Raw genomic sequence first — 72,089 nt, forward strand, 5'->3', positions numbered from 1 at the left:
AGATGCTGGGGGGGGCAGATGCCCGGATATTGCCCCCCTGTTTCAGGATACACCCTCCGAAACCACCCGCATCCAACCTTCCACACAGACATTCCTGACACCTTCCTTACTACGACCACCGGAACCTTCCACACTCTTAACTTTGAGCCCTGGCCAGGGTTTGAACCAGCAACCTCTCAACCCAGAGGCAAAGCTCTTCCAATTGAGCCACAGGATCTCCTGCAAGAACCTTATTTTTAGAACCTTTTATAGTTCTTTATTAAAACTTTTTAAACAATTTAAAGAAAAGCTAAGCGGTAGGAATCGAACCGGGTGAGTCAGATAGCAGAGATCGCATTTACTAACCACTACACTATCACAGGGGTGGCAAACAAGACACCAATGTTTTTGGTTAGATCATGATTTTAGAGGGTCAAAATTTCTCCTTCCTGTTCATTCTCTCAGTAACTCGACGTCTATGAGAAGTGACTCAGGTACAAGAACAACATCTCCAACACCTGCACCACTGATATATCATGATTTGCCAGCAACCAATTTTAATGACCTTTCACTGTTCTGTTTTTAAAAACTTCTTATAATGTTTAATAAGAAATTAAAGGTAAGAATCGAACCAGGGAAGTCTTTCATCATTGATCGCTAATGGCATTACTTCAAAACTCAAAACTTTGTTAGACATGTACATAAGCAGGAAAGACAGAGACAAAGACAAAGAGACACAGACACAGCTTTAGAAAGAGTGAAAAACAAATAGAGAGACAGCAAGAGAGAGACATATACAGTGAGACAGAGGCATTTACTAAAAGAGACACAGAGACAAAGATTGTTGGAAGTGTTTATCCCAAGCAAATCTTAGTAATCTCATTTACTAAATGAGCAGTAGTGACTTAAGGGCTTGCTCAGGTGCCCAAAACTGGCAGCTTGGAGGTGTTAAACATGTATCATATTTACAGCATGTGATATATATGTAAGCATATGTACAGTTATTAAATTTAAAGGCTATATCAGTGCAGAGACGTGTGGACATCATTTAGAGCCTTTGCTATGTTTCCACACGGACAGTTAATGAGGTGATACCAGAGAAAATGCACCTCTTCAAGTCAAGTCAGGAAGCTTTTATATATATATATTTATATATATTTATATATATTTATATATTATAAATTTATAGACATTTTACAGATTTAAATGATGTATTGTTTTTATCTGTACGATCATTAAAGACAGTAATTTAAGTTTGTGTCGCCATTATGAGGGAAAAAACCCACAAAACGCCACCCAGAGGGTAAATTGTGAGAATCATGGCGGATTTTGGTGTTTGATTTGAGACTCAGAAATAACCCAGCCATTATGGATGCACAAGCCAGTGCACTCTTTGTGCCGGTCCCAAGCCCGGGTAAATGGGGAGGGTTGCGTTAGGAAGGGCATCCAGTGTAAAACATGTGCCAAATCAAATATACGGATCACAAATGAGAATTTCATACCGGATCGGTCGAGGCCCGGGTTAACAACGACCGCCACAGGTATCGTTAGCCGACAGGGTACCGGTGAAAATTGGGCTACTGTTGGCCGAAGGAGGAGGAGGAGAGGAGGAAGACGTCTACGGAGACGGCAGGGAAATGAGCAGTGTAGGAGAGTGGAGGTTCGGGTTGGTACTTTAAATGTTGGTACTTTGATGGGTAAAGGGAGAGAGGTAGCTGATATGATGGAGAGGAGAAAGGTAGATCTGTTGTGTGTTCAGGAGACCAATTGGAAAGGGAGTAAGGCCAGGAACATTGGAGGTGGGTTTAAACTGTTTTATCATGGTGTGGATGGAAAGAGGAATGGTGTAGGGGTGATTATGAAGGAAGAGTACAATAAGAGTGTAGTGGAGGTGAAGAGAGTTTCTGATAAGGTAATGAACGTGAAGGTGGAAGTTGAAGGGATGATGATAAATGTCATCAGTGCCTATGCTCCCCAAGTTGGCTGTGAGATGGAGGAGAAGGAAAAATTCTGGAGTGAATTAGATGAAGTGGTAGATGGTGTACCTAGGAAAAAACGATTGGTGATTGGGGCAGACTTTAATGGGCATGTAGGTGAAGGGAACAGAGGTGATGAGGAGGTGACGGGTAGGTATGGTTTTAAGGAGAGGAATGTGGAAGGCAAATGGTGGTAGATTTTGCTAAAAGGATGGAAATGGCAGTGGTGAACACTTATTTTAAGAAGAAGGAGGATCATAGGGTGACGTATAAGAGTGGAGGAAGGTGCACACAGGTGGACTATGTGCTATGCAGGAGATGATTTTGTAAGGTGAGAAGATGCCTGAGGAATGGAGAAGAAGTGTGCTGGTACCGATCTTCAAGCATAAATGATATGTGCAGTCTTGCAGTAACTACAGGGGAATTAAGTTGATCAGTCACACCATGTTATGGGAAAGAGTAGTGGAAGCCAGGCTGAGAGAAGAGGTGACAATCTGTGAGCAACAGTATGGTTTCATGCCGAGGAAGAGCACCACAGATGCCTTATTTGCTTTGAGGATGTTGATGGAGAAGTATAGAGAAGGACAGAAGGAATTGCATTGTGTATTTGTGGATTTAGAGAAAGCATACGACAGAGTGCCAAGAGAGGAGTTGTGGTATTGTATGAGGAAGTCAGGTGTGTTAGAGAAGTATGTGAGGGTGGTGCAGGACATGTATGAGGACAGTGTGACGGCAGTGAAGTGTGCAGTAGGTACAACAGACTGGTTCAGGGTGAAGGTTGGACTGCATCAAGGATCAGCCCTAAACCCTTTCCTGTTTGCAGTGGTGATGGACAGGTTGACGGACGAGGTCAGACAGGAGTCTCCCTGGACAATGATTTTTGCGGATGATATTGTCATTTGTGGTGAGAGTAGGGAGCAGGTTGAGAAGAGCCTGGAGAGGTGGAGATATGCGTTGGAGAGAAGGGGAATGAGAGTCAGTAGGAGTAAGACAGAGTACATGTGTGTGAATGAGAGGGAGGGCAGTGGAGTGATGCGGTTGCAGAGAGAAGAGCTGGAAAAGGTGGAGGAGTTCAGGTACCTGGGGTCAACAGTGCAAAGTAATGGAGAGTGTGTTAGAGAAGTGAAGAAAAGAGTGCAGGCAGGGTGGAGTGGGTGGAGAAGAGTGACAGGAGTGATTTGTGATAGTAGGGTATCTGCAAGAATGAAAGGGAAAGTTTATAGGGCTGTGGTGAGACCTGCGATGTTGTATGGATTAGAGACAGTGGCATTGAGTAAAAGACAGGAGAATGAGCTGGAGGTGGCAGAGCTGAAGATGTTAAGGTTTTCGTTGGGAGTGACGAGGATGGACAAGATTAGAAATGAGTTTATTAGAGGGACAGCGCATGTAGGATGTTTTGGTGACAAGGTGAGGGAGGCGAGATTGAGATGGTTTGGACATGTGCAAAGGAGGGACATGAATTATATTGGTAGAAGAATGCTAAGGATGGAGCCACCAGGAAGGTGGAAAAGAGGAAGGCCAAGGAGGAGGTTCATGGATGTGGTGAGGGAAGACATGCAGGTAGTTGGTGTGAAAGAGGCAGATGTAGAGGACAGGGTAGTATGGAGACGGATGATCCGCTGTGGCGACCCCTAATGGGAGCAGCCGAAAGAAGAAGAAGAAGATTTGAGACTCAGAAATAAAACAAAAGTTTACTGATTAAAAATATTTTTATCTGGAGTTAATTTATTTATTTTATATCTAAGTAAAGAAAGAAAAAAATGTCGTGCCGTTTAAAATAATTTTAATTTTGACAGCCAAAACACAAGCAGAGAAAAGATGATGATGATCAGGATGTGTCTGTTCTCAGTCATGTTTACATCACTGACTCCCTCTGTCTCATCCACGTTAACCCCAAACTTCTTAATGCCTTCTGTGGTGATTGAGAGTCAGGACTTTATACACCAGTGGATTAAAAAAGACACGCAGCAACAGGAAATCGGTTGTTCGGCTGAAATCGGCACGCAGTGAAAATAAAAAAATAATATTTCACCAAATCAATGGATTAAAACTAAATTAACGAGTCTGTTTTGAAAATGTAAGAAGTAAAAAGTACGGATATTTGTGTAAAAATTTAATGAGTGAAAGTAAAAAGTTCTACTTAAGTACAGTAACGAAGTATTTGTACTCCGTTACTTCCCACCTCTGGCACACGCCCATAGTAATATTATATACGCCATGATGCACATATCTGTCAAATTAAACAGTCCGTGTGGAAACATAGCAAAAGTTCCATTTGGTGTCCTGATGATTTACAGTGGGTACGGAAAGTATTCAGACCCCCTTAAATGTTTCACTCTTTGTTATATTGCAGCCATTTGCTAAAATCATTTGGGTTCATTCTTCTTCCTCATGAATGTACACATAGCACCCCATACTGACAGAAAAACACAGAATTGTTGACATTGTTGCAGATTTATTAAAAAAGAAAAACTGAAATATCACATGGTCCTAAGTATTCAGACCCTTTGCTCAGTATTTAGTAGAAGCCCCTTTTTGATCTAATACAGCCAGGAGTCTTTTTGGGAAAGATGCAACAAGTCTTTCACACCTGGATTTGGGGATCCTCTGCCATTCCTACTTGCAGGTCCTCTCCAGTTCTGTCAGGTTGGATGGTAAACTTTGGTGGACAGCCATTTTTAGGTCTCTCCAGAAATGCTCAATTGGGTTTAAGTCAGGGCTCTGGCTGGGCCATTCAAGAACAGTCACGGAGTTGTTGTGAAGCCACTCCTTCGTTATTTTAGCTGTGTGCTTAGGGTCATTGTCTTGTTGGAAGGTAAACCTTCGGCCCAGTCTGAGGTCCAGAGCACTCTGGAGAAGGTTTTTGTCCAGGATATCCCTGTACTTGGCCGCATTCATCTTTCCCTCGATTGCAACCAGTCGTCCTGTCCCTGCAGCTGAAAAACACCCCCACAGCATGATGCTGCCACCACCATGCTTCACTGTTGGGACTGTATTGAACAGGTGATGAGCAGTGCCTGGTTTTCTCCACACATACCGCTTAGAATTAAGGCCAAAAAGTTATATTTTGGTCTCATCAGACCAGAGAATCTTCCAATCAGTATAATCAAACACAGCTGGACTCAAATGAAGGTGTAGAACCATCTCAAGGATGATCAGAAGAAATGGAAAGCACCTGAGTTAAATATATGAGTGTCACAGCAAAGGGTCTGAATACTTAGGACCATGTGATATTTCAGTTTTTCTTTTTTAATAAATCTGCAACAATGTCAACAATTCTGTGTTTTTCTGTCAATATGGGGAGCTGTGTGTACATTCATGAGGAAGAAGAATGAACTTAAATGATTTTAGCAAATGGCTGCAATATAACAAAGAGTGAAAAATTTAAGGGGGTCTGAATACTTTCCATACCCACTGTATATAATTTAAAACACCAAAATTACTTTAAAACATTTACAAGAATATTTTTATGCCCTGCCCTGTCATCTGAAAATGTAAAACTTGTCTGTTCGAGCACCTGGCTCATTGCGAAGAAAGAGAAGTAATGGCAACCTGTGGTTTTTCTATGTGTTTTTTTTTTCCATGTGTTTAATAGACTTGAACAAGTTCTTGAAAAAACATGTCTACCGTCTTTGAAACATGTCACTGTTCCTTATACTCTATGTTTAGGGCAGTTTCAGTTATAATAAACATACATTTGTTTATTTAAAGTTTATTGAAAACTTGAAAAGTATTAATTTTAGGTATATTTATAACAGATAAATATGTGTGATTAGATTGCAAATAATCATGAGTTAACTTATGACAATCATGCGATATACATATACATACATAATCCTTATACTTTATACTTAAATTATACTTTATATTTGTATTTATTTTATTTTTATATTCTATTTCTATCTACATGTTGGACAGTAAAAAGCATTTCACACCATGTCATGCTCTGTATCAATGTGAATGTGACAAATAAAATTTTATTTGGATTGATTGCATTTCAATTTCTTGTCATCCGGGCTGAAGTGAATCTCCCCTCGAATACTAGACTCTTCACAGAAAGAGCTTTCAGAAGGGTCTTCTTCTTCTTCTCTAAGGTCGTTTTATAATGTCAAAGATGGTGTTTTTTTTATTGTTATATAATCGCTGAAACTTACCAAAAACAATGTAACTAGGAACAGATGGACCATGTAGTCAAAGCTTTTACGCATTTCATGCTGCCACATTTCATCAGGCAGCTGCTGTTCATTATGTCTGATCTGACCTTTATATAATGTTATTTAATTTCATTTGGTAGAAATAATACTGCAGTACAGAATAGATGCCATGGGCAGTTACCTGTAAAGATAATTTTCTTGGGTATTTGTGATTTCACCAAACAATTATTTCTTGGTGACTGAAAAGCAAACTGAGTTTCTTGGTATATAAGATTGAAATATTTCTCCTATTTATCTTATAGATAAATCTTTTCGGAAAGACTTCCAGTTCATAGGTGTCATGGATATAAACTGACCAATGCTTTAAAATAAAAGGTAAGTTATTAGAATGAAATAAATACCCAAATTTAGAGCTGATTAGATCTGATAGCAGGCATTTGGAGTACTTTTACAAATAAAAAATGGGTTTAGGGCCAAATTACCTTTTGTACTTTGACATGAGCAAAAACAATAATTGAGGTGAAAGACATGTAAGGCCTTCACCTTTGGTTAAATAAATACACTCTGATGGTGGATATCAACACATTCATTTTGCTATTTCTTTACATTAAATTTAAAAAGTCATTATTAAATGGAAACTGAGAGGATAAAGACTTTGTGTCTATAAAAACACAGTAAGTTTGTAAAATAATTTACACTCGTGTCTCATTTACATTCACACAATGAAATGTTTCTCTGCTGTCCTTTTTTGTGTTCAGTTATAGAGGTGCAACATACTGCCTTTTAAATACTGTATTTACATTGATTATACAAAATTATGAAGCAAAAGGAAAGACTTGCCATTCATAATTATTACAAAATGTTTACATTTTGTTTAAAATATTTTTATTTTATTTATTTTTTTATTAAGTTTGGCTATTGAGTAAGAGGTCAGTTTTGACCAAAGCTTATGTTAAAAACAGTGAGATTGTATAAAGATGTGTACAACATTGCTAGATACATATCATTTTCTTACACAAACTTGTTGCACAGATTTTGTGCTGCAGCAAAAGTTATATGTTGAAGAGTAATCGGTTAATTTTGTTATCAGGTACTGGTTGTTAAATGCTGCTGCACAGTGCTCGAATTGAGTCAAGTTTTATGTGGGGTCCCCAGTTGTTGTGTAATTCACATATTTTTCTACTAAAATAATTTTGGGGACCCCTCCCCTAAGTCTATCAGGTCTCATTAGTCTCATCGGGGGTCCCTAACGCCCCCAATTTGAGCACTGCTGCTGCATCACATTTAGAATATGCAGTTGATTTTGATCAGAAGAGAAAACTACTTTTTCTGTATATAACCACAAGTTGACAGTAATTAGTATCAGATCAAAGTGTAGGTTAGTTTGTATTAGGTATACCTTTTTTTGTATTAGGTGTAATCTTGAACAAGTGTGTGTGGATTGGGGTTGGGGAGGAAATCACACAAGAATAATTTTAAATGTAGTAAAAGAAAAGCCTAAAGTCAGAAAATGCTCTGTAATGTGCTTCATTAAATGCTGTATGTAATCACGGCTAAACATGATCTCAAAAAGCTGAACCTAGTTTGCCTACAACTTCATAAACTACACTGAACGGCATTAAACCCCAATTTTGCATGTTAGCAAATCAGTTTTTCACTTGTATAAATGTAGTGTTTTACAGTTTTAGAATATAGTTTAGAATTTGTGCTGCTGAGACTCGTGCAACTTTACAAACATCCGATACATCCAATCTCCTTATTATCATTAGATTTCTAAAGGGCAACAGAACCTCCAACTAAATATTTACCACAATTATTTCGTGCATCTGGTCGTTTCTGTAAAAGAAAAAAATATTATTTAATAATCACAAGTTCTGTAACAGGTATTGATGATGTGAAAAGTTTGGTTGTGGTGTGTGTTTCTAAATATGCTGCAGTATACATACATTTATAACCTCATACCTCCAGGCACAGTCAACCAGTTCTTTACCATCATTTGTCGTACACACAACACAATCAATTAGCGGCTGTGTTAAATAAAAAGAGATACATTTTTGGTTAAGAAACATTTTAATGTTACAAAATATCAATGACTACAGGGTATTTATGGTTGATAAGCATGTTAATAAAAATTTGCTTGGTCAAATTGTTGAAAATCGTTATAAACTTAAATAAAAAATTTTTTTTTTTTAAGTTTATAAGGATATAAAGCAATACACACTGTTTTTTCTTTTTGTGTAAAACAGTCATCTCGGTGCTCATATGGACTGTTTGAAGTTTTCGGGCATGTTGTAAATTGCAGAAGGACATTTACATACAAGTTATCCTCCTGAAGCTGTAAACAAGAGGTAAACAATTAAATACAGATTAAAAGTATAAGGGGTATATATATATATATATATACACACACACACACACACACACACACACACACACATACTCTTTGAAGTTAACTTATTGATGATCAGTTGAAGAGGACTTGTATTGCTTGGACTTGTATTGCTCTTTACGTGTTAGAGGTAATAATGTTTTCCATTTAAAAATGTCTTATCATTTATTTAAGCTTGCCAACAAAACCTTTGCCCTGAAATCATGATATAATCATGAATAATGATCATACACGCACCTTAAAACAGACCACTCGAAAATTAGAACGTAAATGGCGTCAAACAAAATTAACAGTATTTCAAATAGCATGGAAGGGGAGCCTCCTAATTTATAGAAAATCTCTTAGTGCTGCTAGATCAGCATATTTCTCCACCCTCATAGAAAATAACAAGCATAATCCTAGATTTTTATTCAGCACGGTAGCAAAATTAACAGGGAATAAAAGCACTGCACTCACATGCACACCATCATTAGGTACTAATGATTTCATGAACTTTTTTAATAATAAAATTGAAAACATCAGGCAAAAAATCCAGACGGTTAATATAAAGCCAAATTATTTTACAAGTAACCCTGTAGACAGCAGTGTAATTATAACAGACAATCAATTACAAAGTTTTACTCCTATTCACGAGAATGACTTAATTTCATTAATTTCCTCATCAAAATCATCAACCTGCATTCTCGATCCCTTGCCTACAAGTTTCTTTAAACAGATCATTCCAGAGGTAATTGAACCTGTTTTAAAAATAATAAACTCTTCCATTAGCACTGGTTTTGTACCAAAATCCTTCAAACTGGCAGTTATCCACCCCCTAATTAAGAAACCTGACCTTGACCCATGTCAGCTGTCCAACTACAGACCAATATCAAATCTCCCCTTCATAGCCAAAATTTTGGAAAAGGTTGTAGCACAGCAGTTATGCTCACACCTACTTATGAATAATATTTTTGAAATGTATCAGTCAGGATTTCGGCCTCATCATAGCACAGAGACGGCGCTAGTTAAGGTGGTAAATGACCTGTTATTGGCCTCTGATCAGGGTTTTGTCTCCTTACTTGTTTTGCTCGACCTTAGTGCAGCTTTTGACACCATTGATCACACTATACTACTTGCTAGACTTGAGAACGTTGTTGGAATAAAGGGAACGGCTCTCTCTTGGCTCAGGTCTTATTTGACTGATCGCTATCAGTTTGTTGATGTTAATGGTGAGTTCTCCACACTCTCTGAGGTAAAGTTTGGTGTTCCTCAAGGATCTGTCTTAGGCCCTCTGCTTTTCTCTTTATATATGCTGCCTCTTGGAGAAATTATTCATAAACATGGTATTAGATTCCATTGCTATGCTGATGATACACAGCTGTATATTTCAGCAAAGCCAGATGAGAGAGATCAGCTTAACAATGTTAAAAAATGTGTGAAGGACATTAGACAGTGGATGCTCGATAACTTTCTTCTGCTAAACTCAGATAAGACGGAAGTACTTTTACTAGGACCACATGCAGCTAGAAGCAAACTTTCCGATTACCTAACATCTCTGGATGGTGTTTCTGTTTCAGCGTGTACGGCTGTCAAAGACCTTGGTGTGATTATTGACTCGAGTCTTTCCTTTGAGGCTCACGTGAATAATATTACCAGGATCGCCTTCTTTCACCTTAGAAATATTGCTAAAATTAGAAATATGATGTCGTTACAGGATGCAGAAAAACTAGTTCATGCTTTTGTTACTTCTAGATTAGACTACTGTAACGCTTTACTGTCTGGGTGTGCGAGTAGGTGCATAAATAAGCTTCAGTTAGTTCAGAATGCAGCAGCAAGAGTCCTCACTAGATCTAGGAAATATGACCACATCACCCCTGTATTAATCAGTCTACACTGGCTCCCAATCAAATCTCGCATTGATTATAAAATTTTACTACTGACATATAAAGCACTTAATGGTCTCGCACCACCGTATCTGAGTGAACTTCTGTACCAGTATGATCCTCCACGCCTACTTAGATCAAAAGGTGCAGGCTATCTGTTGGTTCCTCCAATAATGAAGATTACAGCAGGGGGCAGATCTTTCTCTTATAAAGCCCCGCAGTTATGGAACAGCCTTCCAACCAGTGTTCGGGACTCAGACACAGTCTCAGTGTTCAAGTCGAGGTTGAAAACATATTTATTCAGTCAAGCCTTTAATCAGTAGATTTTTTCTCAGGTAAAGGCTCAGATCTGGAGGGAACATTGATATAGAGTGTTTGGTGAACTGGGATATTGGTACGCTGTCGTCCCCTCACATTCACGTGTTCACTCAGGTTTGTTGATGGTGGTGTGGTGGGCCGTCTCTTATCCCAGAGATCCCTCATGTCTGTGTTGCCTTCTGGTTCTCCCTTTTAGTTATGCTGCTATAGCGAGTCTTGCCGGAGTCCAAACTGCACAGTGACTTTAACTCTCATGCAACAATAGGTACACTTAATAATCCATATCCTTCTCTTCCTGTCACCCTCTTCTCTCTCTCTCTCTCTCTCTCTCTCTCTCTCTCTCTCTCTCTCTCTCTCTCTCTCTCGGTCGAGTTAAACATGCTCCTGAGGCTCCAGTGACCACTGTTCCTGCCCCTCTCCCCCCCGTGGATCTTCCCACTTCATCCAGGCCTGCCTGGATTGGACTGTAGTTGATGTCAACAGTCTCCTACACTGACTCAGAAATACACTTCGCTTTTGATCATCATCACTGCACCCCGCAACATTGTATACCCGCCACAAATGGACATTCGGTGTAACCCAGATGAGGATGGGTTCCCTCTTGAGTCTGGTTCCTCTCAAGGTTTCTTCCTTATGCCATCTCGGGGAGTTTTTCCTTGCCACAGTCGCCAGTCGCCACCGGCTTGCTCATCAGGGACAAACTTACTCATAAAGAACATATTCATTTTTAATCACCGCATTATCTGTGTAAAGCTGCTTTGAGACAATGTTCATTGTTAAAAGCGCTATACAAATAAAAATGAATTGAATTGAATTGAAAATCACTGTTAAAATCACACAGGGACAAAATGAATTGTGAAACTGTGTGAAAGTGTTTGGATCTGGGAAATAGGAGCTATCACTTTAACATCTTTAGATATCTATCACTGTTAATAATATTTTGGATAAAGAATCAATTAAAAATGTAAACTTGAATACACCTTATATTTTATTACTACCAACTACATTAACCAGATTTTTTAAATAATTTTCATTAAATTTTTTAGAATTGTTTTCACCAAATAAGTAAAGCAATTTAAAAACTGTTAAACTGCAATTAACAATATCTAACTTACAACTTATATTTAAAATATATAATTTAACTTACCATCAAACTTCCCCTACAGAGGAAAGAAAACTAGCAACTTTACAGAAACGCAAAGCTCATAGAGGCTTAGAAGCACAAACAATTTATTACTGAATGAGACCAAAGGACAAGCTCTGGTTAGAATCCAAACAATCTCTCCAACCTACTATATCTCAGAACACTAATAAAACAACACCATTCTTTGCCTACACAGTAATCTCTAATGTATAAGCGCTTGCATATTTAAAAATTCTTTAATAAAACAAGCGCACACCTTTAGTGTAAGCACACACCTAATTGATATAAACATAAATACACAGAAACGTATTTAAAAGTTAATAATCTCACTGATCTTAATTGAAACTAATAACGCAAGATAACTTTGCTGCCAATATAAAAACAGGGAAAATTGGGAGATTGAAATAATTTTTATCTGAAGGTTATTTTAATGTAATTCATTAATTAAAAATATTGACGAAGAATAAGAATACCTTTGGTTCTCCTTGCAGTGAATAGAAAGCAACATGCTGTTTCTTTGCAATTTCTTGATGTGCCTTTATCAGAGCCTTGTCTATGTGTGTTCGTAAGTCAATAGACAAGCTTCTATAGTTATTAAAAGTCTGAGCAGAAACCAGCAGAGTCAGGGTTGCCAAAAGCAAAATCTTTAGAGCACCATCCATGCTGTACAGGACGACTAAGCTGTCTTGTAGATCGAGTCTAATCTCTGAACTCCTGTCAGGAAAAACATACACTTATACACTCGAGGCACTCCAACTGTGATTGGAAATTTGGTCAGAGTTTCACACATTAGTACTCAGAGCACAGTTCAAAAGAGAAAAGCCTGAAATCCTGGGAAACCAGAGGCAGTTTGTGTGAACTTGTTCTTTTTATGTGTGAAACACTTTTATTTATTTATTTTACATTTGCATAAAGCATATATTTGTCAATGCCATATTTGTCAATGCCCATGTTGATTAGACTATTAAACATTTTAAAAAGTATTAATTTATCTCAAAGTGAGTTTCATTTCTAAGTCCCTTGGTGAAAATGGACATCATGAATAATAAACAGATAGCCCTGGAAAATAGGAAACTAAAAAATTATTATTTAGTTTTGAGTTTTTTCTTTTTCAGTTTTCAAATATGTTTATTTTAAGTGTTGTGGTAATTACATGCTGTCTTGCATAGTAAACATTTTAGACTTTTATTTGAGTAAATAAAACATTTGTGTTTCAGTTTTGCTTCACATAAAGAACTTGTGTTTCAGCAAAGTTAATCAAGGTACCCAAGTTCAGACAATGTACCCAAGCAGTAGAAAATCAAATTTGAAATGAGCTCATTTTGTGCATAAAAGTGTAAAATTTCTCAGTTTAAGCATTTCTTATTTTATAAAAAAAAAATGGCTAATGTGATTTGAAAGTCTTTAAGTTTTCATTTTATTCAAATTTAAAAACGTCCCAACATTTCCGGAATTTAGGTTGTACTTGAGCAGTATCCGTGGTACAATCAAAGGTTAAAATATAACTAGCTAATCATGTTTAGCAGATGTTCTTTTAGCCATGGAACTACATGCCCCATTACCTCAGAGTAAAGGCCTACCGTGCATTTGGTCCCTGGGCCTTAAGTGGGGACTTGCCCGACTTAATCCACCTCTTAATACCACCCCTATCACTTTGCAATTATAGAAACCAACAATACTATAGAAAAACACAATATAACAACGAGTGGCATTACAGAGAGAGAGAGGCATTTCACATATGGAGGGTGAATAACATTCTACTAAAGCAAGCTCCAAACCTCTACACTACAACCGAAACTGTGCACCTACATTGTCTGGAGCAGTTCAGAATCAATATTTGTCTAATAACATGACAAAAATATAAAGATTTTAATCAATTACAACCTGCTCACCAGAGATGCATACTCATAATTTGCACCGCTCCTCAAAGGCTGTATGCCAGTGGTACCGCTCGTATTCACTGGTCTGGAAGTGGAGAACAAACCCTTTCCCAGGCTGAGACAAGCTAGCTAGCTTTGGGATTGGCCGACCTCTTCTCATGATGTCTAGCTTTTCTACAAAATGTATTTTTTAGAATGTCCGAGACCAAATAAATTTCTCTACATCCGTCAGCCATTGTGGGCATAAAAAATGTCTAACTCTCATGTATTAATGTGTGCAGCGCTACAGACATGTTTTCCCAGTCAAACTTGGCTGTAACAATTTTTCTCTGACCAAACAATCAGAGGACGGAAAAATGCTGACGCTATTCTGGGCCAGCTAGCTGGCCCTGTGAGGCGAATTTGAAATCTGATTGGTTAAAGAAACAGAACCATTGCTAATATAGTCTAAGGTACATCTGCCAGCACTACTAATTGTGAAGGCCCTGGGTAGATTAGATTGACATGGCAGGACATAGAGGCTGAAATCTGATTGGACATAAAATCTACATACACGTACTGGAAGCCGTGCAGTCAAGAGAAACGCTACAAAATGAAGAGAATAAACTGTTGGGAATAAATGAATACAATTTCATGGAACAAATATTAGAATTTAGGTTGTAAATGTAAGTCAATGCTTCTGATAGTGTTTAGGACAGCAGAGAAGGCTTTGCTGGCCCTGACCGCCCACCACTGAAGGACAGGAATTCCATTTCAAAGTGCTACCCATTTACAATATGTAAGCAGTCTTGCCTCCCCTAGTGTGCAACGGCCCGTCGAAAACTCTTTGGGAACGCCCCCGCGTTGTCCGCGCTCTGAACCACATGTGAAATCTTTCCAATAGGCGAGTCGTGACTTCATCGACGGGCGACGTCGCGTAAACCAGGAAGCTACAAAATGGCTGCGCGGTGGTAGCGATGCTGGCTTCTGCTCGTTCAGGTAAACGCTGTTAATGTGTGATTCTAATCCTGTGATGGCTAGCAGAAAAAATATTGTGAGTGTGTTCATCCATGTCCCTGTTTCATTACGGGGATGGATACGCACGATCGGAGCGTTGTTTGCTTGGGAGTGGAGCGTGCTCAATCGGCTATCGAGGGAGATGATTGTTTGTATTGTAGACACATGGCTATGCACACACTTCGCTCCCAGAGAGCGCTCTTCAAGGGGCAAAGGCAAAGCGGCGCCGGTGTTTGTGGGGCTTGCAGGCCGATTTAGCAGCAGGTTTGGAGTTGGATGAGTCCTCTACAGCCTCCCCTGCTGAATCGAGCACGAGCATGTGAAAACAGGGTGGAGGACACCCGAACTGAATCGAGTAGCCTCGCTCTACAGTACGCAGGACCCACCGAGACACATCTGGAAGAGCTTTCCAAGCTGCCAGAAAGCGCCTTAGGGGTATTAGTCTCTCGAGACTGACCTCCGGTATGCCCAGAGCCAAGGCAGCACCCTGAGATGGCTCTAGGGGAGGCCCTTTTTTTTTTTACACAAACATTTAAAAAGTCATGACAGCATGTAGTAGGACGTTTAGGAGACAAAGAAAAAGAGGCCCAATTGAGATGGTTTGGACATGTGCAGAGGAGGGACATGGGGTATATCGGTAGGGGAATGCTGAGGATGGAGCCACCAGAAAGGAGGAAAAAAGACCAAGGAGGAGGTTTATGGATGTGGTGAGGAAGGACATGCAGGTAGCTGGGTTGAAAGAGAAAGATGTAGAGGACAGAGTAGTATGGAGACGGATGATCCGCAGTGGCGACCCCTAATAGGAGCAGCCGAAAGAAGAAGAAGAAGAAGAAGAATTATTAAATGGAAACTGAGAGTATAAAGACTTTGTGCCTATATAAGCACTAGCTGACTGATGCCTCTCGTGTGCACAAACACAGTAGGTTTGTGATAACAATTTACACTCGTTCCTCATTTACATTTACACAATTGAATTGTTTTCTGCAGCCCCTCAATTTCTTTTGTGTTTATTCATAAAGGTGCAACATACTGCCCTTTCCATACTGCTATTTACATTTATTACAAAAATTATGAAGCAGATGAAAAAACTGAGGGCAAAATGTTAACATTTTGTTTAAGATATTTGTGTTTATTTAATTTTTTATCAAACTTGCTTGTCTGCTGTTGGGTAAGAGGACAACTTTGACAAAAAATTGTGATTAAAACAGTCAATTTGTACATACATATAGATACATATAGATTTTCTCACTCAGTGCTTGTCAAAATTGTTGCGCGTAGCACAAGTTATATGTTGAAGAGTAATCAGATAATCAGATAAGTAACCAGACTGTGACGCTCTGCTGCATCAAAGGCAGAATAAGTGGTTGATTTTGATACAGAAGAGAAATACTACTTTGTCATTGATTAGAGTAAGATCCAAGTGTATTTTCATGCTTAATAGGTGTAATAATGAACAGGTGTGTGTGTTGTCTGTGGCCACCACACAATTATAAATTGAGATGTAGTAAAAGAAAAACCTAAAGTCAGAAAATGATCTCTAATGTGCTTTATTAATTGCTGTGTGTAATCACTGCTAAACATTGTCTCAAAAAGCTGAACACAGTTTTCCTAGAACTTTATGAAATACTCAGGCACTGAACCCCAATTTTGCATGTAAGCAAAACATTTTTTATTTGTATAAAATGTTTTACAGTATAGTTTAGAATTTGTGCTGCTTAGACTCGTGCAACTTTACAAACATCCGATACATCCGGTCTCCTTATTATCATCAGATTTCTGTAGAGCAGTCTTACTTCCAAGAAAATGTATGTGACAGTTACTTCGTTCATCTGGCCATTTCTGTAAAAAAAAAAAAAAACAATTATTATATAATAGTCGCAAGTTCTGTAACTGATACTGATAGTGTGTACAGTTTGGTTGTGGTGTGTATTTCTAAATATGCTGCAGTATACATACCCTCATGACCTCATGCCTCGTGCCACAGTTCACCAGATCTTTACCATCATTATTCTTACACACAAGACAATCAATCAGCGGCTGTGTAAAATAAAAAGTGATGGATTGTTGGTTAAGAAACATTTTGATGTTACAAAATATCAATGACTACAGGGTATCTATGGTTAATAAGCATGTTTTGAAAAACCGAATTTGCTTTGTCAAATTTTCTAAAGACGTCAAACGGTTAAATAAAAAAATTTTTTTTTAAGTTTATAAGGATATAAAATATACACACCGTTTTTTCTTTTCGTGTAAAACATTCATCTCTGTGCTCATATGCACTGTTTGAAGTTTTCGGGCATGTTGTGATTTGCAGAAAGACGTGTACATACAAGTTATTCCCCTGAAGCTGTAAACAAGAGGTAAACAATTAAATACAGATTAAAAGTATAAGGGGTGAACAGGAAATGGCTGTACATGTGATTCTTCCACAATTTAAACATTATTTACTATATTGTATTTAAACTGCTAAATATGATAATTATATTTGATGAAAATCTACACACTTAATGAATTATTGTGTACAAATACACAAACAATCAAAGCAAAAACAACAACATATTTTTTTATAAAAATAGTCAGAGACATGTGCTCGCTGAATTAATCACGCTTTAATAAAATTAGTGCAGTTAAAATTAATTGGTAATGCATTAATTTTGACAGCCCTAATATATATATATATATATATATATATATATATATATATATATATATATATATATATATATATATATATATATATAAATCTTTGAAGTTACGTTATTGATGATCAGTTGAAGAGGAACTAAACATTATTTATTTAATTGTTTTTATGTAAAAAAAAAAAAATACAATAAAATCAATAAGTTTTTGTTACTACCAATTCTCACTGATAATTTAACTTACCATCAAACTTCCCCTACAGAGAAAAGAAAACTAGCAACTTTACAGAAAAGCAAAGCTCATAGAGGCTTAAAAGCACAAACAATTTATTATTGAACGAGACCCAAGAACAAGCTCTGGTTAGAATCCAAACAATCTCTCCAACCTTCTATATCTCAGAACTCCAATAAAACAACACTATCCTTTGCCTACACAGTAATCTCTTATGTATAAGCGCTTGCATATTTAAAAATTATTTAATAAAACAAGAAAGTTGCCTGCTCACTGAACACTTGTTTAGTGTAAGCACACACCTAAATGATCAAACACATCATTAAATAATGCTAAAAAATACACAAACTTATTTAAAAGATAATAATCGCACTGATCTCAATTAAAACTAATAGCTCAAAATAAATGTGCTGGCAATATAAAACCAAGAAAAGTTGTTAGATTCATGCAATTTTTATCTGAATGTTATTTTAATGTAATTTCTTAATTCAAAAATATTGACAAAGTATAAGGATACCTTTGGTTCTCCATCCAGTGAATGGAAAGCAACATGCTGTCTCTTTGCAATTTCTTTATGTGCCTTATTCAGAGCCTTGTCTATTTGTGTTCGTAAGTCATTATTCAAGCTTCTATAGTTACCAAAACCAGAAACCAGCAGAGTCAGGGCTGCCAGAATCAAAATCTTTAGACCAAAATCCATGCTGTACAGGACGACTAAACTATGTTGTAGTCTCTGATCTCTGAGCTTCTGTCAGAAAAAACACACACATACGCATACTCAAGGCCCTTAACTGTGATTGGTGATTTGGTCAGACTGTCAGAGTTTAACACATTAATACTCAGACCACATTTTGAAATAGAAAAGCCTGAAATCCTGGAAAAACAGAAGCAGTTAGTGTGAACTTGTTCTTTCTATTTGTAAAACTTTAACTTTTGTTTTAGCATCCATATTTGTCTATGCCTATGTTGATAAGACTAAAGTATTCATTTATCTCAAAGTGAGTTTAATTTCTAAGCCCCTTGGTGGAAATGGACATCATGAATAATAAACAGATAGCACTGGAAATCAGAAACTAAAAAATAATTATTTTGTTTTGAGATTTTTTTCTTTTTAAAAAGGTTTATTTGAAGTGTTATGGCATTACATGCTGTCTGGCATAGTAAATATTTTAGACTTTTATTTGAGTAAATACAAATATTTGTGTTTCGGTTTTGCTTTACATTAAGAACTTGCATTTCAGCAAAGTTAATCAAGGTACCCAAGTTCAGACAATATACCCAAGCAGTACAAAATCAAATTTGAAATGAGCTAATTTTGTGCATTAAAGTGTTAAATCTCTCAGTTTAAACATTTATGTTCTCTATTTTCTATTGCAAATAAAATATTGGCTCATGTGATTTAAAAGTCTTTTAGTTTTCATTTTATCCAAATTTAAATACGTCCCAAAATTTCCTTCACTTCCTGGTTCAGATGAACAAATTGGGATGTTAGTAACTGGCTTACTATATAACTAGCTTATCATGTTTATCAGATGGAACTACATGCTCCCATTACCTCAGAAGAAAGGCCTACCATCAAAGGACAGGAATTCCATTTCAAAGTGCTACTTATTTACAGTATGTAAGCAGTTTTGCCTCCCCAAGTATGCAGTGGCACTTGAATACACTATCTTTGGACAACATTCTTCTATGCACCCTTACCAAAAGCAGGGACAAAAAGATATTTGTCCACTTTCCTTGCACATCTGATCTCTGGTCTCATATTGAACTTATTAGAGTAACGTAACACTAAAACAAGACCAAACTAGTAATAAATATGAGTCTAGATTTCCTAAGAATATCAGTCACCCTATTGTTTTATAATTCAGCTATGCTGCTGTTTGTATTGATAACTATTAAGTATTCTTAGACCGACTGAAGCAACCATAGTAGTAATACCTGGAATTACATCAATCATCAGAGTACAAGGACAAGTAGATGATAACATGCAGGTGACCCTTATTGCAAATGCAAAATCAAACCCTTTCCAAATATTTTTTCCCTGGCAGAGCCGAACAACCCACAGGTACAGGATGTTCTGGACCAGACTTGGTTAGATTATTTACTGGAGATTCCCCCAGTATCAGGATTTCAGTAACTAGGTCAAAGAGTCCTGCTATGGCCCAGAGGTGACTAAATAATGTAATGTAATTATTTTGTAATCATACACTGGTTATCAAAATGAACTTAAAATAAAATGATAGAAACTTTACTTGTGGTTGATTCTGATAGCAAAAATAAATGTTTTTGGTTTTATTTATTACTGCATATTGTTAGGCACTGGCATAGGATTGTGCAAGGATTTGCTGATTACAGTGGAACCCACTTACAGTGGAACTCGACCTCGTTAACTCGACAACCCTATTAAGTCGACGTTTTTGAAGTGGAACCGCCAAATTCTCGCTTTGTCTAAGCATTTTTTAATGGTTATGTCGACTTTTTTATGTCGCCGAACCCTAATATCTCGAGCACAAGGGGGGAAAAATTTGCCATTTAACGTCAGTTATGTCGATCGGCACTGTGCAGCCGCAGAAGAACTCGTGAAAGTGGCGGAAGAATCAAGCCTTACAGATGCTACAGGTGTTGTATTGTATAATGGTGAATCTCTGCTGTTAGTTAGTGCACATATGCTGTTTGTTGTTAAATGTTATGCGATGAACGGGAGGCGAAAGCCGTGCTCGGTAGGAGCGTGGCGCGGAACGTGGTATGAGCAGCAAAAGCATAGAATTAACAATGGCAGGATCGGGGGAATCCGCATTGGGAAAAAAAGAGCAGCCGTTGAGAGAGTGCCGGTGGGAAGGAACGTACCGGGATATGCATGAGCCATAACAACAACTGCCGTGAACCAAGATATACCAACAATAACGGACGTGAGATTGTTTAAATAGGAGCTGGTGATGAGTACTAAACGAGCACCATATGTGCGCATTTTTATAGCATGCCCCCATCAAACAAATCGCGGCAACGCTGTTATGTAAAAAAAAACCTCCAAAAACACGTGCATGCACATTCTCATTTATTAATGCACATGTACATAAAGAAATTTCAAGCATGAGCTCTCGGGGATGCTGTGGAGCTGAGAGGAGCTCTCGGGGCCATGCTGGAGCTGAGAGGAGCTCTCGGGGCCATGCTGGAGCTGAGAGGAGCTCTCGGGGCCATGCTGAAGCTGAGAGGAGCTCTCCGGGCCATGCTGGAGCTGAGAGGAGCTTTTGGAGACGCTCTGTGACAGAGGAGCTTTCCTGGAGATCCGGGAGCGGAACTGAGCTCGCCGGGAGACCTTGGAGCGGAGAGGAGCTCTCGGGGACGCTGTGGAGCGGAAAGGAGCTCTCCTGGAAACTCTGGAGCGGAGCTGTGCTCTCTTGGAGGTCCTGGAGCAGGGCGGGGATCTCCTGAAGGCCCGGGGGCGAAGCAGAGCCGTCCTGCAGGACCTGGAGCAGGGCGGGGATCTCCTGAAGGCCCGGGGGCGAAGCAGAGCCGTCCTGCAGGACCTGGAGCAGGGCGGGGATCTCCTGAAGGCCCGGGGGCGGAGCAGAGCCGTCCTGCAGGACCTGGAGCAGGGCGGGGATCTCCTGAAGGCCCGGGGGCGGAGCAGAGCCGTCCTGCAGGACCTGGAGCAGGGCGGGGATCTCCTGGAGGCCCGGGGGCGGAGCAGAGCCGTCCTGCAGGACCTGGAGCAGGGCGGGGATCTCCTGGAGGCCCGGGTGCGGAGCAGAGCCGTCCTGCAGGACCTGGAGCAGGGCGGAGATCCCCTGGAGGTCCTGGGGCGGAGCAGAGCCGTCCTGCAGGACCTGGAGCAGGGCGGGGATCTCCTGGAGGTCCTGGGGCGGAGCAGAGCCATCCTGCAGGACCTGGAGCAGGGCGGAGATCTCCTGGAGGTCCTGGGGCGAAACTGAGCTCGCCTGGAGTCCTTGGAGCGGAGCCGAGCTCTCTGTGGACTCCTGGAGCGGAGCCGAGCCCTCCTCAGGACTCTGGAGCGGAACGGAGCCCTCCTTAGGACTCTGGAGCGGAACGGAGCCCTCCTCAGGACTCTGGAGCGGAAAAAAGTCCTCCTGGAAACCCTGGGGTGGAGCCTGCTCAGAATCGAGAGGGTCGCAAAGCAGATACGCCGGATTCATCCCGAACATCCCATTGAGAAGCTCAATAAAATGAGTACATGAGCGGAAATCCCCTCCGAATGCACTCCACAGCTTACTGGCAAGAGAGAGAGAGAGTCTCCAGACAAGAGGGAGATATGGAGCCTGATTTTAGCTGTTTCGGTGGTGTAAGAGGAGGGAAAGAAACTCATATTTACCCACGCTTCGTACGAAAACGCTCCACTCTGCCATATCGCCGGAAAAGCGAGCCGGGAATTCCATAAGACTCGCAGGGGGGGGCGTGGCGCGGCCGTGCTTGCACGTTCCCAAACCGGCGAGGATGAATCGGCTGCGTGCTTCTGGGTGTTTCCAGAGGCGGAGCTTGGCCGTCGCTTCATCGTGGCACAGCGAATCCTCCATCTGAGGTTTCGATCGCGCTGGGACCACGGCAGCAACCCGATAAATTTTTTATTTATTTTTTTCCCTCAATCCCTTTCAGGAGGTTCGTTATTCTGTCAGGGTGCGAGAGAAACGGGAGGCGGAAGCCGGAGTACAGCTCGCTCGGGTTTTATTGACCAGAGTGAGGGAGAGAGATAAACACAAGCACCCAAGCACACGCGCTCGCGCACAAACACACACACAAGTCCTTGAGAGAGTCCGAGGTGCGCATGGGGAGAAGCGTAGCTGATCCGAAATGCGCGGGGAGGAGAAACACAGCCGGTACCGGATGTTAGAGTCGGAACGGAACGGAACGGAACCCGTAGAGTACTGCATGCAACTTTGAAACCATGCAGCAGTACGTAGCGTCTAACACATTCAATAACGAATGGGGAGTGGGATTGAATGGAGAGCTTATATAGAAGCAGGGTGGAGTGATGAGGAGCTTCAGGTGTGCGTGATTATGCCTGGAGTTCCAGAGAGAGTGGAGGCATGATTGATTATGAGCTCCAGGTGTGCGTGGTTAAACCTGGAGCTCTAGGGAGAGCGGAGGCATAGAGAGCCACCAAAGGGGGCGTGGCAGGTGGATCCCTGACATTGTGGGTGTGTGTGTTTAGGGGGTTGGTTGAAAATGTGAAATGTTTTTCCTGTGCACAACACAATTATAGATTGACATAAAGTTACATAAAAACCTGAAGTCAGAAAAAGCTCCTTTTGTAATGTCCTTTATTTACTGCTGTATGTAATCATGACTAAACATTGTCTCATAAACTTGAACATCATTTGTCTAGAACTGTATGAACTACTCAAACAAATCACTTTTTACTTTTTATTATATTGTTTTACACTTTTAGAATATAGTTTAAATTTTGTGCTTGTCAGTGTGCAACTGGACTTTCAATTAAATATTTAACACATTTAGTCCGTGTATCAGGACACTTCTGTAAAAAAAATAATTATCATTTATTAGACACAAGTTCTTTAACCTGTACTGATGATGTGTATATTTTGGTTGTGGTGTGTATTTATAAATCTTCTGCAGTATACATACCTTTATGACATCAAAACTCCAGGCACAGTCCACCAGATCTTCACTAACTTCTGTCTTACACACAAGACAATCAATCAACAGCTTTTTAAAATAAAAAATGATGGATTTTTGGTTAGGAAACATTTTGAGAATTTGAAATGTTAGAAAATATCCTTGACAGTAGAATGCCTAATAAGTATGTTGATTTAATTTAATTTGCTTTGTCAGAGTCAAAAGGCTGAAGAAAGAAATTTAAAAAGCTGAAAGTCTATAAGGACATAAAGTAACACACACCGCTTTATTGAATCCTGTAGTACAGTTCCTGACAAAAGTCTTGTCGCTTATCTATTTTGTAGAAACACCTGCTATTAACCTGACTTTTAATTAATCAATTGGTGTTAGAAAAGTTCTAACTATCCCGTTCTGTTCTCATATGAAAAGCTAAAACCCTCCCAAATGATGTGTAATGCACTGAAATAAATTAGTTTCACTGAAAAAAGATTTATCATGTAATCAAGACAGAAAGGTCACATTTTGGCAAGACAAAAGTTCTATATACAGAAATAATCCTATACAGAAATTGAACAAATTTACTGCAAATACAAAAATATGTCAGCAAAATAAGTAGTGGTGCTGTAAGATCCAAATTTAATATCTTGTATGACTTCCATGAGCTTGAAGGACTGCATCCATGCGGTTTGGCAAGGATTCATACAATTTATTGATGAAGTCATCAGGAATAGCAAAAATTGAGGCCTCCCAGAGTTTATCAATATTCTTTGGTTTCGTCTTCCATGCTTCCTCTTTCGTCCTACCCTACATATGCTCAATGATGTTTATGTCCGGTGACTGGGCTGGCCAATCCTGGAGCATCTTGATCTTCTTCGCCTTGAGGAACTTTGATGTAGAAATGGAAGTATGCGATGGAGCACCATCCTGCTGCAGAAGTTGGCCTCTTTTATGGTTGGCAATATAAGAGGTAGATAAGATTTCTTGGTATTTTAGACTATTGATGTTGCCTTCCACCCTGCAGATCTCTCACACACCCCCATACTGGATGTAACCCCAGACTATGATTTTTCCGCCACCAAACTTCACTGTTTTCTGGGTGAATCTCGGATCCATGCGAGCTCCAGTAGGTCTCCTGCAATATTTGCGGTGACTGTGGTGTAATTCAACAGAAGATTCATCTGAAAAATCCACCTTCTGCCACTTTTCCAGCGTCCATCCTTTTAGCAGGCTGTGGCAAAGGCCACATGGTTTTTTAATTGTCTTTAGTTTAGTGCTGGCTTCTGGGCACTGATTTGACCATGGAGGCCATTTCGAGACAGAATCCGACAAACTGTTCTGGTTGACACAGGGGCTTCAGCTGAACAGGTCTCGTGGAGCTCTGCTGCAGTGGAAAATGGGCTGGCCTTGGATTTTCAAGCAAACAAACGGTCCTCTCGAGCAGTTGTCTTGCAGGGTCTGCCTGACCTGGGCTTGTCAAAAACGTCTCCAGTCTCTTCAAATCTTTTTTTTTATTCTCTGTACTTGATGCTGAGATACACTGAAGGTGTCGGCCACATCAGCAGTGGATCTGGTCTTCAGCCTCTTGATAATCAAAACTTTATTCTCAAGGGTGAATTTTAGGCATGTTTGCAGAGGTCTACTTGCAGTTGATATGAAGGTCTAGTGTACTGGGGTTCTTTTTATACACACCTGAGACCTAATTGATCCATTATTAGTCACAGGTGAAGCTCATATGATAAGACAACAACACTTGTCTTTGCAAAAATTTACTCAATGGGCTTTACCAAGCTGTGAATATTAGAATACTTTTTGACAGTTTCGTTTTGCACTGAAACATTATTACAAAAGCTGTTGGGATTAAAATGAGCCATTTCTTGTATCTATATCTATATATTCTATATCTATATTCTTGTATCTTGTATCTATATTGACAAAACATACCTTCGGTTTTCCTTTGATTGAAAGAAAAGCAACATGAAAACCTGATCCAAAGTTTTCGTTTGCCTTTTTCAGAGCCTTGTCTAAGTGTTCGTAAATTATCAGACAAACTTCTGTAGTTATCAAATGTCTGAGCAGAAACCAGCAGAGTTAAGGCTGCAAGAAGCAAAATCTTTAGAGTACCATCCATGTTGTGCAGGACAACCCAGCTGTGTGTCGTGGATCAAGTCTATTATATATCTGAACTTCTGACAGGAAAAACACACACCAAGGCACTCATTTGGTCAGACTGTCAACATTTCATACATTTGTATTTAGAGCACAGTTCAAAAGAGAAACGCCTGAAATAGTTTTTGGTTTTTTGGATTGTTAAACACCACAGAACCAAGAAACAGATAACAGATAAAGATCAAGAAAAATAGATTTAACCTTACATAAAGCCAAAAACCCACAGCTGTAGTCTATTACTGAAAATAATTCCTGTGGTAATAATGTTATCTGTGATAAACAATGACACAAAATGGCTAGATATGTATTACTCTACCCAACAACAGATAGAAATGTATAGTTATTACCGTTCTGGTAATAGCACTGTGATAGAATTCAAAATTCTAAATATATATATAAGAGGCAAAATTTTACTTGAACGCAACACACATTAACAATGCACTTTCTTTACTCAGAAATATAAAAAAAAGTTAATCACTAAACATTTGTTTAACTGATGCGCCAAGTTTTAAATCAAGCACCAAAATCCGGCATGGTGCAACACATCCGGCATTTAAAACCGTCCGTGTGGAAACATAATTATAAAATATTTTAACAAGCTTCCCTGTCATCTAAAAATGTCAACAATAATGTAAAACTTGTCTGTTTGAGCAACTGGCTCAGTGCAAAGAAAAGATGTAATGGGAACCTGTGTTTTTTCCATGTGTTCTTTTTTCCATGTGTTTAATAGACATGAGCAAGGTCTTTGAAAAACATGTCTACCATCTTTGAAACATGTCTTTGTTCTTCATGATCTGTTCTTCGAATGGTTTTAGTAATAATAAACACACATTTGCATAAAGCATCTGTTGGGTAAGGGGCCACTTTTAATCGAACATTGTGGTAAAAACAAGCAGATTACAGAGAGAAGTGTAGAACCTTGCTAGATACATATGATTTTCTTACTCAGTGAATGTCAAATTTGTGGCACAGATCTTGTGCTGCAACAAAATGCATATGTTAAAGACTAATTAGTTTATTTTGTTATCAGATACTGGTTGTTGAATGTCCATGTGCAGCTCTACAGTCAATATAAGTGGTTAATATCGATACAGAAGAGAAATACTTTGTCAGTGAATAAAGTCAGATCCAAGTGTACTGTAGGTTCATTCTTATTAGGTGAACAATCATGAACAAGAGATTATTTGTTTGTGTGTGTGTGTATGTGTGTGTGTGTGTGTGTGTGTGTGTGTTTTGGGGCTGGGGGGATTTTTGGCCACCACACAATTATAAGTCGAGATAAAGTAAAAGCAAAACCTAACTTCAGATGATGCTCTGTAATGTGCTTTATTAAATGCTGTGTGTCTCAAAAAGCTAAAGTTTGCCTAGAACATTATAAAATACTCAGGCACTGAACATCAATTCTGCATGTAAGCAAATCACTTTTCACTTATATATGTAGTGTTTTACAGTTTTAAAATATAGTTTAGAATTTGTGCTGTTGAGACACATGCAACTTTACAAACATCCGATACATCCAATCTCCTTATCATCATCGGATTTCTGAAAGGCAACAAATTGTCCAATACGATATTTATCACATTTTCCTCGTGTTACTGCTGATACCTGTAAAAGAAACAATTATTATTTAATAGTCACCAGAGGTGGGAAGTAACGAGCTACAAATACTTAATTACTGTACTTAAATAGATTTTTCTGGTATCAGTACTTTACTTCACTATTTAACTTTTAACTTTTTACTTTAACTCATTACATTTTGACTCAAATATCTGTATTTTCTACTTTCTACATTTTCAAACCAGGCTCATTACTTTAGTTTTAATCTATTTTGTTAAATGTCAATATTTTTTCCTCTCTCTGTTTCTTGTCATTGCACAGCTTTAATCTACCACTGCTGTATCATTTGCTGGCTCGCACACACCAGAGACACAGTTTATGAAGCAAACAACAAGCAAGACAGAAGGCAACAAGAAGTATGGGGTTAACGTGAATGAGGGAGTCAGTGATGTAAACATTCCTGAGAACAGAGACATTCTTGATCACCTGATCATCATTATCTTTTCTCTACTTGTGTTCTATATGGTGGTTGTTCAGTCTGGATACATTCAATAGGTAACAAAAATTGTATTATTTCATATTACTGTATTAATATGATGTGAGGATCAGTCACCAGTATGAAACTTAAACAGGTAGTAGTAATGACTACTTTTTTACTTAAGTACATTCCCAAACTTCTTTACTTTAACTTGAGTATAAAAAAGTGTAATCAGAACTTTTAAAAGAGTCTGTTAAAACATAAGTATCTGTACTTCTACTTGTTTGAAGGATGTTTGTACTTTTGCCATCTCTGATAGTCACATAATTTCTGTAACAGTTATTGATGATGTGTATAGTTTGGTTGTGGTGTGTATTTCTAAATATGCTGCAGTATACTTATATTTATTACCTGAAAAGCCCTGGCACAGTCCACCAGTTCTTCACCATCTTGTGTCTTACACACAACACAATCAATCATCGGCTGTGTAAAATAAAAAGTGATGGATTTTTGGTTAGCTTATTTTTGAGAGTTTGTAATGTTACAAACTGTACAGGATTGCAGAGTGTCTACGGTTTAAAATATATTGGTTCATAAAGAAATTACTTTTGTTAGAGTCAAAAGATTAAGAATTGATATAACGAGCGTATAACAATATAAAGTAATACACACTGTTTTATTTTTTCGTGTAGTACATTCATCTCGGTGCTCATATGCATTATCTGAAGTCTTCTTGCACGTTGTGACTTGCAGAAGGATGTTTACATACAGTTTTTTATCCAGCTGTGAACAAAGTGAAAAAGAAAATATAGTAAAAGGGGTAAACAGAAACTAGCTGTACATGTAATTTTTGAAAGAGTTTATTTACTAAATATTATTTGAACTGATCCCAACCCAGCCATTATGGATGCACAAGCCAGTGCACTCTTAGTGCCGGTCCCAAGTCCGGGTAAATGGGAAGGGTTGCGTTAGGAAGGGCATCCAGCGTAAAAACATGTGCGGATCACAAATGAGAATTTCATACCGGATCGGTCGAGGCCCGGGTTAACAACGACCGCCACAGGTATCGTTAGCCGGCAAGGTACCTGTGGAAATTGGGCTACTGTTGGCCGAAGGAGGAGAAGGAGAGGAGGAAGACGTCTACAGAGACGGCAGGGAAAGGAGCAGTGTAGGAGAGTGGAGGTTCGGGTTGGTACTTAAAATGTTGGTACTATGACGGGTAAAGGGAGAGAGGTAGCTGATGTGATGGAGAGGAGAAAGGTAGATATGCTGTGTGTTCAGGAGACCAAGTGGAAAGGGAGTAAGGCCAGGAACATTGGAGGTGGATTTAAACTGTTTTATTATGGTGTGGATGGAAAGAGAAATGGTGTAGGGGTGATTCTGAAGAAAGAGTACAGTAAGAGTCTAGTGGAGGTGAAGAGAGTTTCTTCTTTGATAGGGTGATGATCGTGAAGCTGGAAGTTGAAGGGATGATGATAAATGTCATCAGTGCCTATGCTCCACAAGTTGGCTGTGAGATGGAGGAGAAGGAAAAATTCTGGAGTGAATTAGATGAAGTGGTGGACGGTGTACCTAGGAAAGAACGATTGGTGATTGGGGCAGACTTTAATGGGCATGTAGGTGAAGGGAACAGAGGTGATGAGGAGGTGATGGGTAGGTATGGTTTCAAGGAGAGGAATGTGGAAGGGCAGATGGTGGTAGATTTTGCTAAAAGGATGGAAATGGCAGTGGTGAACACTAATTTTAAGAAGAAGGAGGATCATAGGGTGATGTATAAGAGTGGAGGAAGGTGCACACAGGTGGACTATGTGCTATGCAGGAGATGCAACCTGAAGGAGATTGGAGACTGTAAGGTGTTGGCAGGGGACAGTGTAGCTAGACAGCATCGGATGGTGGTCTGTAGAATGGTTTTGGAGGTGAAGAAGAAGAGAATGAGAGTGTAGACTGAAAGAAGAATAAGATGGTGGAAACTTAAGGAGGAAGAGTGTAGTGTGAGGTTCAGGGAAGAGGTCAGACAGGGGCTTAGTGGTGGTGAAGAGGTGTTGGATGATTGGGCAACTACTGCAGGAGTGATGAGGGAGGCAGCTAGAAAAGTACTTGGTGTGATATCTGGAAATAGAAAGCAAGACAAGGAGACGTGGTGGTGGAATGAGGAAGTGCAGGAGAGCATAAGGAGAAAGAGGTTGGCAAAACAGAAGTGGGATAGACAGAGTGATGAGAAAAGTAGGCAGGAGTACAAGGAGATGCGGCAGCAGGTAAAAAGGGATGTGGCGAAAGCCAAGGAAAAGGCATAGGAAGAGCTGTACGAGAGGTTGGACACTAAGGAAGGAGAAAAGGATTTATACTGATTGGGCAGGCAGAGGGAGCGAGCTGGGAAGGATGTACTGCAAGTTAGAGCAATAAAGGATGAAGAGGGAAATGTGTTGACTAGTGAGGAGAGTGTGTTGAGAAGGTGGAGGGAGTATTTTGAGCAGCTGATGAATGAGGAAAATCAGAGAGAGAGAAGGTTGGACGATGTGGAGTTGGTGAAGCAGGATGTAGATAGGATTAGTAAGGAGGAAGTAAGAGCAGCAATTAAGAGGATGAAGAGTGGAAAGTCGGTTGGACCAGATGACATACCGGTAGAAGTGTGGAGATGTTTAGGAGAGATGACAGTGGAGTTTTTGACCAGATTGTTTAACAGGATTTTGGAAGGTGAGAAGATGCCTGAGGAATGGAGAAGAAGTGTGCTGGTACCGATCTTTAAGCATAAAGGAGAATTACAGGGGAATTAAGTTGATTAGTCACACCATGAAGTTATGGGAAAGAGTAGTGGAAGCCAGGCTGAGAGAAGAGGTGACCATCTGTGAGCAACAGTATGGTTTCATGCCGAGGAAGAGCACCACAGATGACTTATTTGCTTTGAGGATGTTGATGGAGAAGTATAGAGAAGGAATTGCATTGTGTATTTGTGGATTTAGAGAAAGCGTACAACAGTGTGCCAAGAGATGAGTTGTGGTATTGTATGAGGAAGTCAGGTGTGTCAGAGAAGTATGTGAGGGTGGTGCAGGACATGTATGAGGACAGTGTGACGGCAGTAAAGTGTGCAGTAGGTACGACAGACTGGTTCAGGGTGAAGGTTGGACTGCATCAAGGATCAGCCCTGAGCCCTTTCCTGTTTGCAGTGGTGATGGACAGGTTGACGGATGAGGTCAGACAGGAGTCTCCCTGGACTATGATGTTTGCGGATGATATTGTGATTTGTGGTGAGAGTAGGGAGCAGGTTGAGAAGAGCCTGGAGAGGTCGAGATATGCGCTGGAGAGAAGGGGAATAAGTCAGTAGGAGTAAGACCGAGTACATGTGTGTGAATGAGAGGGAGGACATTGGAGTGATGCGGTTGCAGGGAGAAGAGATGGTGAAGGTAGAGAAGTTCAGGTACCTGGGGTTAACAGTGCAAAGATTTACTTTAACAGCAAAAAAAAGTCTTTTTGTTTGAAAAGTTTGTAAATAAGTTAAATTTACTATACAAAGTGAAATTGGGTGAAAGTAGAGATCATCCTAATAAGCATTCAAGCATAATCTTTAATTATATTTTGTATCATCAATATTTTAAAACAATCAAAATTTTTTGATAAACTTTGATATTTTTGTACTATACGAAACACACCAACCAACCCCACCACACACACACACAAACAAACATACACACACACACACACACACACACACACACACACATATTGTTTGTATCAACTGCAGCAAAAAAAAAGTGCATTTTGTAAATTAGAGGAACCATGCCAACTTTAATGCTAAAATAATAGTTGGTATAATACAAGGCATCAGTCAAGTTTGATTACTGGCCCTTCATAGGAAAGGGTTTGTGTACCACCAATGGTCAACACAAACAAGCTACAAAGCAAAAACTGTGCAAAATATTTTTTACATGATGAGGCCAAACAAAAATGTGTATATATATATATATATATATATACATATATATATATATATATATATATATATATATATATATATATATATATATATATATATATATATATAACTTGTTTAAATAACTGAACATATTGTTTTCTAAATGTTATTTTAAAGTAAACCCCTTTAAAAATATAGATAAAACATACCTTCACTGGTACTTTGATTGAATGAAAAGCAACATGATAACCAGATCCAAAGTTTTCGTTCGCCTTTTTTAGAGCCTTGTCTATATGTGTTCGTAAATTATCAGGAAAACTTCTGTAGTTATTAAAAGTCTGAGCAGAAACCAGCAGAGTCAGGGCTGCCAGAAGCAAAATCTTTAGAGTACCATCCATGTTGTTCAGGACAACTGAGCTGTGTGGTGAAGACCAAAACTATTCTCTGAACTCCTGTCAGGAAAAACACACACACACACATATACACTCGAGGCACTCCAACTGTGATTGGCGAGTTGTTCAGGTCGTCAGAGTTTCACACTTTAGTACTCAGAGCACAGTTCAAAAAGAGAAAAACCTGAAATGCTGGGGAAGCTGTTAGTGTGAACTTGTTCCTTCTATTTGTCTAACTCTTACATTTTTTTTTTTTATCAGAAATTATTTTGTCATTTGTCACAAATAAGCAAAAGAACCAAGAAACAGTAGAAAAAAAGTACATACAGGCAAATAGCAACAGCTGTAACCTATTTCTGTTCTCTTAAAGAAAATAATTCATAGGGTAAAAATTATTTTGCTAGATAAATACATTTTCTTAATAATAGATAGATAATTATATTTATGTATAGTCCCTGGTGGTGTAGTGGTTAGGATTCGGCGCTCTCACCGCCACGGCCCAGGTTCGATCCCTTGTCAGGTAACCAACCCCAGCCATTAGGGTTGCACAATCCAGTGCACTCCTAGGGCCGGTCCAAAGCCCGGATAAATGGAGAGGGTTGCGTTAGGAAGGGCATCCAGCGTAAAAACATGTGCCAAATCAAACATGCTGATCTCGAATACGGATGATCCGCTGTAGTAACCCTAACCCCTAATGGGGTAAGCCAAAAGGAAGTTTTTAAATTATATTAATGTAATCAAATCAAATCAAATTTTATTTGTCACATACACATACATACAGGGAACGACTTGCAATGAAATGCTTATTACGATGGTCCGGCATGAGGCAATATGATGGGGAGAAAAATAATACAAAGAAAAAGAAGACTGATAAATAAAGTATAAAAACTATATAAAATAAAATATAAGAATATATAAGAGATATATGTGAGAGAAAAGAGAGTATAGTAGTTCTATTTCATTCCTTGTATCCATTTATCTATGCTGTAGATAGCACTCATACAGCATTTCCCCTTTTTTTCTCATCTTAATAGACAACATGTAAACCACACAGTTAGGTGCTAGGCATATTATGATTATGGTATTCTTCCAAACTGTACAAAGCCTCCTCGCATTTTCTTCTGTCTCAATGAGTGTATTTTTATGCATTCTTATTCCCGTACAAAACATGTTTTCAGGACCTGTTAGCTCCAAGTAACTTTTTGCCATTTCTAACTTTCCTTTGATATGACAAACTCTTTCAGGTTTGACCAGAAATAAGGAGACGTGTGAACCTAAACAACCTTTTTAACACAAGCAGTGTGGGAAAGCTACTTATTTTATAGAGAGTTTATTTTCTAAGCCCCTTAGTGGGGATGGACAGTTAGTTATTAATAAAGAATAATAAACAGATGTGAACAGATGTGAGGTGACTTTTCAAAAACTACACAGTGAATGAAGAATGGATACAGTATAATACTTGACAGGGTCAGTCCACAACGAAATAAATCCGCAGAATAAGTCCACAGAGTGATAAATCCACAGAAATGGTAGACAATAAGGTCCTGAGATTTTCACCAGACTAAACGGTAGAACTGACGGGGAGTGCTTGGAAGTGTGTGCTTATATAGTAGGTTAGCTGGTGAGTGTCAGGTGTGTGGAATTAGTAGGATGGGGAGCTGCTAGAAGGAATGTGTGGTTCTAGAGAAGGTGTGGCCATTGGGTCCCTGACAGTACCCCCTCCCCCAGGGGCGGCTCTAGACACCCAGACCCGCTGCCTGGGTCGGCCCCGAGGGTTGGTCCAAGATCTCCGGAGGTGGTGGCTCCGATGCCTTGCCCGGATCTCGAGCCGCTGGTGGAACATAGGGCTTCAGGAGAGACACGTGGTCCTCCTCTCCACTCTGAAGGGCGAGATGTACCTAGGTTCAGTTTCCTACAGGGAAGTCGAAGTCGGAGATCCCGGGTAGACAGCCAGACCAAGTCCCTGGGCAGGTAGGTGGGTGTCTCTTATCTCCGTGCGTCAGCGTGTCTCCGGGTTTCCCTTAAAGCCTGACACAGCTGGTATTTGCCGACTCCCACACCTTGAGGCTCTCCCGGAACCAATAGTCCACTGACGGTACGTGGGAAGGCTCATCGGACCAAGGGAACAGCGGGGGCTGGAACCCCAGCATGCACTGGAAGGGTGTGAGACCTGTGGTGTCCTGACACAAGGAGTCCTGTGTGTACTCTACCCAAGGAAGGAACCGACACCACTCTACCTGATCCTGGTGGCAGTACGTATGCAAGTACCGGCCCAATTCTTGGATCTTGCGCTCGGCCTGTGAAGTCAAGTCAAGTCAAGTTTATTTGTATAGCGCTTTTCACAACAGACATTGTCTCAAAGCAGCTTTACAGAAAACAACAGTGAAGGTGAATGGTGTGCGTTTGTCCCTAATGAGCAAGCCCTGGCGACAGTGGCAAGGAAAAACTCCCTTAGATGATATGAGGAAGAAACCTTGAGAGGAACCAGACTCAAAGGGGAACCCATCCTCATATGGGTGACATCAAGAGTTTGATCATAAATCTTTCAACAATACAGAACAATTTGTGATCATCATAGATCCAGCATCAGCTTCTCCATGGCAGGGCCTTTAAACACTCGGCATCTACTTCTCCATGATCATCCATAGGTCCATAATCTTCACGAGGTGGGACGTGACTGGAGCTGGCCAAACCTCAGGATGCCTCGGGATGGGGAGAGAAATTAGCGTAGCTGCCTTTCATGATATTAACAGCACAAGTTGATAATGTGCATGTGGTCATATATTCTGGAGCACAAGGTTATGATGTGTGTGATGTGTAGGCTTTGCTAAAAAGATATGTTTTTAATCTACACTTAAACTGGGAGAGTGTGTCTGAACCCCGAACACTGTCAGGAAGACTATTCCAGAGTTTAGGAGCTAAATGTGAAAATGCTCTACCGCCTTTAGTGGACTTTGCTATTCTAGGAACTACTAGAAGCCCAGAGTTTTGAGATCTCAGGGAGCGTGGCGGATTGTAGCGTGTTAAAACACTGAAGAGATACATGGGAGCCAAACCATTTAGTGCTTTATAAGTGAGTAGCAGTAGTTTGTAGTCTATTCGAACTTAACAGGAAGCCAATGTAGGGACGATAAGATTGGGGTTATATGATCATATTTTCTTGACCTAGTAAGAACTCTTGCTGCCGCATTCTGAACTAACTGAAGCTTGTTTATTAATGACGCAGGACATCCACCTAGTAATGCATTACAGTAGTCTATTCTAGAGGTCATAAACGCATGGACGAGCTTCTCTGCATCAGATATAGATAACATATTTCTTAGCTTAGAAATATTTCTGAGGTGAAAGAAGGCTGTTTTTGTAACTTGATTGATGTGATTTTTAAAAGATAAGTTGCTGTCTAAAATAACTCCCAGGTCTTTTACCGTTGAACTAGTAGTTACAGAACATGATCTATAGTGTCGAACGCAGCACTAAGATCTAGTAAAACTAATAGGGAGATGTAGCCTTGGTCTGAAGCTAAAAACAGGTCATTAGTGATTTTAACTAGAGCAGTTTCTGTGCTATGATGGGCCTAAAACCTGACTGAAACTCTTCAAAGATATTGTTCTCCTGCAAGTGGTTACATAACTGGGCAGCGACAATCTTTTCTAAAATCTTAGACATAAATGCGTGATTTGAAATTGGTCTGTAATTCAATAGCGTGTTTGGATCCAGATTAGGTTTTTTAATGAGGGGCTTAATAACTGCTAACTTGAGGGATTTAGGGACATGACCTAACGATAGTGAGGAGTTAATAATATTGAGAAGAGGCTCACCAGCTGTATATAACACTTCCTTCAGTAGTTTAGTGGGAATTGGATCTAACTGACATGTTGTTGATTTAGCTTTCATAATAGCACCATACAGCTCTTCCTGTCCTATACATGTAAAACAGTGTAGTTGTGGGGTTGTAGGTACGATTGTGTCGGGAGATGCTGTCAGAGGTTGAACTGCCACAATTGTTTTTCTAATGTTATCTATTTTTTCAGTGAAGAAATTCATAAAGTCTTCACTACTAAACTGTGATGGAACACATTTTTCAGATCCCTGATTTGTTGTCAATTTAGCGACTGTACTGAAAAGGAACCTGGGATTGTTTTTGTTATTTTCTATGAGTTTGCTCAGGTGTTCAGCTCTAGCAGCTTTTAGCGCTTGTCTGTAGCTAAGCATACCGTCTTTATATGCAATTCTAAATACCTCCAATTTAGTTTTCCTCCATTTTCTCTCCAGATTACGTGCTGTTCTCTTTAGGGCATGCGTATGACTATTATACCAAGGTGCAGGTGCCTGTTCTCGAACCTTTTTTAACCGGATGGGGGCAACAGTGTCTAAAGTGCTAGTGAGGATAAGGTCTATGTTGTTCGCCATCTCATCAAGATGATCAGCAGTTATGGGTTTAATGTGAAACTGAGATAAATCAGGTAGATTATTTATGAATCTGTCCTTAGTGGTTAGAACAATAGTCCTACCAAGTCGATACCGTGGTGAAACACGGTTAATCTGCTCTACCGGTAGTGTGTACAGTATGAGATAATGGTCTGTGATGTCATCACTCTGGGGTAAAATATCTATATCAGTGACGTCTGCTCCGTGGGATATTATTAAGTCTAATGTGTGGTTAAAGCGATAAGTTGGTCCGGTGACGTTTTGTTTAACTCCAAGGGAGTTTAGTAAATCGACAAATGATAATCCTAGAGCATCGTTTACATCATCTACATGAATATTAAAATCTCCTACAAGCAGCACTTTTTCAAAACTGATCAAGAGGTCTGAGAGAAAACAAGCAAACTCTTGAAGAAAATCAGCGTAGGGCCCTGGGGGTCTGTACACGGTGACCAGAGCGAGTTTTCTATGTATGTCTGAAAGTGCAATTTTAAGAACGAGCACTTCAAATGATTAAAAACTGAATCCTAATATCTGACTAACATTAAGAGAGGCACTATAAATGGTTCCTACACCTCCCCCACGACCAGTCTGACGGGGCTCATGCTTATAAACATATCCTGACGGTGTCGACTCGTTTAGACCCATATCCAGCCTGTCCGTTGGATTGAAGGTGGTAACCAGAGGATAGGTTAGCGGTGACTCCCAGTAGGTGAAAGAACCTCCTCCTGGAGGCCAAAGTTGCAAAACACATGTTGGAAGAGTGCTTCTGCTGTCTCCAGAGCGGTAGAGAGGCCTCGAAGAGGGACAAACTGACAGGCTTTGGAGAACCGGTCCACTTCCACAAGGACACAGGTGTTTCCTTCCGATCGGGGTAAATCCATGACGAAGTCAACGTCGATGCGGGACCAGGGTCGTCGTGGAATGGGTAAGGGGACCAGCTTGCCCATGGGCAGGTGTCAAGGGGTCTTTGCCATGGTGCAGGCGCTGCACCCGCGATCTCAGCGGCCATGCCCGGCCACCAGTATCAGGTTTGTACTAACGGAGGGTTGGTTATCTGCCTGGGTGTCCTGAACTGGGGACCTCATGCACCGCCTTCAACAGGTTAGGTCAACACTCGGGAGGACCGAAGATTCGACCTTCTGGACACCAAGGGGGGTGTTGTCTCTCTCCGTGTAGCCAGGCGGATCTCCTCATCCAGATCCCAGACAATAGGGCAGATGATTAGCTGGGGTGGCAAGATGGGTACGGGGTCGGTAGGCTCCTCTGGGCCGTATATGCGAGATAAGGTGTTGGCCGATAGGTGATACGAAAGTGGAAGCGGGTGAAGAAGAGGGCCCACCTCGCCTGCCGGGGATTCAGTCTCTTGGCTTCACGGAGATACTGGAGGTTCTTGTGGTCGGTAATGACGGTGAATAGGTGAGTAGCCCCCTCAAGCCAATGTCTCCACTCCTCCAGGGCCAGTTTGATGGCGAGCAGCTCTCGAGTCCTGATGTCATAGTTTTGCTCCGCCGAGGATAACTTCTTGGAGAAGTAAGCGCAGGGGTGGAGTCGGGGAACGAGTCGAGTCACCTTCACCACGAACGGAACCTGGGGATCGGGATGACAGAGAAGAGGAGCGACGCAGAACCTACGCCGGAGCTCCTCAAAAGCCTCCTGTGCTTCGGGGGTCCACGTGAGGTTCTTGGCTTTCCCCCTGAGTACCGAAGTGAGAGGAGCGGAGACTCTGGCTAAATCCACAAATGAAATGGCGGTAGAAATTGGCAAACCTCTAGAATCTCTGCAGCTCCGTAATGGAAGTAGGGACTGGCCAATCCCTCATTGCCGCCACCTTCCTTTCGTCCATCCGGATGCCGGCTACACTGATGTTGTATTCTAGGAACTGCACCTCCGAGCGGTGGAACTCACATTTGGGGAGATTAAGGTAGAGCTGGTGCTCCCGGAGCAGCTCTAGGACTTGGGTTACATAATTGTGATGTTCATGCAGCATCCGGGAATAGATCAGAATGTCGTCTATGTAGACAATCACAAACTGGTGGAGAAAGGGGCGAAAGATCTCGTTCATGAAATGTTGGAAAACTGCAGGAGAGATTGATAGGCCATATGGTATAACCCAATATTCATAATGGCCAGAGGGGGTGATGAACGCCGTCTTCCACTCGTCCACCTGGCGTATGTGCACCAAGTTGTACGCACTCCGCAGGTCGAGCTTCGTGAAGATGCGGGCTTCCCGTAATTCTTCCAGGGTGGCAGGAACCAGTGGGAGAGGATACGGTAGTGGAAAAATTTGTGCATTCAAGCTCTGGTAGTCAATGCAGGGCCATAGTCCCCCATCCTTCTTTCCCACGAAGAAGAAGCTGGAGGCTGCAGGAGATGAGGATGGGGTGATAAAGCCCTGTAGGAGGGCCTGTCGAATATACTGTTCCATCGCTTGGTGTTCAGGAGCTGATAATGGATAGCTTTGACCCCTGGGTAGTTTGGCCCCCCGGCATCAGGTTGATGACAGGCTGGTGTGGTGGTAACTTGGTGGCAGCTTTCTTGCTGAAGACGTCCCCATTTCCCGATATTCCTCCGGGATCTCCACCCTTGGGGCCTGTGGAGCACCCTCCACTTGAGTGGCTGCCAGAACCACAGGTCTTTGAAGAGGCATGGGGAGTGGTTGTAAGCAGTTCCTCAGGCACTCGGGGCTTCACTTGAGGATATTGCACAGGTCCCAGGAACACTTGGGGAGTGTTTAGTTAGCCAGGGATGTCCTAGGATAACATCTGCAGGATAACACAGCTAGCTCGTGAGTGCCCCTCTCACAGTGCAGCTGGAGATGGCGCTCTTGCCCACGCCAAAGCTCTTCCGGACGAGCTTTCCAAAGCGGACGCCGTGGTTCGACAGAACGGAGGTGCTTTAATGAAATACGGGAAGGCAGCAAAACCAAACTAGCTGTAAACACAGGAACACAGATAAACACTAACCAAGATAGTTCATGAGATAAATCCACAGGGTAGTTCACAGAGTAGCAAATCCACAGGGTAAGTCCACAACGAGATAAATCCACAGAATAAGTCCACAGAGTGATAAATCCATAGAAATGGTAGTCAATAAGGTCCTGAGATATTCACCAGACTAAACGATAGAACGGACGGGGAGGGCATGGAAGTGTGTGCTTATATAGTGGGTGAGCTGATGAGTGTCAGGTGTGTGGAATTAGTAGGATGGGTAGCTGCTAGGAGGAATGTGTGGTTCTAGAGAAGGTGTGGCCGGTGGATCCCTGACAAAATCAGAATACACTATGCTACTGGCTCAAGATTTTATTGGGGAACATTATAGATATATTTGTCTAGCCATAATGCATCTGAGTTGCACAGTAGGGATAAAACTAAATCTAGTGGCAGTAACCAGTGTTAACAGCACTATATGGGTAAAGTTTTATTGAACTGAATAGCAGAACACGGGATTGAGAATCCACTCCTAGAAGGTGTATTGGTGACTCCTATTCTATCCACAATGCATCCAAAAATGGCAGAGTTTGGCAATGGAATGCATTTCAGCTCAGAATATCACCCACTGTGCGAGACTATATCAGCTTATTGTCTTCTAATGATAATACTACAAGGGTACACCATTTAGTGTCATCAGTGAACCCTTTTAACAACATTTATTATATATCAGCAGTGTCCGTTGTGCAATCAAAAGTTCTACTCACCTCACTTCCTGGTTTAGTTGAACAGATTTTTGTCAAATTGAGATGTTAGTAACTGGCTTACTATATACCTAGCTTATCATGTTTATCAGATGTTGTTTAAGCCTTGAGACTTCATGCTCCCATTACCTCAGAAGACAGGCCTCCCATCCAGAAACAGACATTCCATTTCAAAGTGCTACTTATTTACAGTATGTAAGCAGATTTGCCTCCCCTAGTGTGCAGTGGCACTAGAATACCATTCAAGGATTTAAGTGTAATTAATTACTCATTAGGAGTAATTAGAAACATGTGTAATAGTAAATGTGAATGATTTTCCTGTGTACCCCACAATTTTAGATTAAGATAAAGTTAGAAAAAAACCTAAAGTCAGAAAATGCTCTTTTTTCAATGTGTTTTATTTATTGTTTGTAATCATGGATATACATTGACTCCTAAAGTCGAACATGGTTTGGCTAGAACATGATCTACTTTGAGCTGCAATTTTGGAAAGTATATCACTTTTCACTTGTATATAGTGTTTTACAGTTTTAAAATTAAAGTTTCAATTTTGTGCTTCTCAGTGAACTAGAAAGCAGAACGTTGACCACCATATCTTTGTTGACATTTACTTTGTGTACCCCGCCAGTTCTGTAAAAGAAAAAATTATTAAATAATCACAAGTTCTTTATCCAGTACTGATTATGTGTAAAGGTTGGTTCAGAGGTGGGAACAACGAAGTGCAAAAACTTTGTTACTGTACTTAAGTAGATTTTATCAGTATGGTATAAGTATATTTTACTTCACAATTAAATATTTGGGAACTTTTTACTTTTCACAGTTTTTACACAAATATCTGTATTTTCTACTTTTTACATTTTACTTTAGTTTTAATATATTTGGTGACATGAACAATATTTTTTTGCACGCTTTTCAGCCCATTAACCTATGTCTTGCCATTTCGTGGCTTTTTCAATCTACGACTGGTATATAATTTCCTGACTCTCACGCACCACAAATGTGGGCTGGTTTACAAAGCTAACAACAAGTAAGGCAGAAGGCAACAAGAAGTTTGGGGTTAATGTGCATGAGACAGAGGAAGTCATCCCTCTGGATGTAAACATTCCTGATCACCTGATCATCATCATCATCATCTTTTTTCTGCTTGTGTTCTAATATGGTGGTTGTTCAGCCTGGAAACATTCATTAGGTAACAACAATTTTAATTCTTTTTATTAATGTTACAGTTTTTCCTCAGTTGCTTTGGAGCATTTCTCTAATCATTCTTAATATTTGCAAACCAGTTAATGCATTTTTTAAAACAATTTGTACAAACAGCAAAAGGCTGTACTTTTCTCAAAATCCTTAATTCATCTCTCAATATGTAAATATTTGTGTCAATAAACATCTCATAGCATCATAATTAAAAATCCTGTTGTCATTGTTCACAAATAAGATCGTCAAAATGTTTGGTTATGTTGTCAATATGATGCTGCACAGTTTCAGTATTTCATGATATAAACTATGGTTTGGATTACAGTGATTGAAAATACACAAATGCACAAATTTATGATTTATATTGATTGCAAGAGACAAGACAGGAATCACACTTTTTACTGTACTGTACAAGTGTTCATTTGTGTCTTAGTTGTTCATCCATTTTTAGAATTTATAATTCTGTGTTTTGCTCTGTCTGTATTCACTCTTTAATTGAAGGTTCACAAGATTCACCTTTGACCTGTTTTAGAGAAACAGTTAATCATTGGTTGATCTAATGCCGTACACTCATCTTCATTAGTGACATTCAAGATTCATCTGCACAATTCAAGTCACATTTACAAAAAAAAGGTTAATATAAATAGAAAATGACAGATGATGACAACTGGTTTAACCATTTAGCATTTAATGACATACAATGAACTGATGCTGAGATGTTTGGGGGGTTAAGACTATTTAGGTGAAACCAATATAATATATTTTGATCAACATGACATAACTGATAATGTAGGAAACAGCAGACACTTGTACACAAACGATTAAATGAATGTACAAAACCATTTGCAATTTGATCAAAGCAACAAGAAATGTTCTTATGATGAGCACAAATGATGTGGAGGTTGAACAAGTAGTTTTGAGAATTTCACTTCTGATCTGACAAACGATCCAAAGCAACTGAGCAAAACTGTAATATGACATATGGTCCAGTTACCAGCGTGACACTAATACAGGTAGTAGTAATGGCTACAAGTTAGAGCCCAGACTTCTTTACTTTAACTTTAGTGAAAAAGTGTAGTCAGTACTTTGACTGTTACCAGAGTCTTTTCAAACATGAGTATCTGTATTTCTACTTGAGTGAAGCAAGTGTGTACTTTTACCATCTCTGCTTTGATTGTGGTGTGTCTTTATAAATCTGCTGCAGTATACATACCTTTATGACCTCATACCCCGAGGCACAGTCGACCAGATCTTTACCATCTTCTGTCTTACACACACAATGTGACCTAATGAGTGTGCTCTCTTTTCCAGTGGTCGGAGGGTGCATTTAAGGAGTGTGTGTGTGTGTGTGTGTGTGAGAGAGAGAGTGAGAGAGGGGTTTGTACGCACGTGTGCCAGAAGACGTGCTGCATGAGACACTAAGCAGACAGACACGAAAGTCTAGTGAAGCCTTTACACCTGACCTGTTGTGGCGTTCCTTCTCCCCGCATTTATACGCTCTCGTAAAGGCGATCGCCGAGCTCCAGCAGACCCAGCACCGGGCCTCCTTCAGGTGCGTGCCGAGCAGGAACAGCGAGGAAGTGATCCGAGCACAGGCGGAGGACCGGGCGGCATTCCGGAGCGCTCTGAGCTCAAAGGAGGCTCCGGTGAACCCCCCCTTCCTCGCCCGCCGCCTATCATCCCACTGACGAAGATGGGCACGCAGGACGAGGTGGAGGCTTTCCTGGAGCTGTTCGAGCGTGTAGCGGTCGCCGGGGAATGGACCGGGATGGAGAGAGCTCTCTGCCTGCTGCCACTGGTTTCTGGGGAAGCCCAGCTCGCTGCTGCCGGCCGATCATATGCTGGAATATGATGATCTGAAGCGGGCGATCCTCCAGCGAGTTGGCGGACACCGGAGCAGCACTGACTGCAGTTTCACGCGTTGACGCTGCGTGAGGTCGGTCGACCATTCGCCTTCGCCCACCATCTTCGCGATGCGTGCCGGAGATGGCTGCGGGATGAGGACCGGAGCACGGACAAGGTTCTGGATCGCGTGGGGTTGGAGCAGTTCATCACCCGTCTTCCGCCGCGGACAGCGGAATGGTTCAGTGCCAGCGACCGGAGACCGTGGAGAAGGCGGTACAGTTGGCAGAGAACCACCTGGCGACGTACGCAGGGGCGGGCGGGTGAAGCCGGTAGCTCGGCCGCGAGCCCCTCCCTCTTCCTTTTCCGCTTCCTCTCCTTCTGCTCTCGCTCATAGATCTTTGCCTTTGACTCCACAGGTGGGTGAGACAATCTGCGCAGGTGCAGAGAGGAAGCCTGGGCCGGTCTGTTGGCGCTGCGGGGAGCCGGGGCATTTCCTGGATCAGTGTCCCATCATGGAGTTGGGGGTGATGGTCCGGATTCCCGAGGTGCCACAGGCTGCCCCCGATCAAGCAGGAACGTACCGTATACCGGTGAATATCCAAGGGGGTACACACCAGGCGTTGGTGGATTCGGGCTGCAAGCAGACAGCCATCCATCAAAGCCTGGTGCAATGCGAGGTTTTGAATACTGCACGCCTGGTGAAGGTGGAATGTGTGCATGGGGACGTTCACGAATATCCACTAGTGGCCATTTCGGTTTGTTTCAGTGGAAAAAAATCATAGAGTGGAGGCGGCGGTTAGTCCCCGCCTCACCCATCCGCTAATCTTGGGTACGAATTGGGCCGCTTTCAAACGCTTACTTAGGGAAATGTGAATGGGTCCTGCGGTAAGGTGAAGCGGGAGGGGGCGTGCGCTATGTTGTCTGGGGAGGCGGCGCCGGGGACGTCAGTTCCGCGTCAGACAGACTCCCCCCTACAGGGAAATCCCCCCCGGGATTTTCCCCTCGAGCAATCGCGGGACGAAACCCTCTGACATGCCTTCGACCAGGTGAGAGCAATCGATGGTCAGCGAATCCAGCCAGATAGCATGCTTTCCCATCCCTACGTCACCGTGATTAAAGATAAATTATGCCAAATGACACAGGACACTCGAACCGGAGAGGAAACGACCCAGTTGTTGGTCCCGAAGAGCCGCAGGGAACTTCTATTCCATGCGGCTCATCATAATACGATGGCCGGGCACCTGGGCTGTGTGAATACATTAGACCGCCTAATGGACCGTTTTTATTGGCCGGGCATTCACGGCGATGTGCGTAGATGGTGTGCGGCATGCCGGGAATGTCAGCTGGTGAATCCGCGGGCCATCCCAAAAGCGCCTTTGCGCCCTTTACCAATAATCGAATTTCCGGCATGGACCTCGTCGGGCCATTAGAGCGAACCACACGCGGGCATCGCTTCGTATTAGTCATAGTGGATTATGGGACGCGATATCCGAAAGCAGTGCCCCTTCGCAACATCTCCGCACGCAGTGCTGCAGAGGCGCTCTTCCGCATTGTCCCGAAAGAGATCCTGACTGATCAAGGCACGGCGTTCATGTCACGAACACTTCAAGAACTGTACGAGTTGTTGGGGATTAAATTGATTCGCACCAGTGTTTATCATCCACAAACCGACGGCCTGGTGGAGCGTTTCAATCGAACCCTTAAAAACATGATTCGGACGTTCGTACACGGGGACACACGGAATTGGGATAAATGGCTCGAGCCCTTGTTATTCGCAGTTCGAGAGGTCCCGCAAAACACGGGGTTCTCCCCGTTTGAATTATTGTACGGCCGTAAGCCGCGCGGAGTGTTGTTCTCCGGGAGGAGAAGGGAGGAGGGACCTTCGAGTCCGCCTCGGTTCCCTGTGGAGACCACCTCTCGCCATCGCAGAGACCACAAGTCGTTAAATTACAGCAGGGGTTTGCGGACGTGTTCTCTCCCCTGCCTGGGCGGACAAACCTTATAGAACACCATATCGAGACATTTCCCGGTATTGTGGTGCGCAGTCGCCCGTACCGGCTGCCCAAACACAAAAAGAATGTGGTTCGGCAGGAACTTCAGGCGATGCTTACCATGGGGGTGGTCGAGGAGTCCCACAGCGACTGGAGCAGCCCGGTGGTCTTGGTTCCCAAGAGCAACGGGTCGGTCCGGTTCTGTGTGGATTACCGTAAGGTCAACGCGGTGTCTAAATTCGACGCGTATCCAATACCTGGCATCGACGAGCTGCTTCATCGGTTCGGCGCGGCTCGCTTTTATTCGACACTGGACTTAACCGAGGGATATTGGCAGATCCCCTTGACACCAATGTCCCGGGAAAAAAATTGCTTTTTCCACTCCGTTTGGTTTACACCAATTCGTCACACTTCCGTTCGGTTTGTTCGGGGCCCCGGCGACGTTTCAACGTCTAAGGGATCGGATTCTCCGTCCTCATAATGGGTACGCATCTACAGCATCTCAGGGCGGTCCTGCGGACCTTGAGACGAGCAGGGCTCACGGCGAACCCAAAGAAGTGTGCGGTTGGGTGGGTGGAAGTACGATATCTGGGTTTCCACTTGGGTCACGGGCAGGTGCATCCCCAAATCGATAAGACGGCAGCGATTGCGGCCTGCCCAATCTCACTAAAAAGGGAGTGCCAGATCCGGTCCAGTGGTCGGGGCCGTGCCAGCAGGCTTTTACACGTGTCAAAGCCGCACTCTACTGTGGTCCGCTTTTACATGCTCCTGACTTCTCTCTTCCTTTTGTTTTACAGACTGATGCGTCGGACAGAAGGTTGGGGGCCGTGTTGTCCCAGGTGGTGGAGGGGGAGAAGCGGCCGGTGCTGTTCATCAGCCGGAAGCTGTCAATGCGGGAAAGCCGGTACAGCACCATCGAAAGGGAGTGCCTGGCTATCAAGTGGGCGGTCCTCACCCACCGGTACTATCTGTTGGGACGGGCCTTCACCCTCTGTTCGGACCACGATCCCTCAGTGGTATCTAGCGCTTCAGCCATTCAAGTTCGAGGTGGTCCACAGACCGGGGGAGCGGATGGTCGTGGCTGACTTCCTCTCATGCCGGGGCGGTGGACGGTTGCGGCCCGGACGGCTCCCCGGCCTGAGTCGGGCGGTGGGGGTATGTGGTAGCGGGGGCGTGGCTGAGCACCAGTTTGTGAATGGAGGGCGGGGCCGGGAGCAGGTAGGCAGGGGATTGCCTACCCTGAAGTTTATGTGACCTAATGAGTGTTCTCTTTTCCAGTGATCGGAGTGTGCGTGTGTGTGAGAGGGGTGTGTACGCACGTGTGCCAGAAGATGTGCTGCATAATACACTAAGCAGACAGACACGAAAGTCTAAATAAAAGTGGCTGTGAAGCCTTTAAACCTGACCTGTTGTGCCGTTCCTTCTTCCCGCATTTATACGCTCTCCCACAATATGATTTTCTCACTCAGTGAATGTCAGATTTGTTGCACAGATCTTGTGCTGCAACAAAAGTTATATGTTGAAGAGTAATTAGTTAATTTTGTTATCAGATAGTGGTTGTTAAATGTCCATGTGCTGCTTTACAGTTAGTATAGTGGTTAATATTGATACAGAAGAGAAATACTACTTTGTCAGTAATTCAGAGTCAGATACAAGTGTACTGTAGGTTCATTCTTAATAAATGTAATCATGAACAAGAGATTATTTGTGTGTGTTTTTTGGGGCTGGGGGGATTTGTGGCCACCACACAATTATAAATCGAGGTGAAGCAAAAAAAAAACCTAGCATCAGATACTGTAATGCTTTGTAATGTGCTTTATTAAATGCTGGGTCACAAAAAGCTGAAGTTTGCGTAGAACATTATGAAATACTCTAAGCATCAATTCTGCATGTAAGCAAATCACTTTTCACTTATATATGTAGTGTTTTAAAATATAGTTTAGAATTTATGCTGTTGAGACACATGCAACTTTACAAACATCCGATACATCCAATCTCCTTATCATCAGATTTCTGAAGGGCAGTACCACTTCCATGAAGATAATTTTTTACACATTTATTTCGTGTATCCCTTTGCACCTGTAAAAGAAACAATTATTATTTGATAGTCACCGGAGGTGGGATGTAACGAAGTACAAAATATTTAGAACTAAGAACTTTACTTCACTATTTGACAACATTTTACGTTCACTCATTACATTTTTACTCAAATATCTGTATTTTCTACTTTTTACATTTTCAAACCAGGCTCATTACTTTAGTTTTAATCTATTTCGTGAAATACCAATATTTTTTCCTCTCTGTTTCTTGTCATTGCACAGCTTTAATCTACAACTGGTGTATCATTTGCACACACCACAGATGTGGGCTAGTTTACGAAGCAAACAACAAGCAAGACAGAAGGCATCAAGAAGTATGGGGTTAACGTGAATGAGGGAATCAGTGATGTAAACATGCCTGAGAACAGGGACATTTCTGATCACGTGATCATCTTTTCTCTACTTGTGTTCTATATGGTGGTTGTTCAGTCTGGATACATTCAGTAGGTAACATTTTATTCATTTATATTACTGTATTAATATGATGTGAGGATCAGTCACCAGTATGACACTTAAACAGGTAGTAGTAATGATCTTTTCTTAAAAGATCTTCATAAAAAGTGTCATTTAAAGTTTGCCACAAGCCACCTGGGAGACACACCAAACATGTGGAAGGAGGTGCTCTGGTCAGATAAAACCAAAATCGAACCTTTGGCAACAATGCAAAACGTTATGTTTGGCGTAAAAGCAACACAGCTCATCACCCTGAACACACCATCCCCACTGTCAAACATGGTGGTGGCAGCATGGTTTGGGCCTGCTTTTCTTCAGCAGGGACAGGGAAGATGGTTAAAATTGATGGGAAGATGGATGGAGCCAAATACAGGACCATTCTGGAAGAAAACCTGATGGAGTCTGCAAAAGACCTGAGACTGGGACGGAGATTTGTCTTCCAACAAGACAAATGATCCAAAACAAAGCAAAATCTACAATGGAATGGTTCACAAATAAACATATCCAGGCGTTAGAATGGACAAGTCAAAGTCCAGAACTGAATCCAATCGAGAATCTGTGGAAAGAACTGAAAACTGCTGTTCACAAATGCTCTCCATCCAACCTCACTGAGCTCGAGCTGTTTTGCAAGGAGAATGGGCAAACATTTCAGTCTCTCAATGCGCAAAACTGATAGAGACATACCCCAAGCGACTTACAGCTGTAATCGCAGCAAAAGGTGGCGCTACAAAGTATTAACTTAAGGGGGCTGAATCATTTTGCACGCCCAATTTTTCAGTTTTTTATTTGTTAAAAAAAGTTTGAAATATCCAATAAATTTCGTTCCACTTCATGATTGTGTCCCACTTGTTGATTCGTCACAAAAAAATTACAGTTTTATATCTTTATGTTTGAAGCCTGAAATGTGGCAAAAGGTCGCAAAGTTCAAGGGGGCCGAATACTTTCGCAAGGCACTGTATATTTATTACCTGAAAAGCCCTGGCACAGTCCACCAGTTCTTCGCCATCTTGTGTCTTACACACAACACAATCAGTCATCGGCTGTGTAAAATAAAAAGTGATGGATTTTTGGTAAGCTTATTTTTGAGAGTTTGTAATGTTACAAAATGTACAGGATTGCACAGTGTCTATGAACCAATAAAGAAATTACTTTTGTTAGAGTCAAAAGATTAAGAATTGATATAACGAGCGTATAACAATATAAATTAACACACTTATTTTTTCGTGTAGTACATTCATCTCGGTGCTCATATGCATTTAATGAAGTCTTCTTGCACGTTGTGACTTGCAGAAGGATGTTTACATACAGTTTATCCAGCTGTGAACAAAGTAAAAAAGAAAATATAGTAAAAGGGGTGAACAGGAACTGGCTGTACATGTGATTTTTGAAAGTTTATTTACTAAATATTATTTGAACTGATCCCAATGACAGTTATTCATGTCTGTTGAATTAAGATTTAACAGCAAAAATAAGTTTGTTTGAAAAGATTTTGATCAAGTTAAATTTACAATAAAAAGTGAAATTGGGTGAAAGTAGAGATCATCTTAACAAGCATCCAAGCATCATCTTTAATTATATTTTGTATCATCAATATTTTGAAAGTCAAAATTTTGTAATTAAATGTTATACGAAACACACCAACCAACCCCACCACACACACACACATTGTATCAACTGCAGCAAAAAAAAAAAAAGTGAATTTTTATTTCAATGCAATAGTAGATTTTGATCATTAACAAACTTACAACCTACTATTTATAAACAAAGATTACGAGGGAAATATAGAAACTAAGACAAACATTTTACAAAAAAATTAAGCTAATAGAGGCTTAGAAAATCCAAAATTTCCAGACACATTACCTTGCAAAAGAAATACAGTGCATCACTGAGTGGATCCAAAAGTACAAACCCTGGATAGAATCCCAAACAATCTCACACTCTGATCTGATATTTCAGAACACCAAATAAACAACACCCTACTTTACCAATATAGTTCTCAGTAGTCTAAAAGCATTATTAGACCAAATATAATTAACAAAATATAAATTTACATCTGACCCAGTTTAAGCATTATTAGTCATTGAACTTTATTTTACAATTATGTGTACTGTTTCTCCTTGTACGAGTTTTACTGAACTAGAACTATAAAAAATAAATCTGGATTAGTTAAGCAGATTACAGTCATGTTTTCTATTTATTTATATTGAAATATGAAATCATAAATTAGAGGAACCATGTCAACTTTAATGCGTAAATAATGGTTGGTATAATACACAGGCCTCAGTGAAGTTTGATTCCTGGCCCTTCATGGAAAAGGGTTTGTGTACCACCAATGGTCAACACAAACAAGTTAAAGCAAAAAAACTGTCCAAAATGGTTTGTACATAAGGCCAAACGAAAATGCCCCAATATTTCTAAAAAAATTATATAGAACTTGTGTAAAATAACATTTAGAAATCAATATGTTCAGTTATTTAAAGTAGTCCCTCAACAATATAGATAAAACATACCTCCACTAGTTCTTTGATTGAATAAAAAGCAACATTATAACCCGATCCAAAGTTTTCGTTCGCCTTTTTCAGAGCCTTGTCTGTATGTGTTCGTAATTCATCAGGCAAACTTCTGTAGTTATTAAAAGTCTGAGCAGAAACCAGCAGAGTCAGGGCTGCCAAAAGCAAAATCTTTAGAGTACCATCCATGTTGTTCAGGACGACTGAGCTGTGTGCTAAAAACCAAAACTATTCTCTGAACTCCTGTCAGGAAAAACACACACACACACACACACACACACACACACACACACACACACACACACACACACACACACACACACACACACACACACACACACACACGTATATATACTCGAGGCACTCCAACTGTGATTGGCGAGTTGGTCAGATTGTCAGCGTTTCACACATTAGTATTCAGAGCACAGTTCAAAAAGAGAAAAACCTGAAATCCTTGGAAACCAGAAGCAGTTAGTGTGAACTTTTTCAACAGTATCACAAATTGTCATTTTAAAGCACAAATATGCAAAAGAACCAAGAAACAGTAGATAAAACGTACATACAGGCATATAGCAACATCTGTAACCTATTTCTGTTCTCTAAATGAACATAATTCATAGGGTCAAAATTATTAGCACAAATTTGCTAGATAAATATTTTACCTAATAATAGATAGATAATTATATCTATGTTTAGTAGTTCTATTTCATTCCTTGTAACCATTTATCTATGCTGTAGATAGCACTCATACAGCATTTTCCCTTTTTTTTTCTCATCACCTTAATGGACAACATGTAAATCACATACAGTTAGGTGCTAGGCATATTATGATTATGGTATTCTTCTGAACTGTACAAAGCCTCCTCACATTTTCTTCTGTCTCAATGAGTATTTTTATTCATTCTTATTACCATACAAAACATGTTTCCAGGACCTGTTAGCTCCAGGTAACTTTTTGCCATTTCTAACTTTCCTTGATTTGTATGAGTAAAGAGGACTCTATTTTCAGTTTCCCAGGTTTTGGCATCTATGACACTCTTTCAGGTTTGATCAGAAATAAGGAGACGTGTGAACCTAAACAACCTTCTTAACACAAGCAGTGTGGGAAAGCAACTTATTTCATTGAGAGTTTGTTTTCTAAGCCCCTTAGTGGGGATGGACAGTTACTTATTAAAAAAGAATAATAAACAGATGTGAGGTGACCTTTCAAAAACTACAAAGTGAATGAAGAATGGATACAGCATAGTGCTTGAAAGCAGAAACAAATTATTATTTAAGTTTTTATTTTACTTAATAAAATGGGTTTATTTCAGGGGTCATGGTATTACATGCTGTCCAGCACAGTAAATATACTGGACTTTGATTTGAGTAAATAAATGTTTGTGTCTCACTTCTCATAAAGAACTGGTGCTTTAACAAGGTTAAGATGGTTCACAAAAGTATAGACAAGGCTTAGAGCTCCATTTTATACAAGAACATTATTTTGTGGTAAATCTAAATCTGGATATTTGTAGCTGCTTTGTGGCAGTAACCAGTGTTAACAGCACTATAGGGGTAAAGTTTTATTGAACTGAATAGCAGAACACGGGATTGAGAATCTGCTCCTAGAAGGTGTCTTGGTGACTCCCATTCTATCTGTAGCGCCCCTAGCGTTACTGGCTATAATGGGGTGGCTAACCTGAGCTCTTTTTAATAAATATCTGAAAATATTAAACCTAATCAATTAGCCTTATCTTTACTTTGAGTATGGGTTCTATTTATAATTAAATGTATTAACTAACCGGTACCAAGAAAATGAAATACAATTCTATATTGTACACACAACACAATTTAAACAACAATAACAGTTTACTAAATGTGATGTCATAAAATAGGGTGTAAATAACTTTCAAAGTCAAGCTCAGTTTTAAATGAAAAATATCAGTAATTCACTTATTAAAAAATTGGCCACAAAACAAATAAAAGCCGGCAAATGAAAACTTTACTCAGTCTACCAGTTGCAGGCCTGTACGTAGCTGGGGTAACAAAATGGCTACTTCACCATGAGGGCAACAAACGGAAAATAGTACCTTGTATGAATCTTGTTTGCACACCGTGCACGCGTCAGACAGAAAAAAGGGTCGATGTAAAACACAGACAGAGCTTGGATGCTTCAAGGGATACTCCTTCGCCACACTTAGTCCCTGCTAGTTGAGCTAGCTATCCGCCAGTCCATTAGCAAAGGCTCAGCACATGGCGCAGTAAACCACAACTTAAATCTCCATTCGTCAGAGGCGATGTCCACGTCTTTCTGATGTGTTTCCAACTCTGCACGGAAACTATCACTACACAGGGTTCGGGTTGAACACCTAATTAGCTTCGTTACACTAATTGAAGAACAGGTCGTACTTGTTAGTTCAGCAGCTCCGTTGTCTTACTCTCCCTCCTTTTCTCTCTCTCTCTCTCTCTCTCTCTCTCTCTCCCCCCCACACCGTGCGCGTGGGCACCCAGCATGCCTCATAACATGGCACATAAATGAATAAAACTTATAAACAAAATACAAAAGTTCTTTTTAAATAATCTTTACCGGCATATTTATATTATTTAAACAAAAAAAGCACTTAACAAATAATTGTTTTTAATTACTGTTACCTTATACAGGTGTCACGTGACCTTATTACATCACCTCATTGCTAGCCAATGAATTATAATTTTCATAACATTCATTTGTAAAACCATTTATATGGAACTCAAACAGTTTCTTTAACATAAATGCATAAATCTAAAACAAATACCCATAACTTTATCTGGGTTACATATCCACAATGCATCCAAAAATGGCAGAGGTTGGCAAGGAAATGGATTTCAGCTCAGAATATCACCCACTGTGCAGGGACTATATCAGCTTATTGTCTTCTAATGATAATACTACAAGAGTACACCATTTAATATCAACAGTGACCACTTTTTACAAGATTTATCATACCTCAGCAGTGTCCATGGTGCAATCAAAGGTTCTACTCACCTCAGTTGAGTTCAGATGAACAGATTTTTGTCAAAATTGAGATGTTAGTAACTTGCTTACTATATAGCTAGCTTATCGTGTTTATCAGATGTTGTTTAAACCATGGAACTACATGCCCCCATTACCTCAGAAGAAAGGCCTCCCATACAGGAACAGACATTCCATTTCAAAGTGCTACTTATTTACAGTATGTAAGCAGTCTTGCCTCCCCTAGTGTGCAGTGGCACTAGAATACCATTCAAGGATTTAAGTGTAATTAATTACTCATTAGTCAAGTCAAGTCAAGTCAAGTCAAGTTTATTTGTATAGCGCTTTTCACAACAGACATTGTCTCAAAGCAGCTTTACAGAAAACAACAGTGAAGGTGAATGGTGTGCGTTTGTCCCTGATGAGCAGCCGTGGCGACAGTGGCAAGGAAAAACTCCCTTAGATGATATGAGGAAGAAACCTTGAGAGGAACCAGACTCAAAGGGGAACCCATCCTCATATGGGTGACATCAAAAGTTTGGTCATAAATCTTTCAACAATACAGAACAATTTGTGATCATCATAGATCCAGCATCAGCTTCTCCATGCCAGGGCCTTTAAACACTCGGCATCTACTTCTCCATGATCATCCATAGGTCCATAATCTTCACGAGGTGGGACGTGACTGGAGCTGGCCAAACCTCAGGAAGCCTCGGGATGGGGAGAGAAAGAGAAGCAGTGGAGAGGAATTAGCGTAGCTGCTGTTCATGATATTAACAGCACAAGTTGATAATGTGCATGTGATCAGATGTTCTGGAGCACAAGGTTGTGATGTGATGTGCGTGATGTGTGTTATGTGTAGGCTTTGCTAAAAAGATATGTTTTTAATCTACACTTAAACTGGGAGAGTGTATCTGAACCCCGAACACTGTCAGGAAGACTATTCCAGAGTTTAGGAGCTAAATGTGAAAATGCTCTACCGCCTTTAGTGGACTTTGCTATTCTAGGAACTACTAGAAGCCCAGAGTTTTGAGATCTCAGGGAGCGTGACGGATTGTAGCGTGTTAAGAGACTGGATAGATACATGGGAGCCAAACCATTTAGTGCTTTATAAGTGAGTAGCAGTAGTTTGTAGTCTATTCGAAACTTAATAGGAAGCCAATGTAGGGACGATAAGATTGGGGTTATATGATCGTATTTTCTTGACCTAGTAAGAACTCTTGCTGCGGCATTCTGAACTAACTGAAGCTTGTTTATTAATGATGCAGGACATCCACCTAGTAATGCATTACAGTAGTCTATTCTAGAGGTCATAAACGCATGGATGAGCTTCTCTGCATCAGATATAGATAACATATTTCTTAGCTTAGAAATATGTTAATTAGGATTATACCTCTAATTAGGAGTAATTAGAAACAGGTGTAATGGTTAATGTGGATGATTTTCATGTGCACCACACAATTATAGATTGAGATAAAGTTAGAGAAAAACGTAAAGTCAAAAAATAGTCCTTTTTCAACATGCTTTATTTATTGTGTGTAATCATGGATATACATTGACTCAAAGTCGAACATGGTTTGGCTAGAACATGATGATCTACTTAAGCACAGAGCCCCAATTTTGCATGTACAGTACAGACCAAAAGTTTGGACACACCTTCTCATTCAAAGAGTTTTCTTTATTTTCATGACTATGAAAATTGTAGAGTCACACTGAAGGCATCAAAACTATGAATTAACACATGTGGAATTATATACATAACAAAAAAGTGTGAAACAACTAAAAATATGTCATATTGTAGGTTCTTCAAAGTAGCCACCTTTTGCTTAGATTACTGCTTTGCACACTCTTGGTATTCTCTTGATGCCTACTCTGAAGAACCTACAATATGACATATTTTCAGTTTACTTTTTTGTTATGTATATAATTCCACGTGTTAATTCATAGTTTTGATGCCTTCAGTGTGACTCTACAATTTTCATAGTCATGAAAATAAAGAAAACTCTTTGAATGAGCAGGTGTGTCCAAACTTTTGGTCTGTACTGTATATATATATATATATATATATATATATATATATATATATATATATATATATATATATATATATATATATATATATATATAACTTTTGGTCTGTACTGTATATATATATATATATATATATATATATATATATATATATATATATATATATATATATATATATATATATAAACTTTTGGTCTGTTTTGACATTTTCCTCGTATCTCTGCATGGTTCTGTAAAAAAATTTTTATTATTTAATAATCACACAATTTTTGTATCCAGTACTGATTATGTGTATAGGTTGGTTCAGAGGTGGGAATAATGAAGTGCAAGAACTTACTGCACTTAAGTAGATTTTTCTGGTATCAGTATTTTTTACTTCACTATTTATTTTTTACATTTTCAAACCAGTACTTTAGTTTTAATATATTTGGTGACATGAAGAATATTTTTTTCTTTTCATTGCACGGTTTATAGCCCATCAACCTATTTCCTGTCATTGCGTGGCTTTTTCAATCTACCACTATTGTATAATTTCCTGACTCTCACGCACCACAGATGTAGGATGATAGCCTATTAAGCTAACTACCAACAAGGTGGAATGCAACAAGAACTTTTCCTGTTTTGAAAAGTTTTTTAATAAGTTAAATTTACAATAAAAAGTGAAATTGGGTGAAAGTAGAGATCATCTTAACAAGCAATCAAGCATCATATTTTATTATATTTTGTATCATCAATATTTTAAAACAGTCAATCAAAAATGTTTAATTAAATGTTATATTTTGTACTATACAAAGCACACCATCAACCCCACCACACACACACACACACACACACACACACACATTGTTTGTATCAACTGCAGCAAAAAAAGTGCATTTTTATTTTTATTTTAATGCAATAGTAGATTTTGATCATTAAAAAACTTACAACCTACTATTTATAAACAAAGTTTACGATGAAAAGATAGAAACAAAGATTAAAACATTTGACAGAAAAACTAAGCTCATAAGGGCTTAGAAAATCCCAAATTTCCAAACACATTACCTTGCAAAAGAAATACAGTGTATCACTGAGTGAATCCAAAAGTACAAACCCTGGATAGAATCCCAAACAATCTCACTCTCTGATCTGATATTTCTCAGAACACCAAATAAACAACACCCTACTTTACTAATAGTACTCAGTCTAAAAGCAAAAAAGATATAAAGAAATTGACAAAATATAATAAATTAACATCTGACCCAGTTTAAGCATTATTAGTCATTAAACTTTATTTATCAATTAATTGTATTGTTTCTCCTTGTAGTATGAGTTTCACTGAACTAGAACTATAAAAAATAAATCTGCATTAGTTAAGCAGATTACAAAATCATGTTTTCTATTCATTTATATTGAAATATTATGAAATCATAAATTAGAGGATCCATGTCAACTTTAATGCTTAAATAATATTTATTTTTGGCCCACAGGCCTCAGTCAAGTTTGATTCCTGGCCCTTCATGGGAAAAGGTTTGTGTACCACCAATGGTCAACACCGAAGTGTTAACAAAATAAAAAATTGCAAAATGGTTTGTACATGATGAGGCCAAACGAAAATGCCCCAATATTGAAAAAAAATTATATAGAACTTGAACATATTGTTTTCTAAATGTTATTTTAAAGTAAACCCCTCAAAAATATAGATAAACCATACCTTCACTGGTCCTTTGATTGAATGAAAATCAACATGAAAACCCGATCCAAAGTTTTCGTTCGCCTTTTTCAGAGCCTTGTCTATATGTGTTCGTAATTCATCAGGCAAACTTCTGCAGTTAAAAAAAGTCTGAGCAGAAACCAGCAGAGTTAGGGCTGCCAGAAGCAAAATCTTTAGAGTATCATTCATGTTGTTCAGGACAACTGAGCTGTGTGTCGAGGACCAAGTCTAATCTCTGAACTCCTGTCAGGAAAAACACACACATATATACACTCAAGGCACTCCAACTACGATTGGCGATTAGGATTTGGATACAGCACCAGGGGGTGGTGCTGGCCTAGCATGTACACTCCATCACCAGGAACTTGTAAATGCTGACAACCCTCGCCACTGCCGTCCAGCACCTGCACCACTTTAGGCACCACCTCAGGCTCATGCTCCCGTCTACTAAACACGAACAGGAGCCCCGGCTCCCACTGCCTAAGTGCTTCGCCAGGGATCCCAGGATCTGTCGTAGCTTCCTCACCCATTGCTAATTCGAGCTGCAACAGTCCTCATTCGAGGGCGATTATTCAAACCTACATTGCCTACATTATTACCCTTCTCTTAGGGAAAGCCCATGAATGGTCCACAGCCATCTGGGAGACCCAGAGTGCCTGCTGCTCCAATTAATTAGCCTTTGCCACAAATTTCACGTAGGTTTTTGACCAACAGGAACGTGCAGGAGAGAAAACTTTTTGGCTAGTGTCTCCATATAAAGCTTATCTTGTGTGGCAGACATTACATGATTCGGGGTTCTGGTGGATTTCTGTGCCACATGCAACTTCATGGACACATGGATTCACTTTTTTCAGCAATTTCGGTTCGGTGGTCGCTCCTATGTAAATTCTTACCAAGGGCCCATGTCCAACTTTTGGTGGAACCCGGAGGCCCTTGCACCTTTTCAGGAGCTCAAACATCACTTTACTTAAGCTCCTATTTTGGCCATCTCCAAAACAGGCATACCCTTCATGGTAGTGGGAGTGAGTTCTCACACAGTTGGGCCTGACAACAAACTTAGCCCTTGTGCTACCAAAAGCTCACTCCAATGGAGAGAAATTATGGTGTAGAGCTGCTTGCTGTCAAAATGACACTCAAGGATGGCGCTGGAGGCAATGGCTTGAAGGAGCTTGGCACACTTTTCAGTTTCTCACTGACCACAGAAACCTGGAATACATTCAGCATGCTTGACACCTGAACCCCCATTAAACTTGGTTGTCCATAGTCCAAAGTGGTAGCCCCTGTCAGATGGTAGCCCCTGTCAGATGTGTGATTAAATCTGGGGTAAGACAGGCTAACACCCAAGAACCCAATCCAGGAGGGGGACCCACTAAATTTTTGGTTGTCCCCAGAGGGTTTCACTTCCAGGTTCTCCAGTGGGGACATTCCTCCCATATGACCGGCAATCCAGGTAATGCCCACATCCTTGACTTTATCCAGAGGAGATTTTTTGTCTTCGTGTCTGCCTTTCCCACATGTAGCCAGGCCAAGGTCCCTTACCAACCACCCCTGGTCGATCCCTCATTGGCATTGCCCCCACCTCTCCATGTGCTTCATTAGCTCTGTGTTCTGTATGTAGCTCTATGTTGTGTGATGTAGCTCTGTTATTTTATGTAGCACCAGGATTCTGGAGAAATTCATTTCACTGTGTACTGCATCAGCTGAATATGGTTGGAATGGTAATAAAAGTTTCTTGACTTGACATGATGAGGCCTGGCCTGGTCTATGTATTCTGTCTCTAGAACATGTACCTGGTCGGGTATATTAATAGTAATGAGTAGATGGTCTATTTAATTAACCATGCATAATCCACAGAAGAGTCAGCCCGCATTCTGGCCTTGATATCATGGCATCTGCCACTTTGGGTTAATCAGTGCCTTTACAGTAGATTGAAGTTATAGAACCAATGCTGATAAAATACAAAATGTAAAATACACATGAAATTCAGCATTGAAAGTTGCTCACTCAACATCTGGACAAAGTGGTTTATTGTGTGAGACTAACCAACTTGGCTTTACACATCACAAACATTGGCTTATTTATCCACAGAAATATTTAGCTGTGAAAAACAGTGTATTGGGTGTTATGTATTTTATACCATTATTCCATGTAACTCAGGCCACTATCCTCTGCCTGATGGGAGAGCATTCAGCTTGTACTGAAAAGCTGTTTTATATTCATCTTATCATTCAAAGCTCCACATGGAACTTTGTGACTAGCCAATTGTTTGACTTGCAGAGTTCGAGCCAGATTCAACTCTGAATCAGGATCTAAATATGCTAACTGAGTGCCCAGTAAAGTCAATGCAGAACAAATCCAAAACACTGCTTCTATTGGATCTATTAGTGCTGCTGAGGCAAATAGTTGGTTCCAGAGGATTTAGACACTATTGAGAAAAGCAGCTCTGGTTTGAGGGCTGTGTATTAGTAGAAATCCAGGCAAATCTGTAGACTCATAAAGACAAAAGATCTCAAAATAGTCCATTCATATAATGTAGATAGTACCAATTAATAGTGCTTTGAGTGATTCCTGTAGAAATCTATTGAAAAAGCTTTTACTGTTAATCAAGGCTATACTTGATACAATAGTAATAATGCTATTTATCAAGAAGATAGATCCATATCGTGTACATGTATATTTTGACAGTGAAAGGACTAAAGGGAGAGTCATTGCTTTTTCAGTTTTCATACACAATCGAATACTTTTTGACTCTCTTTTCCTTTAAGCCGAACCCAGAGAGCAGCTGTATGCAGCTGTGTGACAGTCTAGCCAAAACGCCCATCACAGCTGGAATGTGTGTGTGTGTGTGTGTGTGTGTGTGTGTGTGTGTGTGTGTGTGTGTGTGTGTGTGTATTACAGGGCAGTTACAAGATTAGAAGCAATCTGCGAAACACACAGTTCAGTCGTTCTGCACAACATGGATGCTATGCTAAAGGTTTTGGTGCTGGCAGCCCTGATTCTGCTGGTTTCTGCCCAAACATTTAATAATTACAATAGCTTGCCTGATGTATTAAAGAGACACATTGACAAAATGCTGATAAAGGCAAACCAAGACTTTGGAAGGGGTCATCATATTGTTTTTGATTCCATCATAAGCAAACCGATGGTAAGTTATGTCAGGATTTTGTGAAGTTTCGTTATTTCTGACTTGCAGATGTATGTATAATTATATGTTGGTCATATTTGATTTGTGTTTATTTGGATTAGATTAGCTAAGGGGAACAACTCTTTGGATTGAGCTAGTTACTGTCAAAATGTCAAGATAAGTAACAGATCATGCTAACTCCTACCCACATGGGTGTTAGTACCCTGAATTGATTTGTTTTTCTAAAGCAAAACTGTCCACTGATCAAATGGCTGTCTGCTTAAAAAACAGTCATTTGCCAATAATTACACAATTTGATTTATTAAAGGTCAAATGATGCCATTGTTTTAACCGTTTCAAACATTACTTAATAATTATGTAATATAATAAAAGACACATTTGTTCTTTATCATCTAAATTATTCAATTTGAGACAGACATTTTCTCACCAGTCTCACTTTTTTCTCCTGCTTTGTTATGGACAACAACAAATGCATCATGTGTGACAGAGAAACCAGAAGCATTCTTTGTTCTGAATAGTCTCCCATGTTGGATAACTTAGTAATGACAAATGGAACAAAAATAAAAACGTCTGTAGGTTACGTATGTAACCCTAGTTCCCCGAGGGAACGAGAGGCTGCGTTGCAACGCTTTGGGAACGCTCCCGCGTTGTCCGCGCTCTAAACTACGTGTGAAATCTGGCCAATAGGCAAGTCATGACATCATCGGCGGGCGACGTCGCGACAACCATTAGCTAGAAAATGGCTGCGTGGTGGTAGCGACACTGGCTTTTGGGCAGAGAGAAGGTAAGCACCACCGGCATGCAGGGGGTGTGGCACTGGGACGCGGTGTCTCGTTCCCTCAGGGTACTAGAGTTACATACATAACCTAGAGACGTTTCCCATTCAGGAACTTCGAGCTGCGTCGCAAAGCTTTGGAAATTAGATGTCCGATCACGCCACACTGCGCGCAAGACAGAGGAGCCTGGAGTGGCTCTGAGTACTGCAGTGAGGCTAACTGCGGTACTAACGGGAGATAACTGTGCCCGCAACCTTGTCAAGTCCCACACTATGCCCAGGAAGGTGGTTCTAAGCCTTGAAGAAAGCACTTTTTTCCCGGCGTTTAGTCTTAGCCCCAGTTCCTTCATGCAGGAGAGAATGACATCTCGATGTAGGACTGCCCGGGGCTCTGACCGAGCCAATATCAACCAGTCGTTGATATAATTAAAAATGCGGATGCCCTGGAGCTGCAGTGGGGTCAGTGCTGCATCCACACAATTAGTGACAGTACGGGGTTAGAGGGCCAGGCCGATTGGGAGGACCCGGTATTGGTAAGCTTCGCCCCCAAAAGGAAACCTCAGAAACCTCCTGTGTGCGGGAAGGATGGCTATGTGGAAGTATGCGTCTTTCAGATTTATCGAGACAAACCAGTCCTTGGACCTGATCTGAGGCACAACCTCTTTGAGAGTGAGCATCCTGAACCTAAACCTCATGAGTGAGCGGTTTAAGGAGCGAAGATCTAGCATTGGACGCAACCCACCATCCCCCTTCGGAACAACAAAGTACGGGCTGTAGTAGCCTGACTCTCTGACTTAGGGGGGAATCACCTCGATGGCCTCTTTCCCCAGAAGAGTGCACACCTTGTGTTCCAGAACCTGAGCCTGCTCGGGACCACCACGGTGGGACACATCCCGTTGAACCGGGGAGGAGAGGACCCGAACTGAATCAAGTAGCCTCTCTCTATAGTACACAGGACCCACTGAGAGACCTCTGGCAGCCTCTCCCAGACCGTCAGAAAGTTCCCCAAGGGAACCAACCCCTCAGGGTTGGCCTCCGACCCACTCAGAGCGGCTGGAGCTCTGCAGCCATCGGAGCCTCCTGAGAGGCAGCGGGCCTTCCCTATCCGCAACGCAGGAGAGGAAGCAGCAGGGGCAGGGGAGGCTAGAGAGGACTCATCTGACTCCAGACTTTCTGCCAGATCGGCCTGCAAGCCCCACAACCGCAGTCTGCAAGAGTGGGACCGGAGCCACGAGGAAGCGCACTCTCCTCGAAAAGAGCTCTCCGGGAGCAAAGCGTGCGCATGGGCATGTGGCTACAATGCAAGGAATCGACTTCCTCAAGAGCCGATTGAGCATGCTCCGCTACTTTACTGTTAACCTTACTGTTTACTGTTAACTGATAACTTTACTGTCCCTTTGTCTCATCTAACTATGTCTTCTTTTGAATTCCATGCAGTTTCAGTTACCTCTCCAATCAACCTCATCATCATTGTCATCTATCGCTGTCCTGGTCCCCTTGGAGACTTCCTAGAAGAGATGGACACACTCCTCAGTACTTTCCCTTCTGACAACACCCCTCTGACAGTTCTTGGTGACTTTAACCTCCCATCCGTCAAACTTTAGTCATCTTGCCTCTTGACTTTTCTGAATACCTTCTTCTTGACATTTAACAGCTGCCCTTCAAGACACAAGAGAGGAAATGTCCTGGACCTGGTCTTCACCCACCCTACCCCAGCTACAGACATGACGGCCACTCTACTTCCAATCTCTGATCATCAACCGGGTTTCCTTTTCAATCTCTCTTCCTATTCTAATAAAAAACAATTTACATGTCTCTTATCCATCCTAACCTTTACTCCATCTCTCCCTCCTCTGTAGCTTCCTGTACTCTTTCATCTCTTTCGGACCCTGACTCGTTTTCTTCTCTACCCTTGGACGTTGCTACTGACTCCTTCCTCTCATCTCTTTCCTAAACCATTGACCTCCTTTGCCCCTTGACTACAAAACCCAGGAAGACTTCTTGTCCCACACCCTGGCTGTCAGAAGTTTTGCGTAGCAATTTCCGAGAACTCAGATCAGCAGAGAGGAAGTTGAAAAAATCACAACTTGATGTAGACCTCGCATCTTACCGCGCATTTTCTTTGGATGTGACTTCTGCTAAAACTGCCTTCTACAAGGAAAAGCTCAAGACTTTGGCACAAGATCCTCGTAAGCTCCACAAGATCTTCTCTTCACTACTCAACCCCCCTGCCACACCTGCTCCATCCTTCCTGACTGCTAATGACTTTGCCTCCTTTTATGATTAAAGAAATCTGCCAGACCTTTACTTCCTCCCCAACATTGAATACACAACACATTGTTGTATTGTATTGACAATCCTCTGTTGTCAAGCTCCACAACCTTAACAGAAGATGAGATACTGCAAGTCATCCAATCTTGCAATCCCACCACCTGTCTTCTGGATCCAATCCCTCCAACTATGCTTCAGATCATCACACAAGATCCTCTGCCCTTCATCTCCACAATCATGAATGGGTCCTTAACATCTGGCTATGTGCCAACTACCTTCAAGCAAGCAAGGGTCATTCCCATCTTGAAGAAACCGGCTCTGGACCCATCAGACATCAACAGCTATAGACCGGTATCACTTCTCTCGTTAATTTCTAAATCTCTGGAACGCATTGTTTTTACCCAACTGTCTGTCTATCTCTTACAGAACAACCTCCATGATTCGAACCAGTCTGGGTTCAAAGTGGCCCATTCCATAGAGACAGCCCTTTTAGCTGTTTCTGAGAAACTGCATGCTGCTTAATCAGCCATCTGTACTTATCTTCCTGAACCTTTCAGCAGCATTTGACACAGTCAACCACAAGGCTCCCTTGTCTACCCTCAAAAGCCTTGGTATCCGCAGAACAGCATGGGAATGGTTTGCTTCCTACCTGGAAGTTCACCCATACCACATAACATGGAGGGGATCCACATCTGCCCCATGCAGACTCACCACTGGTGTCCCACAAGGCTCTGTACTTGGTCCCACTCCATTGGTGAAGTCATATCCTCACATGGGTATTACCACTGCTATGCAGATGACAATCAACTAATCTTTTCAATTCAATTCAATTCATTTTTATTTGTATAGCGCTTTTAACAATGAACATTGTCTCAAAGCAGCTTTACACAGATAATGTGGTGATTAAACGTAAATATGTTCTTTGTAAGTATGTTTGTCCCTGATGAGCAACTGTGGCAAGGAAAAACTCCCCGAGATGGCATAAGGAAGAAACCTTGAGAGGAACCAGACTCAAGAGGGAACCCATTCTCATCTGGGTTGCACCAAATGTCCATTCGAAGCAGATATACAATGCTGCGGGGTACAGTGATGACGATCAGAAGTAAACTGCACTCCCGAGTCAGTACAGCAGACCGCCGACACCAACTACAGTCCAATCCATCCTCAAAGCACACTTTTCTTTCCCTCCATCAGATACCACAGCTTCCGCTCGGATCTCGGCATGCTTGATAGACATATCTTCATGGATGAGTGATCATCAACTAAAACTCAACCCCAGCAAAACAGAACTGCTGGTCATCCCAGGTGATTCATCCCCAGGTCAAGATCTCTGAATAACTCTTTATGACTCTCTGCTCTCCCCTACAGCTACTGCTCATAACCTTGGGGTAACTATGGACAATGAACTGTCCTTCTTCCCACGTCACTAATGTGGCTCATTCCTGTTGATTTCTTCTCTACAACATCCGAAGGATTCAACCATTTCTGTCCACATAGGCTGCCCAGGTGCTTGTTCAGTCTCTTGTTATTTCAAGACTCGACTACTGTAACTCTCTGCTGGCAGGTGTTCCCCTGAACGCTATTCATCCACTGCAAATGATCCAAAATGCAGCTGCACAACTTGTGTTCAGTCCGCCCAAGTTCTCCCACACCACCCCACTGCTGCACTCCCTTCACTGGCTTCCAGTAGCTGCACGTATCAGATTTAAAACACTGATGCTTGCCTACAAGGCCAAAACTGAACCAGCGGCATCTTACCTCAGAGACCTCATTACATCTCGCACTGCACCACGCTGTTTGAGATCCTCTAGCACTGGTACCATATTCTCTCAGAATAAGAGGTAAGTATACTTCAAGGCTCTTCTCTGTTCTGGCACCGAGGTAGTCCCTGGCTAACTTCAAGCGACGGTTGAAGACCTACCTCTTCCTGAAATACTTAAATTAGCACTTTCCAAGTTTGCTTTGTAGAACTCGAGTTATATATATATATATATATTAAGTTTTTAATCTTGTGTACCAGTGTAGATTTATTCATTGCTAGAGATTTAAAGCACTTTTGTTTGTCACTCTGGATGAGGGCATTTGCTAAATGGCGCAAATGTAAATGCAAACAACACACTGATCGTGCGTATCCTTCCCCGTAAGGAAACGGGGACACGGATGAACACAACAATGATATTTTTGATTGCCAGCCATCACTTGAACAGACTCACACAAAAAAACGCTTACCTGAACAAGCAGAAGCCAGTGTCGCTACCACTGCGCAGCCATTTTGTAGCTCCTGGTCGTCGCGACGTCGCCCGCCGATGACGTCACGACTTGCCTATTGGCCAGATTTCACACGTGGTTCAGAGCGCGGACAATGCGGGGCCATTCCTAAAAGCATTGCGATGCAGCTCGACGTTCCCGAATGGGGAACAATTATATATACTAAAATATGGAGGAAAAATAGGAAAATAAATATTTTAATTATTTGGCATGCCTACAAATGTACTTTTGTACAAGTCATTTTGCTGTTTGGTATGAGTATTTTAGTATTTGAGTTTTTAGTTCTTTATTTAATTCCAGAAATCGCAATTAATTGCTATCTTTATTCTACTAGAATCCCTATTTGTCATGCCCAGTCACTTATACGATTGATTACATTTGGAACAATGTGAAAAATACAAAGAAGCAAATTATTGAAACAATTATTATATCATAAGCATCTAAGAGAAATAAGATCCCATCACAGTATTAGGTACAAAAAAAAAAAAATCTAAATGTTAAATACTGCATTCAGTTTAATTGTAAGACATGTTGAAAATAAAAAAAAACATTTCACACACACATAAAAAGGCTTTTTGTAAGCCTTAAAAACAAATTTATTGAAATCAGAGCACTTTGTGACAGATTCCGTTTGTCTGTGTTTCTCTGTCAATTAAGGAAGATCATAAACACTCTATAAAATGTGTTAAATCAATTTTCTTAGCATTTAAGAACTTATACAAAATATACCACACCCTAGAAGCTGGAAGCTGAAATATGAATTTACTTTAAAGTGTGTATTAAATGTGCATTAGATGTATATGATAAACTTTTTGCAATTTAATATGCGATCGTTTGGCAACAGTGTGGCCTACAGCATATTATCACATATAATTGCCAGCATGGCCTGTTAAAACGATTTCAATCCTTTACTTCATGATTTTTAAAAGGAAACATACTAATATGGCTATGCAATGCACTTTTCCACAGACTAGGCAGAGCAACTTGTATGTAAATGTCCTTCTAAAAGTCACAACCTGCATTAAGACCTCCAAGAACGCATATGAGCACCGAGATGAATGTGATACACGGAAAGATAACACGGTCTGTATAACATAATTACTTATCTTCTCATTGACCTTATAAAGTCTGTACAGGTCTATAATGGTATAAAGGTCCCTATAAAGGTCTATAATGTTTCGGATTAATTTTTTAAGCAGAGTTAGACTTTTTTTTATATTCATATCAACATACTGTTTAATCATGGAAATATTAAAATCGCAAAAGCTTTCCTAAACATAATCTATTCCAATTTGCTTTACACAGCCCCTGATTGACTGCCTTGTGTGTAAAACATATAATGAAAAAGAACTGGTTGACTGTGGCAGGAAGATTAACGTTTCTAAAGTAAGTATACTGTAGCAGATATAGAAATACAGACCACAGCCAAACTAAATACATTGTCTTTATGTGGTGTTGGAGTTACTCCTGACTACTAAAAACTAACTGCTTCTTTTCAGGGAAAACGCAGTGAAATCCGAAATAGCTGTAGGCCATATCGCACCGGAGCATCAAACCTCATGGCACATGATGTTAATTAAGGACAGGGGGGGACAGGAGTGTGTCCTGGTTTGATGTTTATACTAAATAATTTTATGATCTTACTCTGAAATTGTTTTGTAGTTAGCTAAAGCCATTCACATAGAACTGAATTTATTTTTAATTGTGTACGTGAAGCGTTTTAAAATCTTTTTACAGCTAAAAAGGACTTTTCAACAGTCTAATTATGAATTGAATTTGTATATTTCATAATTCATGTATGTAGTATGTTTATGCATGTAGTATATTCATGTCATGCATGACAGTATGTAACTCATTTTGTGTATATGACTAATAAAAAGTATAATCAGAATTTTACATTGATAATGTGCTTGTTTGTTTTGCTACAACACATACTGTAAATATTCAACAACTTGAACAATGCTTTATTTACTTCATGAGGAAAACACACTTATCTGCAAGGTTCTAAACAGAATTTATAGGCAGACCAAGTTTAATACCATACTTGTTAAAACAGGCCTTTATCCAACATGATTTCTGCAGAAATGCAGTCAAATCTATTTTTCCAAAAAGTGAATATAAAGGTATATTATAGTCAGAAATATCTATCTTCAGCCAAACCAGACTTTTGGGGGGATACTTTTTCAAATTAATAAATGGTGACAATAGTATAATGAATGTAAAACCTAAAAATGTGATCTTGGTCATTAATCTTAATAAATTCAACAATATAAATACATTCAATTATTACAATTTACAAATTGTTTTTTTTACCTCAGATAAATTCCAGAAAAAAAACTTTGATCCATTTGTTTTGATTAAAGTATACAGCAGCTAATGACTGATTAAGGTACTAATTTGGACCAACAAATATATTTTAAATGTAAATTCAAATTGTCTTTTTTATGTCTGGTGCAAAAGGGGGAGGTGGTTAATATGTTGAATTTCTGATTGGAAGGTCATTATTTCAAATTCAAACACTACCTAGCTGCCATCGCTGGGCCCATGAGAAAGGCCCTTCACCCTTAATTGCTCAATTGTAGAAGTGAAATAATTAGAAATCACATCTACCAAATAAAATGTATTTGGAGTTGAGCTATTGAAATATATACAACCCTGTTTTTTTTATTACACTACACAATTAGGGTTTACTTTCTGTTGACTCTGATTTCATTATTTCATTTGATAAGTTTTCAGAGATCGATTTCCACTTACACTACATATCTATAGCTGCTTATTTAAGTCTTAGCAGGACTACCGTAATTTCCGGACTTTAAGGGCACCCAAATATAAGAATTTGACAAAGAATTTGACAAAGATTTTTATTTTGAACATAAATAAGCCGCAGGTGTCTACACTGAAACTAATGAACTTTACACAGGCTTTAATGAAAGACAGTGTCTGTACACGGCTTGTATCTAAACAGTAGCCTACCAAGAAAGTCATTGTTCACCGTCTTCCTCCTTCCTTTCACAACTATTTCTCTCGGGAGTTTTTCTTTTGACATTGTCGTGAGTTTAAAAATCACCATCGGTGAAGTTTTTCTCCCGATGCCGTGCAGCTCAGAACACAGATGAAGTGCGTTTTTTTCATGCCCGGTTGTTTTCAGTGTGACGAATGATTCGCATTTCCTGTTGACAGTCCGAGTGAGCGGCAGGTCAAACGTCAGAGGAGCATCATCCATATTTATGATGTGGTGCGGCCCGATTTAGTAGGAGCGCATCTGATTTAATATAAAGAGTTTCATTGGTTCACCTGAACCCGTTCGGCAATTTCATTGGTCTAATGTTATGGGGCTCAGTTTTTTGGCTTGCAGTTTGTGAAACCGGGAAAAACCCAGGAAAAATTCATAAATTAGCCACTTCATTGTTTAAACTGCGGGGGTTCAAAGCCTGGGGGAAAGTCGCGGCTTATAGTCCAGAAAATACGGTAATTGTTGTGCCAGTGTGGATAATACAAAGCTAATCCATTTATTAATTTGGAAATGAAGACTCCTACATCCTACATGTTTACTGTTTATTTTTAAAAAACAAAACTCAAAAACATTTTGTATTCCTCTACACATATCTGCCTTAATGATATTTTTTGCTTAAAAAAAAGGTTTATTAGATTATTTATTTAGTTTTTTTATATTTCTACAAACAATAATTATCAGAAAAATCTAATGTTTCCTTCAGATTCAATTTAAGCAAATTGATATGCTTATGCACATATTAACAAACCAGTCTATTTTTTATCTATTAATAATGGACTTGCATGACTTTTAAGGTGATTTTAGGTTTTGTTTGTAATTGTGTCAAAGTACAAGAAGTTGCCCTCAAACCACCTTTCATAGAAATGCAGTTATTTGCACTAAAATACCTCAAATAAAAGTTAAAGTGTAACTGCTGTCTTCCAATATGTGGAATTGTATTGTGGGTATCTAAGAGTATTGTTATATTAAACAAGGGATTATTTAAAACCCCTGAAATGTCATGACTTCCTAAATGAACTGAGCTATAATTTATGTCAGAGTTGGTTGGCAGGTTCTTGTTCCAAGCACAAGATGTGTTGGGTTTCAAATGCAGTCATGATGATTTTCACCAGATGACCAAAGTCAAATGGAAATTAGATTAAAGGATCACAGAGAAGTCTATCTGAAAGATCTAATGATACCCAATGAAATATCTAACTATCCTCTAAACACCTTTACAGCACATGATTGGTGAATTGCAGCTCTACGGGCATTCCTAATAAAAGTGGATGGTGGGTGTGTATTTGAAAAAATCTGTTAATTATAAGGAATTGTTGTAAATAATTAAATAATAGTAATAAAAGTATTGACAGGTATTTAAGTAGTGGGGAAATGTGTAAGTTCGGCTGCCATTGTCAGACAGACAGACAGACAGACAGACAGACAGACAGACAGACATGTTAGTTAATTAGTTACTTACTTACTTACTTACTTAATTAATTACATACTTACTTGCTAACTTTATGTAGGTATGTATGTATTTATTATTTAGTTAGTTATGTATTTATTTTGTTTGTATTTATGTATTTATTTATTTAGTTCATTGTGTATGTATTTGTTTATTTAGTTAGTTCGTTAGTTAGTTATGTATTAGTTTATTCATTCATTCATTCATTTATTCATTTAGGCTTTGATTTATTTATTTAGTAAGTTATGTATTTATTTACGTATTTATTTATTTATGTATTATTTAGTTCGTTGTGTATGTATTTGTTTAGTTAGTTATGTATTTGTTTATTCATTCATTCAGGCTTTGATTCATTTATTTAGTAAGTTATGTATTTATTTACGTATTTATGTATATACTTATGCATTTATTTTTGCTTTTCATTAATTAATTTAGTTAGTGAGTTATGTATTTTTTATGTATTCGTTTTTTTTCATAATTCTTATTTATATTTTGTTCTGTCTGTCTGTCTGTCTGTCTGTGTGTTTGTTTGTTTGTCTGTATATTTGTTTGTTGCGTTATGGCATGTCCTCCACTGTAAAGCTCGCGCCTGCAGTACAGTTTGCAGCCCACACCTCGGCGCGAGCCTCCAGTTCTCCCTGAACCCGACGTGTTTCCGGTTTGCCAATGTTGACTTCCGGGAAGATGGCGGAGACCGGGGCGGCGAACCGATGTAGCCGAAGTGCGAGGAGAGTGTGGATGTAAAGGGCCTGGGTGTGAAATTACATTACACATGTCAGCCGTGTCTCCCGCGGACAGTGGACACTTGTGTAGTGCTGGTAGAGTCGGAGGTTCGGGGTTTGGACCTCAGAGCGGTGACACACACACAGTTCCAGCTCCAGCTGCAGCTCCGGTGTGTGTTAGCAGCAGTGATCTGACAGGCCGTGTTGGAGGAGCTCCAGCTTCGTACAGCACAACCTCCCTGCCTGCCAGCTCTCCTCCTCACATCCAGCTCATCTTTCTCTAATCACCGCACTGCATGTCCCTTCATAACCGCTTCATCACACCTCCTTCTATTTAACCTGCCCCTGGAAATCTTCAACTGCTCTTCCCTTAGCCCATACATAGCCAACCCAGCGTTCCCTCTCTCACTTCCCGCAGACATGGTTGTCAGGTTTCTTTCGGCTTGGAAATGATCTGACTTTTTTTTCCCCCACACACACACGCCGTTTATTTCTGTTCTCCTGACAAGGAGCGACTCTCTGCGCCTGCGTGTAAACATTAGTACCCATGTCTTCTCGTGTCACGGATGGCTCCAGACTCCATCTGCATCCTTCCGCCTTGCTTTAAACTGAACATGTGAGTAAAACTACTGATCTCTATCATATAAAGTGATGTCTGTTGTGCATCGGTCAGAAGGTTATGAGTTCAAATCCCTATCGCAGTTTCTCCAGGCTGCTAGCAAGCTTCAGCTGTTCAGGTGGATCCTGTCTCAGTTGTAAACACAACAATAACCCTAACCCAAAAAAATCAAAATCAAATGGGTCAATGGTGTAAATTGATATTTCATCACATTCTGAAATCATGTTTTATTATTTGGTGAAGGTCAATTCTTCTTAAAATATGAGAAAGTATTGGTTATTTTTTGCAAATGCAATAAGGTAAGAACATAGTATCTATGCCTGTGGCATTTTAAGAGTACAAATATGATATGATGATTTTGGCAAATAATTCATGTACAGATTTTTGCAAAATGTTTTTAATATCCAGTGCATGTCAATTTATTATTATTATATTTTTTTTTTTTTTTAGACACATGCATATTAATTTATGTGCAATAAACTAGATAAATTAATGCTATGAATATTCACGTTGACCAAACAAATATCTTAATGCGCTTTATTTTTATTGAAAAATTCCCTCTTGGCCTTAAATACGTTTTAAACACGCTGGGCATCCGGACAGTTCGTTACTCTATGCGTTCATGCTGAAATCGTGCTTCTTGTAAAACTTTGAACGTTAAGAATGGATTTGGATTGCATTTAATATCGTAAGATTGCATGATTCACCTCAATAAGGATCTCGTGGAGTTTTTCTTTCCCACAGTTGCCACTGGGTTACTCATTGTGAATAAATTTACTTGAATTGAATTCAAACGTGCCAAAGGTGTTCTTTACTAGTTGGAGATTTCTCTTTAACCTTGTGATCCAGTTCATCCAATAGGAGTTCAATAGGATTTAGGTGTGGTGACTGGGAAGGCCATTCCATGATAGATTACACTCCAGCCTACTGTTTGCTCTCTAAATAACACTGTTAAATCAGTTTCAATTAACCAGTGTCTGGATGGAATTGAACGGCATTGAAATACAGAATGGTAGCCACGTCGGGTTCGGTATTCCTTTCACCTGGAATAATTCTTCAACCTTCCCCGCTTCAAAACAATCCCTAACCATTAAGCGTCCACCTCCGTGTTTTGAGCGTCTTCTCTCCTGTTCTCTGTCATACAGAATTCTTCAGTCACATTTGGACTCATCTGTTCAAAAAACGTTCTTCCGGTCGTCCACCGTCCAATTCTTGTGTGTTTTTGCCTTTTACGTAGCGTGTTGCATATAAACTAAAAG

General features: G+C 40.3%; 2 protein-coding genes and 5 long non-coding RNA genes across 7 annotated transcripts in view; 4 read left to right on the forward strand and 3 right to left on the reverse strand.

The window, feature by feature from the left end:
• Positions 1-16,229: 16,229 nt before the first annotated feature.
• Positions 16,230-18,359, reverse strand: LOC310726384. The gene is made up of 4 exons (XR_014533707.1): positions 18,087-18,359; positions 16,932-17,045; positions 16,655-16,735; positions 16,230-16,537 (listed from the first exon to the last, which is right to left on the reverse strand). It is a non-coding gene; the product is annotated as an uncharacterized lncRNA (long non-coding RNA).
• A 7,548-nt stretch (positions 18,360-25,907) lies between these two features.
• On the forward strand, positions 25,908-26,780 carry LOC310726388. The gene is made up of 2 exons (XR_014533711.1): positions 25,908-26,281; positions 26,696-26,780. It is a non-coding gene; the product is annotated as an uncharacterized lncRNA (long non-coding RNA).
• LOC310726383 lies at positions 26,174-31,748 on the reverse strand. The gene is made up of 4 exons (XR_014533706.1): positions 31,482-31,748; positions 28,035-28,145; positions 27,774-27,845; positions 26,174-26,932 (listed from the first exon to the last, which is right to left on the reverse strand). It is a non-coding gene; the product is annotated as an uncharacterized lncRNA (long non-coding RNA).
• Positions 31,749-42,950: 11,202 nt separating this feature from the next.
• Positions 42,951-45,898, forward strand: LOC310726598 (uncharacterized protein; the record flags this gene model as incomplete). Its single annotated transcript, XM_083542351.1, has 2 exons — positions 42,951-43,412; positions 45,611-45,898. 2 exons carry the CDS (start codon positions 42,951-42,953, stop codon positions 45,896-45,898), a joined length of 750 nt encoding a protein of 249 aa, XP_083398477.1.
• Positions 45,899-46,649: 751 nt separating this feature from the next.
• LOC310726385 lies at positions 46,650-50,160 on the reverse strand. Its single transcript, XR_014533708.1, has 4 exons — positions 49,876-50,160; positions 48,575-49,275; positions 48,334-48,405; positions 46,650-46,892 (listed from the first exon to the last, which is right to left on the reverse strand). It is a non-coding gene; the product is annotated as an uncharacterized lncRNA (long non-coding RNA).
• A 9,305-nt stretch (positions 50,161-59,465) lies between these two features.
• On the forward strand, positions 59,466-66,596 carry LOC310726386. The gene is made up of 4 exons (XR_014533709.1): positions 59,466-59,715; positions 65,999-66,112; positions 66,335-66,415; positions 66,529-66,596. It is a non-coding gene; the product is annotated as an uncharacterized lncRNA (long non-coding RNA).
• Positions 66,597-70,139: 3,543 nt separating this feature from the next.
• The window catches only part of fastk (Fas-activated serine/threonine kinase), a 13,097-nt gene continuing 11,147 nt past the window's right edge, over positions 70,140-72,089 (forward strand). Inside the window, exon 1 of the mRNA XM_083541703.1 lies at positions 70,140-70,827. The gene's annotated coding sequence lies outside the window, so the exon portion shown is untranslated. The remainder of the gene's footprint in view (positions 70,828-72,089) is intronic.

The sequence above is a fragment of the Silurus aristotelis genome (genome assembly GCF_946808225.1).
Source record: "Silurus aristotelis genome assembly, chromosome: 5".
Lineage (NCBI taxonomy): Eukaryota > Metazoa > Chordata > Actinopteri > Siluriformes > Siluridae > Silurus > Silurus aristotelis.